The 72,089-nt window shown below is 40.5% G+C and overlaps 1 long non-coding RNA gene across 1 annotated transcript; it reads left to right on the forward strand.

The window, feature by feature from the left end:
* The first annotated feature begins 26,437 nt into the window (after positions 1–26,437).
* LOC124863481 lies at positions 26,438–47,196 on the forward strand. Its single transcript, XR_007037140.1, has 4 exons — positions 26,438–26,670; positions 30,354–30,431; positions 46,011–46,084; positions 46,671–47,196. It is a non-coding gene; the product is annotated as an uncharacterized LOC124863481 (long non-coding RNA).
* Positions 47,197–72,089: the final 24,893 nt, after the last annotated feature.

Below are 72,089 nucleotides of genomic sequence, written 5' to 3' on the forward strand. Positions count from 1 at the left end.
ACAGGTAGGCTGGAGGTATTTTCCCACCCTCATTTGCTGTTTGCCGTCTGGGGTCGGAGCCCGGGAGAGGGAGCGGGCCTTCTGGTCGGGATCTGGGCTGGCTTTGGTGCCTGGTCCGTCGGTTGGGGAGACTTCGGGCTCCGGCGAGGGGGTCTTGGCCGGGCGGTGTGCAGTGTTGATTGAGATGTGGCTTCGCTTTGATGGAGGGGCTGGCCGGCTTGCTTGGTGCAATGGGGTGTACCGTGCGGGAGGGTGGGTGTCCGGCATCCTGTGGCTCCTCCTGGGTTTGGGTGTGGGGTTGGTGGGGTGTCTGGTCCTTGGCGTGCTGTGGTGGCCTTCCTCCAATGCTTCCTTCTGTGGCTCTTGCCCCTGGCTGGGCGCAGGGCTACGGTGGACGGTCAGGTGTGTGGGGTGGTGGATCATGTCTTGTGCCCACATTAGGGCGGCTGATGAGATGTGCTTGGCCTGGAGCGGTTGGCCTGCCCGGCCTGGCTACCCGGCTGGTGCATGTTTCCCTCTCACTGTCTGATGGGCTGGGGCTGCTGACGGTGGCCGAATGATTGGGTGGGCTTGGCGGTGTGCTGGTCTGCTGGCTGTTGTGTCTGTGGAGGGATCAGGGTGGCTGGCAAGGGGGTGGCGTGGGGGACTGCAGCCTGTGGGGTGATGGGGTACTGTCCTCTTCTTGGATGTGGGATCACCAGCATCTGTATCGGCTGAGCAGCGATGGTAGAGCTGAGCTGGATAATGTTTCTACCTGGGCTAACGTCTCAGTGGCAGTGATGTGGTGTGTCTGTGTGGTTGCCTTGAGTGCTTGCTGCTGGCCAGGGACCTCTTGCCGGGTGAGTTTGTTTGGTGTGTGTTCGGGGGCTTCGTTGTGAGCTCTGTGCTCGACGGCGTCTGCTGGGACCCTTGTTGGGCATATTCCCTCCCCGCCACACTCTTGCCGGTGGTTGGTATCTCTGCCCGCCGGTGTACTTGTGGTTCTCGGCTGGGTTGCTTTGGTGTGTGCTGACTCACGCCTGGTGGCTGCTTGCTGGGGCCTGGACCCCTGGGCTCGGTCGGGCCTATGCTTTGGGGAGTGATGCTCTGGGTCCATGGCTGGATCTGCTTGGACGTAAACAGCTGCCGGCGGAGCCTGTGGGTTTGTCGCTGCAGCTCCCTGAGGCTTCTGCACTGTGGCTGCTGGGTGGTTCTCCTGGGATTCTCCCCTGCTCCTCTCTGGTGGGGTTACGGTAGTCCCGTCGGTAGTTCTCCTGGGGTTCCTGTGCTCTGGGGGGCCTCTGGATGTCTGTGGCCTGGATCTTCTCCGTATCTGTCCCGGGTCCAGGGGACAGGTCTGTGGCTCCTCACACTCACTATTGCATATTTTTATGGAGAAACCTTGTATGCACTTGCACGCTCACACTCAGACCCACAGGTGTTTAGAGTCAGGTGTTAACAGATAAACAAATGTTCTTTACTGAGCCGCATTTACCACTAAATACATCTTGCAAACATGAGTACCGTGCCCCTTTCGGTAAAAAGGCTGGTAACACGAACATTTCTACAGGTGTAGAAGCACGCAGGGTGTTATATTGTATTCTCTTCATCTTTCTTTCTTTCCTCCATTTTATTCTCCTTCTCTCCCCTTTTCTTTTTTGCCCCCCTTTCTCTCTTTCGTGCTTCTTTTTTTACCTTTCCATTTCTGTCTCTGTGTCTATAACAATTGAAATAATCCCAAATTAGTTTCTAATAAAGTTTCTTTTCATGAATATCAAGCAGAGCTTTAAAGTGTCAGCTGTAATGCCCCACTTGTGAAAGTAAATCTGTTGGGCTTTTTCCTGGCACTCAGACAACAATTCTGAGTGCTTCTCTGCCGGACAGGACGCAGTAAAAAAAAAAAAGATGCTACTGCAACATAGTACACCATAGAAGATGCCCAATGCCATCGCAGAGTCAAGAAAAGGTTCACTCCAGGTGCACTCCAAAAGGTCTCAGTCTTCTTAGTATCTATAGAGTCTGCTCTGACTCTTCCTATAGACAGCATCAGTGTTGTGATTCCAGTCCAGTTTGCTGTCCAGGTGAACACAAGGTACTTATAAGAGTCAACAATCTTAACGTCAGTTCCTTGGTGTTCACCAGTGTTAGAGTAGTGGGTCTGTGCTTTCGGAAATCCACCACCAGCTCCTTGGTTTCCCCACACTGATCAGCATATGTTCCCCTGGCTGTAGGCCACAAAGTTCTGTGTACATGGTCTGTAGTCTGAGTTATCCTCACCTGTGATGAGGCCAACTATGTCAGAGTCATCTGAGAACCTCTGAAGATGGCAGCCAGAGGAGTCAATGGAGAAGTCCACAGTCTTGAGGGTGAACAAGAACGGTGCCATCACCGTCCCTGTGGGTCCCCTGTAGTGCACACCATACTATCAGAGACACAGCTCTGTATACTCACACACTGGCCATTTAGGTAGTCTAGCATCCACTGGGACAGATGGTGGTTTTTTTGTTTTTTTTTTGTGTTGGCAATGTTTTTTTGTTTTTTTTTCACTTACAACACCAGGACAAAACAACATTAAATGTTTAAGATAAAGGTCTCTGAATCCAAAATTATCGATAACAGGAGACATGTGAATTATTTTATGGAGATCAGAATGGAATTGATGGATCAGAGCATCGATAATCTTTAGGCACTTTGTTACCTGCAGCCTGTCATAAAGACACAGTTACTTCCATTTTCTTTGGTTGAATCTTTCAAGAATATAAAAAAACACCACAATTTCACACTTAAAATGTAATTGTAGCCACATGAATGATTTCCAAAGAGCTTGTAGCTGAAAATCTGGCATAAAGTAGGAGAATGGATATGATACAGAATCAGAATCAGCTTTATTGCGAAGTTTGTATAGACAAGCAAGGAATTTGACTCCCGGACACTTTGCGCTCACTGATAAAGAATATATTTTTAAATGTACGTAAATACTAAATTGAATATAATATGAGATCAGTCCAAGTTTGCATGGTGTTGTTCTGGAACTCTGACTGTCAAGTGTTCATCAGAGAAACAGCCTGGGGGAGGAAAATGTCTCTGTGGCAGCTGGTTTTAGCAGACAGCTCTGTAGCGCCACCTGAAGGTAAAAGTCTAAACAGTTTGTGTGCAGGGTGTGTGGGGTCTGCAAAAATTTTTGCTGTCCTTTTCCTGACCCTACAATTGTATAAGTCCTGAAAGGAGGGAAGGTCAGAGTTGTAATTAGGTACAACATAAATTGGTGGACGGGTCTATATATAATGTATGTTTGTATTATTCATTACATTAAGTCCATGATTGCTATTGAAAATCTAAACCATGTACTAAGCAATACATGAATAAGCACAATGATCCCCAAGCACAGTGGGGATCAAAATGGAAGGGTAATGTTCACCAACATATATAAGTGCTCATAATATTTCAGGTTAACTGCAGACAAGGAATAATCAATCTTACATACCATTAAAAAGAGTAAAAAGTTTGTGAAATTTCTCTTTCTACTAAGAGTCATACTCCTCTCCCAGCTGCCATTTTTTACATATTTCGCTAATAAAAGTAAAATATTCGCTTTTTTAACAAATAGATTTGATATTGCTTTTACTGAGCCAACTTCTGATTACGTCCGGAGTTTTAATCTTCCAATAAAAAACATTTGACCAGACGATTCCTGGTTGTATTTAATGTACAGTACGTAAGATTTTCTTGAACTCCTTGGAAAGTTTGAATCCATGCTTTCATTTGTAGCCAAAATGATCACCAGAAATTTAGAGAATTTTCAGGGACACAAGTTCAACTGCATATTCTACATCTATTAGATATTTTCATCACACACAAACCAGATATAGTTAAAGAATTGATGCCAAATGAAGGAAAATGATTGGACAACCTCTAAATAATTGAGAACTGATTTAAAGAACTAGCAAACAACAGTTGAAAGCCCATAAAGCTGTACAATGACCACATACATGTCTTCACTCCCAATCCTCACATTTTTGTGCACACTAGATGAATTTGGTCCTCTCACTTCAAACAGAGCTCTGCTCCGGCTGCTCTTGCATGGTTCCCAACAGGCGTTTTGCTGACAGATCACAGTGGGAAGCACTGAGATGAAGTGTCAATGCTACTCTAAGATCCTATGTCAAATCCCTTGTTTGGATTTTAGAGAACAGGCGGCTAAAGTAGGGCTTGGTAGAGGAGTACACTGCATATGCAGTTACTCCCACCACTGCTCATGCAGGGGGCTATTCACTGTAATCCCCTGACTCTCGAAGCAGTATATGCAAAATAAGCTGACAGCAAAATCTCTATGCAAGGGCATCCAGACATAAGCATGAATACAAGCCAATTCAGAAAATGTAGAAATCACTCAGCTTTTTAAAATGCCGGTTTAGTCACTGTGCTGCCAACAGGTCAAAGCTACAATTACTACAGCAGTTAAGAGCAGCAGGTCTTGAAATCCAAGGTAAACTTTTACAACCTTAGTGAACTTTCTTGTGTGTCACTGAGTACACATGGAGCATTAGATTCAAAACAAGGATCCATCCCAGGCGTCTAAGGAAACTCATCTGTCTCTGCGTACTTTCATCCCTTCTTTCATGTTCTTTCAACATGTTTGAAAGACCGGGCATGGGAGCCTGTGATGAAGCCCCGAGGCTCCAAAAGCTACTTGTGAAGTTTGTGTTATTTGGGTATGAAACAAGACTTCCAGTCATAAGTCAGGACTTCCCCAGTGGCACTATTGAAAGCTAAACTCTGGAGTGAGGAAGTGAGGTTGGCAGGAGAGACAGATGTGGGGGACTGAAGCCAGGAGGGAAAAATAGGAGAGGTGAGAGGGAATGCTGAAAGAAGCTTCAGTTAACTTGCTGAAAAAGAAAGAGATGTGTGACTTCCTCAGTGCTCAGCCATGACAGTAAGTCGACTGCATGTGTGGGTGTGTGTGTGTTAATGTGTGCATGCATTAAAGCCGCCAGTGACAAAGATGTGTGTGTGTGCTGAGCTCAGCTAATGCCATAGTGCCATCTCCAGTGAGGCATCAGAAACCTGCGTTGGCAGAGAATCAACTTCAGGTCAGATCGCTCGCGCTCACCGTTTCCCTGAGTTAGTTATGGTGGTGGGCGTCCAGCCGCTCTGAGAGAATACAAAAAAGAGCTCTCAGTACTGAGGGGGTCAGTCCAACTCAGACATCCACAACTGAAGAAGTTTAACATTAAAATATCTACATATGAAACACAGACTAATGAGCACAAAATGAATCAACATACACCTTTAGTTAAATATATAGATCTTGACCACGTCTGAAAAAAGTATGGGGTAAGAATGCTGTCAAAAACAATGTGTATGTAAAGACGGAAATGTGTGCATTTCAGTCAATAGTTGTGCATAAGTAAAATCCAAAAGAGGTTTTGTATATTTTCTCTATAATAATACAAAATAAAAATGTTACGACTTCAAGAAATTACAAACACAAAGTTCAAATTTACAGTTGTGGTTTATTCTTTATGAATACAATATGCTATAACAGTTTGTGAATATGATTACTAGACTAAAACATAGAATATAGTGGGTGGAGTTATACAATGATGTACAGTAGGTGGCAGTATGCACCTCTGAATTTGTTGCGTACCGCCAGCAGCAGAAGAAGAAGCAGTAGCACTAGCGCCAAGATGACGGACCAAGAGCATATATTAACGTCATTAAGACATATATAAGCTTTTTAACATTACCTGAGTTTGTACCATAGTTTCTTGGTCCGTCATCTTACCGCTAGTGCTGCTGCTTCTTCTTCTTCTTCTGCTGGCGATATACAACAAATTCAGAGGTGCATACCGCCACCTACTGTACATCATCATATAACTCCACCCACTACATTTTATGTTTTAGTTTCGTATTTCATAAAAATAAGAACAATGCTTTATTTATAATACTCTTGATTTCCCCCCCTATCTCCCCTCTGTTCCTGGTATTCCTTTTAGACTGAATTATTGCCCATTGCCTTTTTCCGTCATCTAATCACGGCACTACGTTTACTGGCGGTGAGGAGCGTGACAGCACATGCGCAACGCGAATCGACTAACTCTGTGCTCCACTAACCAGCCTGAGATCACGTGATGCCAAGTTGCTGATGTAAATTCGTATTCTCATAGAAAATAAATCGTATTCACAAACTGTTATAGCATATTGTATTGATAAAGAATAAACCACAACTGTAAACTTGAACTTTGTGTTTGTAATTTCTTGAAGCTGAAACATTTTATTTTGTATTCTTATAGAGAAAATATACAATACCTCTTTAGGATTTTACTTATGCACAACTATTGACTAATATGTACACATTTCCGTTTTTACATACACATTGTTTTTGACAGTGTTCTTACCCCATAAAAAAAAAAGCGTTATGAATTTTGCGTGAAAACTAACACTTGCAGTGTAGAAATGTACAGGTGTCACTCGATTTAAAAGAAAAAAACTGTGAATATTTTCAAGATTTTACCACTTTCCAGCTGTACATCAGCAACACTGATGAGGAGTTTCTCACCATGCCAGAAAAAAGTGATTCGAGGTGATGTGGAAGGTGAAAAAAGTAAAGTCTGAGTCGAAGTCAGAGAGGCAAGTGGGAAAGCGAGAGGTATGCCAGGCTGTTTAAGTGAGCCAGGCATCCATATTCAGGCATGGGCTCCGGGGCATGGCTGGCACACAGCAGAAGAAGGTCGCCAGAGCACAAAGTAGCATGGGGTAAAATACCAGCCAGAGTTAACATCTCAGCTCCTGGACATGCATGAGAAAAGAACATCTCTATGGCTATCAACAAACTCACTGGGAATAGGAAGCACAAACCTGCAGAAACCAAATGAAAGCAATCGATGAACTGATGATTAGAAGGCTTGACCACCTCTATGAAGAACTAGTTTTGACAGCTTGTCAGTCTGAATAATCAGTTCAGCTTACAACTGTTCATACCAGGCTTTGATTTAAATTAAACTTTTAATTTTCCCAATAGGTTTCCTCTTGAAAAAGTAACATAACTGTTTTGGAATGCCCCAGCCAGAGTCCTGACTTGATTGTGATAAGGAATCTGTGGAGGAAGCTAAAGATTAGGGTGATGGGAAAGAAGCCTAAACTCAAATATAAACTCAAGATAAATCCTCAAAATACCAGAGAAAACATGCAAAAATTAGTAAGCAGTTATAAATTAAGAGGTTTAATTGCAGTAATGTCAATTAAGATTTTTTGCTACTATGAAGGGCATAAATACTTTTTTACAGGCCATTTTAATTGAATGTAAACAAAAAAAAAACAGATCACAATGTCAAGGTAAAAGGAGATCAGCATTGATCCTCGAAACTTTCAGACAACAAGAAAAAGACTGAAAATGTATGGCAGGAAGACTCTAGCTTGCAAAGTTGTATTTAAATGAAAAGACTCCTGGAACAATAAATTTTGGACAAATGGGCCCAAAGTAGAGATATTTGGCCATAATGCACAGCACCATGTTCAGATAAAACCAAACAATGCAAATCAGCACAACCATTTCATTCCACTATCAAGCATGGTGGTGGAGGGGTCGTGATTCTGGCTTGTTTTGTGGCTACAGGACTTGGGCAATTGCTGTCATTGAGTTTGCAATAAACACCTCTGTCCATCCATGTAAGGCCATCAGTCTAATAGCCAAAGCTTGGACCAAACTGGGTCATCAACAGGACAATGTTCCAAACACAACACGAGATCTACAACAGAATGACTGGAAAAGCAACAAATGCAAGTTTTGCAATGATTTAATCAAAGTCCAGACCTCAAACTGACTAGAATGATGTGGTGGGATGACAAGAGAGCTGTGCTTAAACATATTTCTGCACATAATTAAGTAACCTTGTAAAAAAAGACTGGCCAAAATGATGTGAGAGATCATTGAAGTTTTGTAGAAAATTACTACTTTAAGGTATTGTACTTTGTTTTTCCAAAGACAGTCACTTGACCACAAATTTAACTTTCTACACTGCAGTTACCCCAACTTATGACCTGTAACATACAATACCTGTCATTTCTCAAGGGTCAAAGGGTAATTAGTGCAAAAGTCAACAGGCCAACCCTCAGTCATAACAACACCATTCTCTAACACTGATATATCAGTTTCAAACTCCAATCTGTAAATTTTATTTTCATTTAAACTTTGTTTTCAGAATGGCGACCTGTCCAGGGTGTTCCCAGCCTCCCGCCCATAGACTGCTGGAGATAGACACCAGCTTCCCCGCAACCCACTATGGAAGAAACAGTATAGAAAATGACTGACTGACTTTGATTCCAACTGCCAGACAAACAGCACAATGATCAACAGTCTTACAGGGGAAAAAAATACAGATTGAGCCCCAGCAGCTAGTGTCAGCACAAACATGTCTATTGACATTCTCTCTACTAATGTCAATACCTTCTGATTATGTGAAGACCGGCCAACAGCGTCTACTCTATTAGCCGTTTTCTCCACTCACACACACAGAATGCCAGATCACTCCATTGGTTACTTAGAGCAACAGACTCTGACAAGCTCAACCACACAACTTCAATTAAATTCAGCAATAAATGCCAGAATCCTGCTTGAACCAGACTCACTGAACACCTCAAACCCATCACACTGCATATATAACACATAACTAAACGACCAGCTGAATGGCAGGCTTTATATGGAAACTATTTGAATACAAAACAGCTTGCGGCAGAGAATGAGATCTTTCCATCTCTCCTCTTCGAGCTGTCAGAACTGCAGTCTGCAGGGGGGGAGCTGTTTTCTCTGGGAAAAAAAGAGGGAGGTAGGGAAAGGGGATGTCAAGAGACAACTTACAACCCACCCAAGAGCCCCAGAGGAGAAAACCAGCACATTAAGCCAAGGAGAGAAATGATGTGGCCAAGAGTAGTGTAGTTGGGGGGAGGGGGTTGCAGGCTGCCACTGTTGCCTGAATCTATCTCCATCAGTAAGTACAGACCATCAGAGGATCCAAACTCAGACACATGCTCTCAAGGCTCAAGGACTGACTGATACAGACGGAGTGTTTCATCAAATAAAGGGAGACTTTGCAGGCAATAATTTGCCTCCAGAACACAGCCCAACCATCAAACCACAGCAATATACACAGATGTATATTGCTACATGTATATGACTTAAGGTTTTACAATAACAATCACTCTACTACAATGCCTTGCAATGGTGTTCATAAACATTTCCATGTCATATTACAACCACAAACTTCAATGAGCATAATATTGAAGAAGAATGAAATGATACAAGTTTTCTAACTCACCACCCTAGATGTCCATAGCTACTCTGGAGGAGCTTCAAAGATTAACTGCTCATGTGGAAGAATCTGTTCATAAGGACACTACTGAATTATGCATGTGCTCCACATTTATGGATTTTATGCAAGATGAGACCACAATTAGAGATTTTGTCTACATGCTAAGCACTATTTGAGGTGGAAAACAAACAATGCGCTTCAACTTCAAAAACATTATGTCCTTATCGAAATATGGTGGGGTCAGCGTCATAGTGTGGGGAGGATCTTTTTTTCAGCAGGGACAGGAGAGCCGGTCAGAACTTATGAGAGGTGCATGAAGCTAAATACCAGACAATCCTGGAAAAAAAATCTATCAGAAGGTGCAAAACACTTGAGGCTGAAAGTACAACTTTAATCATACAGCAAGAAGAACAATGGAATAGTTTATATTAAACATATTTAAAAATAAGAATGGACAAGTCAAAGTCTAAACCTTAGATTATGTGGAAGACTTAATTAATCTTTACAGATGTTATCTATCCAATATGACTGTGTTGGAGCTATTTGCATAAATGAAGCGGAAAGATATTCAGAATCTAGATGTGTGTAGGTGGTAGAGACACAACCCAAAAGACTAGCAGCTGTAATGGCAGTTATAGTCTTTATCCTTTTCCTTCCACTTTGCCATTGTGTTACTTTGTGTTGGTCTGTAAAAAACAAAAAAATCCAATAAAATACCCAGACGTTTGGGTCTAATGTGACAAACTGTATCCAAAGCTTTTGCAAGGCACTATATGAAAGAGTAAAGTTCGATTAGAAAGACTTTTCAACCTCCATCTGAGCTGCTGAGCAATCTAGATCAGTTTCCCAATCATTCTTATACATGATTTGTCTTGTTTAAAGAGCTCAGGCCTAATATTCATTGTATTTATATTTGTACCTCCCGGCATCAAGTATATAAGCACACCAAAGAGGTATTGTAACACAGAATCAGTCCACAGTCACTCAGCTCTCTTAATTAATATGCTTTGTTTTTATTTGGCCTTTTTCCTAAAGGCCTGAATTAAATTGGATTCCAAATGATCCAGAACCCACAGAGTGATCTTTAGAGCCATATTCCTACACAGAGTGCTCATTAAACTGTCACAAATATGCTGACAGTTGGGTCATTTTCTCCAGTGACAAAACAAGCGAAGTAGTGAGCCCAGGTCTCTCCAGGGGGAAGCTTGGAAGATTGGAGGAGGGCATATGGCAAGAATGGGATGGTGTGCGCACCACAGAGTACACCATTTACAGCCAAAAGCCCCTTAAGACACAAGAGAAATTGACTGGAAAATAATGTGTCTTTTTGTCCAATATTTGCCATATTCAAACTTTTCACAGGTCTTCAAATGGAGCACTAGCCACAAAATATTCAAACAGCTCAAAGATCTGTTTATTGCTCATTTAACAAGAAAGTCCCCTTAAATATGAAACAAGCCAAAAGACACAGTTATCTGCCACACAGAATTAGGAGGTGGTATTCAAACATTACACGGTACATGTTGAATTAAAAAGGATATAAGGAAGAGAAAATTAATTTTATGAGTGTGAAAAGAAGAAGTCGCAGGTCTAAATGAGCAAATGAGGCACCGACGGTTCACACAAGGGAAATGTTTCTCAGCAGGAAAAAATGATTTCCCTTTCAACACAACCTGCACCGCAGGGGGGTTGTACACAGCTTCACTGCATACGCCTCTGATTCAAAGACGCTTCCGACTCCCACCTCTTCTCTCCGCTCCCCGTATCCCATCCGCCCAAATTTTCCTCCCCCATGTTTCCTGTACAGCATGCCGCAGGGCACCAAGACACAGGGTGGGAGGCAGCCAGAAAGCCCGATAGCCAGGACGTGGTCACATCTGGCCCTAACCAATTTCTGTTCCACACAAGGTTGCTTTTCCTCCCAATAACATAACCTAATTAAAAAAAAAAAGAAAATCAGGAATTGGAGGCACTCTCATTTCCAATTCATCAACAGGAGTAAAGCAAACGAAGACTTCTAAAAAGGTTGGGTCTTTTTTAATTAAAATCAAAATTGCCCCACGCCACTTTCAATTATATATTTACTGAAAATGTATCCAACCAGCGGTGATTACACATGCCCATATGGCTATCAGTAACTCACATTATTAGACACACTTTTGGAGTATTAGACATACTTTCCACCTGCAACAAATTTAAACGTCCCATAGGCATTGGTGTGAAGGGAGTTTGTTTTTTTTTTCTTCAAACTTTCAAACTTTTTAGCTGAGTACAGACATCTGTTTAGGATATCTTAAATAGTTTCTTAAAAGAAAAAAAGCAAACTCATTTTTGATAGTAAGGAGGTCTTTGCATCTCTCGCATTGTGTGCCCTCACAATTGAAAACTTATTTTGTGTTTTATTATGCTAATCGAGGCTCAACAAAATTGCATGTTGTATTCTTAGGCCTCCATATCTTTATTTTAAAGGGGACATGTCATGGTTTTAAATCCTTTCTTTTCACACTTCAGGCCTTCATTCAGTTGTGGTCTACATAAAGTGGAACTGCAATGCTTTGGCCAGAACTCCTTGTTATTGTTGCTCCACAGGCTCCACTTTTATCCCAGTTCTGAGGTGCATCTGAGAGCAACTCGTTTTGGTGCGGTCCCTTTAAAGGCTGTTGAGGCGCTTCACATCCGCCGCCCTACAGGTCAAGGGCCACTTCACTTTAACCCATTCGACCATTTTTCTAGTTTGATAACAATTATCTAGCATCGCAGAAACAAGACAAAAATGGCAAAAGCAATGCAAAACTGTGCATGTAATAATGCTATTCAAAACACGCAGTACGGTTCTGTCCTCAAGCAGCTAAAAGCAGCACACAGCACTAACATAGGCAGAAGGCAAGATGCTACTGTTATCAAAACAATGGCCAGGACGTCATATCCACACAAAATTTATGTCTAAAATAAAGTTTGTTGTCAGAGTTATTTGCAGCTTATCACTTTGCTGTGTCCGTCTTTTCCATAGACAGAAGGAACTGACCCCTTAATCAGGTGAAGTCTTTCTGCAAATCCTTCTTGATACTGAAAGAGGTTGCTGAAGAACTCATCCTTGAAGTGGGGAATAGGAGTTTCCCCACGGATGTGGGAACATTTCGATGAAAAATAAAATGTAACCAGTCACTTCCAAGAGGTTCTGATGCTGGGGACGGTGTAATAAATTGTGTGGGTTAATACACCCAAAAATCAAACCGAACTTGTCCTCCTGAAGCGTAGGCATATTTGACTTTGGACTACAAAATAGCAGCGATAAATAAATATGTTGGATAAGCGAATTGGTCAACCGGAAGTCCATGACTGTATTTAGCTGTTCCGCAGCAAATACTGTGACATAACAGTTGGAAAAACATAACAGATGATAAAGAAAATTGAAAGGACTGAAAAATATGACCCAAACCGAATATAAAGATAACTCCACAACACCTGGAGAGACTAAAATTAACTTTTCTGCACTCCTACAGACTTCAAGTACACAACAAAATTTATTTAAAGGCTGAAAAAGTGGATTTTGCATGATATGTCCCCTTTAAAGGGACTATATAAATAAAATTTACCTGACTCAGTCTTTTTGGGGCCTGCTGACTGACCTACTCATGGGTTTGGTTCCTTTTCCTTTGAACTGAGGATAAAAAACGATGTGGATGGCTTGCTAAATTCAATTCAATTCAAAAATACTTTATTAATCCCAAAGGGAAATTAAATGTTGTTATAGCTCATATTATGAAGGTTTCTTCAAAGAGCCGTTGTAGATGCTGATGGCTGAGGGCAGGAAGGATCTCCTGTAGCGCTCCGTTTTACAGCAGATCTGAAGAAGCCTCTGACTGAAGACACTCTGTTGTTGTAGGACAGTCTCATGAAGAGGATGCTCAGGGTTCTCCATAATGTTCTTCATTTTATGAAGAATCCGTCTTTCCACAATGATCTCCAGAGGTTCCAGAGGAGTCCCCAGAACAGAGCCAGCCTTTTTTATCAGCTTGTTGAGCTTTTTTAAGTCCCTGGTTCTGATGCTGCTACCCCAACAGATGATGGCAGAAGAGATCACACTCTCCACAACAGACTTATAGAAGATATGCAGCATCTTGCTGCAAACACCAAAGGACCTAAGCTTCCTCAAGAAGTACAGTCTGCTCTGTCCCTTCTTGTAGATGGCTTCACAGTTGCATCTCCAGTCTGTTGTCCAGGTGAACACCGAGGTATTTATACTCCTCCACAACCTCCACTTCTTCTCCCATGATAGAAATAGTTTTTGACTTATTCCTTCCTGTTTCTCTTAAAATCTACAATCGTCTCCTTTGTTTTAGTCACGTTCAAAATGAGATGATTGTTTCCACACCATGCCACAGAGCGGTCCACCACCTTCCTGTACTCAGCTTCTTGTCCATCTCTGATCCACCCCACGACTGCAGAATAATCCGAGTATTTCTGCAGATGACAGGAGTCTGTCTTGTACTGGAAGTGTGAGGTGTACAGAGTGAAAAGGAATGGTGAGAGTACAGCCCCCTGTGGTGCTCCTGTGCTGCTGACTACCTGGTTAGACTCACAACCCTTCAGTCTCACAAACTGTGGTCTGTTTGTCAGGTAGTCTTTGATCCAGGAGATTGTTGAGGCCTCCACCTGAGTCTTCTGGAGTTTCTGACAAAGCAAATCAGGTTGGATTGTATTAAATGCACTGGAGAAATCAAAGAACATGATCCTCACAGGGCTGCTGGCTTTGTCCAGATGACAGTGGGTTTGTTGAAGCAGGTGTATGATGGCATCTTCAACTCCAACTCCACAGCGATAAGCAAACTGAAGGGGGTCCTGATGGTTTACTGTTTGCTTACTCAGGTGGGCCATCAGGAGTCTCTCTAGGACCTTCATGATGTGAGATGTGAGGGCAACAGGTCTATAGTCATTGAGGACTGATGGGTGAGTTTTCTTTGGTACCGGAACAAGACAGGAGGTCTTCCACAACCCCGGAACCTTCTTCTGGGCCAGGCTAAGGTTGAAGAGGTGCTGCAGAATCCCACAGAGCTGCTCTGCACAGGCCTTCAGGACTCTAGGGCTGACATGATCTGGACCTGCAGCCTTATTCCGATTCAGTCTCTCCAGTTGTCTCTTCACCTGACTTCTTGAGACACACAGGTGGAAGGGGGAAGCAAAGGAAGCATCAGCATCTTCTGATATGGTTGAAGGCAAACATGTAGAAGCAGAAGGGTCTAGAGCTGAGGTGGAAGATAAAAAATGTGAGGTGTTACTGGACAGCTGTGGGTCCTGTGGGTCAAAGGAAGATGGAATGTCTGTTTGGCTGTGAGCAGGAGAGGAGGATGCGAAGCTGGTTTCTGAACTGAACCTATTGAAGAATGTGTTCAGTTCATTGGCTTTGTCCAGACCTCCATCGGTCTGTTCGTCCTGCTTGAAGCCTGTGATCTTCTTCATCCCTGTCCACACATCTCTGATATTATTTTGCTGGAGCTTGCTCTCCAGCTTCTTCTTGTACACCTCCTTGCTGTCTCTTATCTTGACTTTAAGTTGCTTCTGTATGATCCTCAATAATTATCTGTCTCCCTCTCTGAAGGCTGTTTTTTTCTTGTTAAGCAGGTCCTTCAGGTCACTGGTGATCCAAGGTTTGTTATTGGGGAAGCATCTCACGGTTCTGGTGGGGATGATGTTATCCACACAGAAGTTTATATAGTCGGTTACACACTCAGTCATGGCATTGATGTCCTCTCCATGTGGCTGGCACAGTGCGTCCCAGTCTGTAGCCTCAAAGCAACCTTGCAGAGCTTCTTCAGCTTCCTGTGACCATTTTCTCACAGTCCTCTTTATTACAGGTTGCCTCTGAACAAGGGGCTTATATTTCGAGCAGAGAAAAACAAGATTGTGATCTGATTTGCCTAGAGGAGGTCTTGCTGTAGAGATGTATGAGTCCTTGACATTTGCATAAAACAAATCCAATGTTTTGTTTTCTCTGGTAGAGCAGCTGACAAATTGTTGAAACGTTGGAAGTGTAGCAGAGAGTGAAGCATGATTAAAATCACCAGAAATTGCCACAAAAGCATTGGGGTTTTGTGTCTGTAGCTTAGCAACAACTGAGCTGATGGCATCACATGCAGTGTCAGCAACAGCGGAAGGTGGAACGTAAATTGTTGCCAAAATGACACTGGTGAACTCTCTGGATAAATAATATGGACGAAAACTTACTGCCAACAGTTCAATATCTGGACTGCAGAGATGACACTTCACAGTAACATGTCCTGGATTACACCATCTGTTGTTCACAAGTACTGCCAGTCCACCTCCTTTACATTTGTCGCTCCTCTTTAAATCTCTGTCTGCTCGTATGGTTAAAAAGCCCGGAAGAGAGACCCTGGAGTCGCGGATATGATCCTGCAGCCATGTCTCAGTAAAACACATGATACTGCATGCCCAGTACTCTGGCTGGGTCCTTTGTAGGGCGTGGAGTTCATCCAACTTGTTTCCCAACGATCTCACATTGCCCATCATAATTGACGGAAGAGATGGTTTGAACTTCCTCCTTCTCTCTCTTCTCTTAGCTCCTGCTCTGCATCCACGGGATCCCTGCATCAGGGATTTGGGGTTGTAGCTGAAGTATTATTTGAGCTTTTGAGATATTAATCAGCTGCTCCCGGTTGTAAGAAACAACCCCGTTGCCATGGCAATGCATCATAACAAATGTCCAAAAATAGAAAGTATTAAGAAAAATCTTCCAAGCTGCACAGCATCCGACACTGGAATGGACAGTTATCCAAAAAAAATCAACTGTATCCACCACAAGAGGAATAGTTCCCAAAAAAGAAAAAATCTGAATCAAAAGTAACACAGCTACTCCAACCTGCTTCCACCTTGAGCAGCGCAATTCTAGAAAAAGCATTGGTTCAAAACCCTTAGGTTACAGGGTTACCCTAAAACTAAACATTTTTGTGTTCCACAGCCTTAGGTCACAGTAATCACTTAAATCAAATCATGGATTTAGCATTGATTGAGTCATTAAGAAGAAGTGGCTAACTGCCAACTCCCTTCATCCAAGGATCCTCATGTGTGTTTTTGACTGAATGTGAGAGAGGGCCATCTTTAGTAGGTACAATGTTGCTCTTTTGGTGTGATTTGGGTGTGTTGCTGTGTCAAAGGCACTTGTCAAACTTAAAACACTGTTGTCTCTTCAATTGTGAGCTATTAAGATACTCAGTCGTTGATTTATAGCAGTCAATCTCAGTCCTGGTCCTCAGGACCCACCGTTCTTCATGATTTAGATTTGTCTTTGCTCTAGCACACCTTACTCGAAGGATTGCATTACCTCGTCTGCATTTCATCACCCATGCATTTAAATCAGGTCAATGGCAGCTGGAAAACACCTAAAGCTTGCTGGACAGTGGGTCCAGAGTACTTGGATTGAAAACCACTGTTCTATTGTATTACACATATTCTCAAAGGATAGTTAAGGTTTAACAACACTACTGGTGGTTGATTTTTGCAGATTTTTTAGTAAAACAAAAACCGCAATGCAGGTAAAAAAAACAGTGTTCATGTTAATTTCAATCATTAATCATTAATCATTTAATTTCCCTTTGGGATTAATAAAGTATTTTTGAATTTGAATTGAATTTGAATTGATATGTTCTGCAGTTTTCAGTGATGTCACTGGATGTGTTGGAATTTGAATTATTATTGGCTATTATTAGAAAATGTTTATTTTTAAATAAGTTACCTTTTTACCAGTTTATGTTAAATTAGCGCTGTGCTACAAAACAGGCTATTTTTATTTTAATTATTGTGATGGTGATATTTCTTGTCATTAATGCACATTATCCAGCATTTTTCTCTTTGTTTTCCACCAATTTCTCTTAATAAGCTTCACTATCTCAGTTACTAAAGTCTATATCAGTAGACATGAATGGGTCGCACTTGAAACATAACAGTCCAATAAATATTGAAAATTGTGCAGTTCTATGTCAAATGCTTTGCTACTAAATTAGCAAAATCTGAACCGTGGTCTGATTGCGTTACTGTCACAGAATCCAATGTGTTGATTAAAGCCTCAATAGAGGCTCAATTTTAGAGTCTGTTGCCATGGTTTCTATTTAAGTTCTCTGAGGTGGTTGCGTTGTATGTAGGATCGGGGGATCATTTTATTGTTAACTGTATCCATCCTGTTAATATCCTATTCTCACTTATGCAATTATATTTTAATAGATTTCTGTTTGTTTTATGCATACTATGAGTCAACATAATTTATGTAAATTATTAGTGCCCCACCATTTTTGGAGGGAATAATATACCCACTGCCAATAACCTGCTCTAAATGTGGTGCTCAAACTGTGTCCATTTTCTCTCGGACAGAAATAGAAAACAAAGAAACAAAGAAAATATCATTACACTCCCTGTTTTATCAAGGAGGGGTTTTATATGATTGAAAACATATTTTATTTAAAAAAATAATTATTATAATTATTATAATTATTATTCTGTTATGCCAGTTATAAGTATCATGACGCACTAACCTGGCCATATGGACTGGTAGTTAGCAGGTTAAGCATAAATTGTGGAGGCTATTTGATGTTCAGTTTTTACTTTATTAAATTACATAATTTAGTAGCTAAACCTCTACTAATTCTACCAAGAAAAAACAACCTTCTAAATATTCTGCTATGGTAAGTTTTACATTTACCAAACCAAATGAAAGTCAGAAGTTAAAAGGAAACAGTTGTGACGAAACTGAGCAAATACACATGTTTTGCATTATTTACCATCTGGAAGCAAATGACGTACAATTTAATTAATCTTTATGCATAAAATGCAGATATTCTAGTCTGTATTTTCTATTTCCTGTTTTTTTGCATAAAGGAGTGTCATAAAGCTATACCAACTGTCTAACATTCAACACACCTACATCAAAAGAATGGTTCATTTGCAGGGCTTTGCAGAATTTGATATACTGAGGAGGTAATTCACTCATTAATTCAGCAGAAGGGACACATTCAAAACATGCAGGACATCGGCTCTTGAAGTCGGGACACAACTGGTAAGTACCAGACGTTTAGCCAATAGTCCAACATTTTTTGAAATCTTCTTGACACAAGTAACTTCAAGTCCAGGCAAAAGAACTATTATTAACTATTATTACATTCAAACTTCCAAAATGCCTGAAGCCACAAAACCATTGCATGACATATTTTATTTGTTCAACTGAGAATGAAACACCAATGTGTCATTTTATTTCAACCACACTTAAAAGGCATACTTCATCATATTTCAGTGCCAGTAAATCTACACATCTTGACATAACTAACGTAATTACTTTACAATCAAGCTTTTCTATTGTTTTTCAAAAGACCAAAGTAATTTTAAAACACATTTTGCTGACAAAAGGCAGACCTTCTAACTAAATCTGCACAAGCATACAGTGCCTTGCGAAAGTACTCGGCCCTCTTGAACTGGTCAACCTCTTGCCACATTTCAGACTTCAAACATAAAGATATAAAATTCTAATTTTTTGTGAAGAATCAACAACAAGTGGGACACAATCGTGAAGTGGAATGAAATTTATTGGATGTGTCAAACGTTTTTAACAAATAAAAAACTGAAAAGTGGGGCGTGCAATATTATTCAGCCCCTTTACTTTCAGTGCAGCAAACTCACTCCAGAAGTTCAGTGAGGATCTCTGAATGATCCAATGTTGTCCCAAATGACTGATGATGATAAATAGAATCCACCTGTGTGTAATCAAGTCTCCGTATAAATGCACCTGCTCTGTGATAGTCTCAGGGTTCTGTTCAAATCGCAGAGAACATCATGAATACTTAATAAAGTATTTTTGAATTGAATTGAATTGAATGAAGACCAAGGAACACACCAGGCAGGTCCGAGATACTGTTATGGAGAAGTTTAAAGCCGGATTTGGATACAAAAAGATTTCCCAAGCTTTAAACATCCCAAGGAGCAATGTGCAAGCAATCATATTGAAATGGAAGGAGTATCAGACCACTGCAAATCTACCAAGACCCGGCCGTCCCTCTAAACTTTCATCTCGAACAAGGAGAAGACTGATCAGAGATGCTGCCAAGAGGCCCGTGATCACTCTGGATGACCTGCAGAGATCTACTGCTGAGGTGGGAGAGTCTGTCCATAGGACAACAATCAGTCGTACACTGCACAAATCTGGCCTTTATGGAAGAGTGGCAAGAAGAAAGCCATTTCTCAAAGATATCCATAAAAAGTCTCGTTTAAAGTTTGCCACAAGCCACCTGGGAGACACACCAAACATGTGGAAGAAGGTGCTCTGGTCAGACGAAACCAAAATCCAACTGTTTGGCCACAATGCAAAACGATATGTTTGGTGTAAAAGCAACACAGCTCATCACCCTGAACACACCATCCCCATTGTCAAACATGGTGGTGGCAGCATCATGGTTTGGGCCTGCTTTTCGTCAACAGGGACACGGAAGATGGTCAAAATTGATGGGAAGATGGATGGGGCCAAATGCAGGACCATTCTGGAAGAAAACCTGTTGGAGTCTGCAAGAGACCTGAGACTGGGACGGAGATTTATCTTCCAACAAGACAATGATCCAAAACATAAAGCCAAACCTACAATGGAATGGTTCACAAATAAACGTATCCAGGTGTTGGAATGGCCAAGTCAAAGTCCAGACCAATCCAATTGAGAATCTGTGGTAAGAGCTGAAGACTGCTGTTCACGAACGCTCTCCATCCAACCTCACTGAGCTCCAGCTGTTTTGCAAGGAAGAATGGGCAAGAATTTCAGTCTCTCGATGTGCAAAACTGATAGAGACAAACCCCAAGCGACTTGCAGCTGTAATTGCAGCAAAGGGTGGCGCTACAAAGTATTAACACAAGGGGGCCGAATAATATTGCACGCCCCACTTTTCAGTTTTTTATTTGTTAAAAAAGTTTGACACATCCAATAAATTTCATTCCACTTCACGATTGTGTCCCACTTGTTGTTGATTCTTCACAAACAATTACAATTTTATATCTTTATGTTTGAAGCCTGAAATTTGGCAAGAGGTTGAAAAGTTCAAGGCACTGTATATATGGAGGAACGATGGCTCGTGTGGAATCAGAAAGACTAATGACCATCGAAGTAAACATCGCAGTTTTGTTGACTGTAAACACTTTTTTAACGAGAAATTGTCAAATGGAACTGCAGCCACAAAAGATGGATTACAAACTAGATGGAGTGATTGAGATTTGTAAAAGAAACTTGAGGAACTGATATTTTTCCTACCCTCCAAGAACTATCTCAGATTGAAAACACTGTTTGCCAAAAGATTATGAATTAGTTTTGATAAGGAGTTTTGTGCAAGAGGAGAATGGACAACACAGGACTGAGGGACAAGATCACAATAGTTCATGTTATGGTGTTAACAGATAACTTGGAGGCCCGACCTTCAAGATGAGTACGTTTGACAGCTGTATGAAAGCATGACGTTTTTTTTGGCTAGAATATCATTTTTTTTACCATGATTTTTACTTTTTCTACATCAAGCCTCAGTTCAAAAACTATGATATTTATGGATGTTTGACTAAAGCTGCAGTTTGATTGTGTGCAACACTGGATTGAGGTTCCTCTTTGGTCCAAACCACGTGCAAAAATTAACTGTACACAGAGTTTGCAATGATGCTTCGAAAGCAGCATCACCATAGAGCAGTTAAACCCTCACTAGTAAAGTACGGACTGGTTTTTTTTGTAAAAACTGACGCTTTCAGCTGCTTCCATTCACTGTTGTCAGGTTTTACAACAACCACTGCAAAGTTTGCTAATATGAAGTATTTAGATTAAAAAAAATTTTGTAGAACAAGAAGATATCACTAACTATTTGAGTTTGTAATTTGCTCTTGAGCTACAATTGCAACTTCAGAGGGCCTCGCTCATTTTCTCATGACAGACACTGAAGTTGTTGATAGTCCAAACATAGGAAACTTCAACACTTTGATCTGGACAAACAAGACAAAAAAATGCAGGAGGTGCTGAAACCAGATCTTTTTACTTAAATATTCTATACAGGTAAGTAACATTGGTCAGCTTGGACTTCAAAATCGCACATCAAAACTGCCTTTCATCTCAATAAACACTGACAACAAACGACAGGAAAGAAGAAAGCATATTGTAGAAGTGATAACAGCAAAAACAACTTTACAAGGACATGGCAGAGATGAAAACCCATCAACATTGACATACTTTATCTGCCTTGGCTCGTCAGAGGAAACTGATGCCTGAGCAAGTAGTGAAATGAATAAAAAATAAATACAGTTGCACAGCACAAATAACCTTTAAACAAAGAAATCACAAACTAATTTTAGTGAAAGGTTAGATCTTCAATGCAGAAGCAGTTAGGAAAACAGTGACTAAACTATATATTCAATAAGACAAAAAGAGCCAAAATAAATAGAAAGCTTTTGCAATTAATAGGATAACTTTAAACATTTTTTTCCTGACATTCAAGCTATTTCCTGCTGACAGTCAGCTTGAATTCATAAGAAAAACAGCTGTCACGCTGAAGATAATGTTTGCATTTATTTCATGGTTTCCGATTAGTAAAAGCTGTTTCATACTCAGGAAAACAAATAAAAGCGTTCAGCTACATTACAGCACAAAGTACCATATCTACATTTTCCTCCAAGAAATTGTTGCACTTTTTTCTTTAATTCAAAATTTATGCAACTCAAATAGAAAGATTTTCTTTATATTCCAACATTTTCTCCTTGACAAATACTGAAGCTATTTTACTCGCAATCCATTTCAACAGCTGACAGTTCATCTGGACTCTTGGCTGTGCTTTGTGAGCAACTGCAATTGTTTCCTTCAGAACCTGGAAACAAGCGTGGTGGTCTGAAGAGCTCATGTTTTTTTCTAATTCCTCAAACAGATTTCCCTTTTTATGTCATTTCACAAATTGCTGTCCTTAGCCTAGACTGCCTCTCAAAAATATTCATACCTCTTAAACCTTTTCCCCTTTTTATCTTAAAATCAAAAACGTTTTGTTTTTTTTTTGGGAAGGGGGGTTCTATTAGATAGATCAACACAATTGTATATTATGTCAAAATGAGGTGAGATCTTTCCATGTAATTCATGCAACATTTATTAACTGCTCACAGTTAAATCAATAAAAAGTAACAATAGGTATCTTTTTGTGTAATCCATGCAACCATAATTAAATACATAGCTGAAGCAATAAAGAGGGAAACAAGCATATTCTCACATTCTGGGACAGAGAGACTGGAGTGGCCTGTATGGAGTCACATATTAACTGTCTTATCTTTTGCAGAAGTATAAACTACAAGTGTAACCAAGGAAATGATGTATGATGATTTTTTATTTTCTACAAGTATAAAATGAAATGAGTAATATTTGATTATCAAGTTAAAAGACGTATGATTGAAATATGATTGAGAACTGATAATTAAAATTAATTAACATTAAGGTTTAAAATTCTAAATTAGCTATATATGAAAGAGATATAATGTTGATCAGTTGTGATGCATGAATAAAAAAGAATGAAGTGATGGTTTTATAACTGTGTTTTAAAGTAAATGCAGAAAGCTGAGGATGGAATGTGTAATACTGTGTAAAGTTTAAAACTGAGCAGATTAGGGAGAGACCTGAAGGATGACTAGGACTGACAAGAGCCAGCTGCATGCTGACTGCAAATCTTTTAAAGACCAAAAAGCAACGCAAGGAAGGGAGGTCAAGACTACTGGTATCTTCAAGGCCGAAAAACAGCACCAGTAAGTCACGATGACCATGACTAAGTATTGAGCAATAACGGTTTGGGCAATAGCATGTTGCGCAATAACGGAGAAGCATAACAAAGGGCTGACCAGTAAGAGCATCTGCACTATAAAAGCAATGCCAAAAAAGGGAACTGCGGTTGTTTCCTCGCAGAAGACCAGCGAACAAGATCGGATGAAGATGAAGCAAAGGACCAGAGACACAGCCCAGCTGATTGACTGCATTAAAAAGAGAATCAACTCGTGTGCCCTGGAAGGACTGTGCCTCGAAAGAATCTGATTTAATCTACAGCCTTTTTATCCAGACAACAGAAGTGAACTTGATTGGTGAACAACTGATTGTTCTAAGTTTCAGGTTTCTGGAAGTCCTGAACCAACCTCTTTTATACCTCCGTTGTTTCCTTCAACTCTTCAGCCTCTGGAAGCTACTGTCTTCTAAGACATATGACAACAAAGCTCCTGTTTGACCAACGACACCTGGAGCATCAGTGCCTGTCCACTTAGAGGAAGAAAACTGAAGATTAAGCCGTCTTTCCTTCAAGAAATCACTCGTTACCAGAAGAATCTTCTCCATCAGGTGCATGGATGCGCCTCCATCTTCAAAGCCTCCTCAAACCCACTAGTTTCAGCATCAGGGAAAGACAGGTTGAGTTGATTGATTCATTTCTATAATTGAAATTATTATCTGTTGCCAAATTTAACCTGTTACTGACCCCCGCAAAAGCGTTACTAATTAAAGAAAGGAAATAAAATTCTAGTTAAATCGTGGACATCCAATTATTTGAGTCACCTTATTGTTGTTTTTTCATTTGTGGTAAAAAGTCTTGTTGCCTGGTTCTATGAGATTTTAGGAGGTTTTTATAGGATGCCTTAGCCAAGTTTGTTAAAACAGCGCCCTTGGGGCTCGTGCTGAGTCACTAAAATTAACCTAGCCTGTATACCAAGAGCCAGTTGTAATATTAGGGAATGAGCAGCTGTTAACAGAAATGACTGTTGAAAGTGTGAATGACTGCTGTGGGTTACTCAGTCGTTCAGACCTCCAGTTGAAGAAGGACAAGACTTCTGGATGAAGGCTGTCAGAGGCTAGGCGTGTCATTCCCGACACCAGCTTAAACAGAACTTTCAGTAAACCTGCTTAGTAAGACCTTTCAGGTTTGGGGAAGTCCGGACCCGTTGGATGGAGAGCTGATTGAGCAATCCCTTTAGACATAGGGAAGTAGGAGGGAGGGGTTAGCTCATCGGACAACGAAAATTAAATGAAAAGAAATTGATCCATTCACTTTATATACTCACACAGAGGCGGGGTGCTCTCTCCAGAGGTCATTGGGTGAGAGGGAGGATACTCCTTGGAAATGTTTTAGGAGGGCATTACAATTTTCTGTTAAAGTCATTAATAAACTACGACCATGACCTTCCATTGGTAAAACAGCAAATGTAGCCAAATGCAACTTTCTCAGAGAAAGAAACATGTTACTAAGATGGAAATAATTAACTCATAATCTGTGTTCTATGTTTGCAATGAACCCAGAGCAAAATGATATTAACACTTTATAGTTATTTGTTTATAATTACTGATTTTTTCATTACAACATTCACCAACATGATTGCATACCACTTGTTTTCTGGATATTGTGCAGCCCAACTCTAGATGCACAAAGCTGATAGAGACATACTTTAAAACCTTTGCAGCAAAAAGGTGTAAAAAAATTAAATCATTTATTTTCCCTTCACCATTTATGTCTAACTTGTTTCATTACATGAAATTATAAAAAAAACTGAAGTTTGTTGTTATAATGTAGGGCTTGGGTCTCTGGACGTGGTCACATGGCAGCAGATGCTTCAGTGACAATCTGAACCGAACAGGGACAGCAGCTGAACAAAGAAAGATGGAGTGAGTGGTTACAAATGACGTTTCAAAGGCTGTAGTTCAAGAGAACATCCAGACTCCAAAATAGTAACAAGACTCTTGCAGGAACACAGGAAAATATTCATTTAAAAAAGCAGTACTTAAAATAAGAAAAACACAATCTGTGACCTTGTGTGTGATTTTTGTGTCGATCCCAAATTGAACATTTAGTCTAACTGGCTGGTATTTTCCAGTAGGAGGACATGAGGACTCAGACTTCACTTGTTTTAAAAGAGATTTTGGCACAGCAGCAGAAGCATGTGCACTGCTTCCACGAGTAAGGCCTTCCTTTATCTGTGCGTGGTTTCTTCTTTGTTTTCATTTGAGTGAAGCAGAGCGCTGTGCCAGCCGTCTGATTCCAGCCTGGCTGAATTCATACAAGACTTAAGACTTTCATCTCAAGCTGGAAGTCTGCACTGAAGGTCACTCGCTTCTTTTACACAGCAGTGCTGACGAAGAAAGGTCATTTTAATTTATTTAATAAACACTTGGACTCGTGATCTTTTACTTCTAAAATGTTATGTTACCGAATAACCATTATTTACTGATCACATCAAATCTTACTTTTTTATTGGAAAAAGAGAAACCAGCTCATTGTTTCAGTCTACTTTTGTTCATTTTCCCCCAATCTCATGGGATTAAAAGTCTTCCACACGACAAGTAAATTACAATTAAACTGAGAACAACTGTCGGTTTAATTTCAAAGTTTAATTTCTTTGCTGAATAAATGAATTATTTTAGTTTTCTCTCTACAAACTTCATGCTAAGTCATCACAAGGTTTCAGGTTTAGCTTTTCTTACTCAACCTGCACATCCCTTTTATATCCTGCTGAAAAAAAAACCTTTCATCCTCGGGCTTAATTAGTCTGTGATTGAAACAGAAGTTCGGGACCTGGAAAGAAATTGGCAGAAACTGGGTACCAAATCCAGAGCTCGGAGAGGCGGAGTCACAAATGAAAGAAGAGGCAGAAAGTGGGACAGACCTTTGTCACAGTGGATGGATCGTGGACAGAAAAGGTGATGCCAAGGCATCAATGACTCCAAACCAAGAGACATCTTAATTAACGTTATGAGATAATGACCGCATCTGAGCCTCTGAAATTCAGTGCACAAATGTTCTTCTTCAGTACGATTTGTATCAGATAAAATACACTGCTGGCTTTTTCCCTCTGTGGAACAATGAAAAATTAATCACAAAAGTGGGGAAAAAGGCTGATTTGCAATTTAAATTACTTAACACTTCCTGGCAATTAATTAAAGTCTATAAGAGTAAGTAGGGGCATAAACAAGAATTTTCTCACCATGTGTTTTCACTTGTGTGAGCTATTAACAGACAACATATATAAAATTAATGTTTTTTTTTGTTTGTTTTGTTTTTTTTTTTTGCATCTTGTCTCAACAATGAATGTCGAGTAATCACACAGTGAATCAATTTAAGAAAACACGACAACACTGTCAGCAGTGCTAACAGCCTCACAGCTTTCTAAGTAGACCCAGATGACACTTAACCAGAATAAAGCTAAGAGTCTGTTTTTTCCTAACCCTTTCATGACAGACATCAAGAGCAAAAGCGGCAGCAGGAAAGCAGACATAACAACTCTGCGACATGGAGAAGATGTGTGATAATCATATCACTCCCTCTGAAGAACTGTCTTCAAACAGTTCAGTTGTCATGGGAATTCAGTAAGTGCAAATGGGAGGAAAGAATAAAAGGTGATGATTCACATTATGTAGCAAAAATAAACAGTATCCTATTACAATTGCGTTTTGCAACAGTTTGCAACTTGTCCAAAGACAATTTAAGGACAAAGTAAGAAGTTAATTGAGGTGTTGTGCTTCAGATGAGGGATGAGGTCTTTTCAGTTCCTACTTGGGCTCAATTAGCACCTCATAATTTCAACAAAAAGATGTGGAAATCAGGATGAGGATGAGATAGCTTACTGACTGACAGGCCACTGCCGTCTGCAGATCCTAGGACACTACTTTGTCTACATAAATTATATATATAGTTTTTTAAGTCTACTTGGCCACTGCAATGCTGCCATGAAAATACATCAACAACAAAGAACAAGGAACTGGCAAAAACACAAGTCTGTCCTGTTGAGATTTTTCTCAGTTTGGAACGTACCATCAAAAAACATTTCTTCAAAGACAGTTTATTTGGTTAGCACCATTCATACCCAGATTTAGGTTTAAGGTAAACTTCACCAACATGTTTCTTCAGACTTGAAGTAATATTAATGTTTTGGAGTAGCCCAGGCAGAGTCCCAACTTTAATCTGATTCAGAATCTGTAGAGGCAGCTAAAGATGAGGGTAATGGCAAGAAGGCCTTCCAACCTGAAATACTTGGAGTGTCCCACCACAAAGATAAATTGTCGAAATACCAACAGAAACATGCAAAGAAGCTGGTCTGCAATTTCTTTCACTAATTATTGAGAAGTCTATAAATAATTTAAACATGCTTTTTAAAATGTAAATAAAAAAAATATTTTCTCTATAATTAATACTCATTTATATTTAAATATTTTTGAGATATTCCAGCATCATTTCCTGTCAGAAACAAACTTATTCATTGTATGGAAATAGCTTTGAACATAAATCTGCCAGGGGAATGAATACTTTTAGGGTTAACTATACACCTGCTGCAACCTAATTCTTGCTGGCCTCTATTTTATGAGCTAAGACCTAGTGCCTTATTCTCTTCCCCCTATTTTTAGAGACATAATCTAATAATAAAAGTGTTAATAACAAATGCCTGCTTTTAATTCATTGTGTGACTGATAATGCCCTTATGAAGCTACACAAAGTTGGACAGACTTACACATATTAAATCTTAAATTTTACAAAATAATCTGAACTACTATAAAATTTTTATATCATCCAGCTCGCAGTCTGACGTAAGTTTCTTACAGTTTTTGAAATCGCACTGCGTGTGCGATCCATAAAACTGTTGTGTCAAAACTGGCACTCAGTAATGCATTTCATGAAGTTCTGCTTTTCTAAGTCATCATAACAACTGAGTTACTTTTGGTGTACATATAAAACCACAAATTAAATGCCACATAGCAAACCATGTAAGAGCATTAAGTGGCAAAAGTATCTAAAATGTGTCTTTTCCAGCTAAAATAAATTTTTAGCTGGCAAATTGAAAGAAATTATTTTATTTTATTTTTTTGTGGATGCATCATTTGTCAACAAATCTCTTCAGTGTTGAAGTTGTTACTATAGGAAGAAGAGTCAAAGATAGCCAGTGTCAGTGGCTGTAAGGTGTTTAAAAATCAATTTTAGGATTAAAATGTATTATTTTATTATTATTTTTCTTTTAATTTATAATTTTTTGAATTGTGTTTCTGTTTCTAGATTTAATTATTTCAGAATTTTCAGGCAATTATGTTTATTTGTATGTGAAAACTCAATTAGAAGAGGTTCCAAAAAAGCTTCTAGAAAGGGAACCATATTTTGTACGGATATTACCTGTTCGTTGAAGATGCAACAACAGAGAACTGCACCTTAAAGGGACTGGTCATTTTGCTCATTCTGTACCTTTGGCAGTTGTGATTCTTTTCTACCCTGAGGTTTTGGTGTAAAAAAATATATTTCTGCCACACAACGTCAATTTGTACCTGTGTTGAGAGCCTTTTGTTGAGCTGGTGAAGCTAACTGACCCGTAGTTAACTTCAGCAGATTAAAAAAGCCTGAATGGATTACAGAAATGTTGCTCTGTTATGGAACATGTTGGATTAAGAAAAATGGGAATCTCTATCTCAATTTAAGACGTTTCTTTCTTTAGGAAATGTAAACAGAGACTATTTATTACTAATGCAAACCAAAATAATTAGATAAATCACTCATACAAAATGTTAAAGATAGTTTAAAATGTCAGGTTCAAATCATTTTGCCTTTGTTTTGAAATAATAAATAAAAATTGATTTACAGCAAATGTTTTCTAACTCACACAGTGTGACGTCTCCCCTACTTCTAATCTAAATAACTAATATCGGCTTAAAACAGGAAAGTTGGAAAAAGTTTTTTTGGAAGGTTTTTAATTATAGTGCTTAAAGAGCTAAAACAGCTTAAAAAAAGATCAAAAAACGTCCATAAATCTCTTGTTGGTTAATTTTCTAAAATAAGGTGAATGAGGCAAAGGCCGAGTGTGATTAAGAGGCAACCTTGGTGCATAATAACCTAGGGTGCAACCACCATGTGAGTAGAAAGACCACCTTATTCAGGGAGCCCCTACAAAAGTAATAAAAATACGTCAATAAAGGCATTTCCACAGAAACTACGTAACAGACTACTGTGATCTCATCTGGCAGCTTTTTGAACCAGGACAGGAGTGGCCAGAATAAACTAAAACAAGAAGTGTCAACATGAAGACCGGGAGGATTTAGAAGTCACAATAATAGGGTTTGCAGAGGAGGAAAAAACCTAACTATTGACAGTAATTACCTACAATGTGGCAATTGAATGAAGCAGAGAAAAAGGAAAGAGCACCAATACACCAAGGAAGCATGCCGATAGGAGCGAAAATCTGATGAACACCTTAAGGAAATAAATCTGGATCATCAGAACACATTCCAAGAATGCCACTGGAGAGACAGAAAACAGATCAGGGAAGGAAGTTGAAATACACTGACTGCTTGTTTGTTTGTTTATTTTCACAGCTGTGCTTTTTTGACAGCAACCTAATTTGATTATAGTCTGTGAATAAAAGTGCTTATTACAAGTCTACCGTGCCCTCAGTGCAACTATTCAGAATTTATGTGAGGGATTTTCATTGCAACATTCATCAAAATTTCAAAACTGACAAAAATACATCCTTCCATTTGACAATTATACTTAAAGTCTATCTAGCATTATTAAAAGATTCTCTCACATCAGTACATCAGCAACATCTCATAAAACTCATTAATAAGGAACACCTGTCATGTAACATGATGAAATAATAAAAGACGTATCCCCCAGCATAAGGACTGAATTTAAAAAATCCTGTATTTAAATTCAGTTTTAGATTGACATCTAAAGACAAACAGCTTCTTAGTTTAGCCTTTTGTTTGCTCTCATACAAAATTCATGCAAATTCATTAGTTACCATTCAAGTGTTGTGGCCAAAACAACCAAATTGTACTAACCATATAACCTTCTTGGTGAAGATAACGAAGCTCTTAGTATCAAAAAGTTCTTTCGAAATACATTCTCCTCCATGAAAACATAAACCACATTTACTTTGACAGCCCTATGATGAAGATTAATCATTCCAAGAGTCCCTCCTCCAGCTGTTTTGTGTGAAAAGGGACCACAGTATAGTTAACGAAGAAGCTAAAGAACAGAACTAATACATTTTATGTTGTTCTGTTCAATGCAGCCAGTGCAAGAAAAGGAGAGCGGAGGGGGCTGGGCCAACTCTATTCCACATCACTGTTCCATGGCTGCTTTCAAAAAGGTAAGCCAGATGAGGAGAGTGAGACCAGGAGCCCATTTATATTCATTACAGAGAGACTGTCTGCTCTCACTCTGCCAGTCCAGCCACCGTCTCTCTCCATCTTTCTGTCACATACACCTCAACTCTCCAGTGAGTCTGACAAACCAAAAGACAGATTCAACTTCTTCTGCATAAACAAGAGCTAAGTGAGGTGATGCTGCAGCTGCTTCAGCCATTAGGATGAGAGCTGGAGGCGGCCAGCTGGACAGGTTGTTACAATCGGTGTGAATGCAGACACATCACAAACACACACCAAGCAAACCCTTCACATCCCGCTGAAGGAGTGGTGATGTTTACATGGAGATAAATACTTCAGGGTAAATGTTTGTTTGTGCAAATCTGATCATGAGAAGAACGTAGAGTATTCGTACATTCGAACGTAGAGATTTCTTCATCTACACCTGGTCTGATTATGCACAGGTTGCTTTTAGACCATTCTCAACAGAAAATCTGCAAGTAGTTAAAATACCTATTTCACAATGTTGCTTTCAGTCTGTTATTTTTCATGCTTCTAGGATGCATAAAAAGGTTGCTTGCTTATAAACATTTTAGTCTTAATCTTATGTTTATGAGCTTGTTAATCTCACTACACAGCAAAATATAAAAAATCAAGTGTCAAAGCAAATAAAATAATTGCTTCATTTCATAAAAGTTAGTTGATTAGCCAAAGTGCCATAATGTGTTTTGCAATTTTATTTTTGACAGACCTAACAGGAAATGCAGTTCATACAGACTAAAGTTAAATTCATTCATGCTCATTTTCACCATTTAAACATCCTGCACTAGACGCCAAAATAGTTTAAGTCAAGTTATCAATTGTTCATGAAATAGCAACTGCTAAGAACAATTCAGGAACACCTATTAACCTAACAAGAATGCTTGTGGACTGTGGGAGCAAGTTGGACTACCTGGAGAGAACTCCGCATGGAGGCAGAGAACATGCAAACTCCTTGCAGAAAGGCCCTTTGGCTGGGATTTGACCCATTTACCTTCTTGCTGCGAGAAAACAGGACTACCAACTACCCCAGTAACCAGTAACTGCCCCACCATGCAGCTCTAATAGAATCCTTTTTTTTAAAGCACAGCATTATTTCACAAAACTTACACTTACGTGAAATTCAATGTCTGTGCCATGATTTTGGCTTATTTTATATACCCAATGTTTTCTTCATACCTGCGAGCCAGAATCAGGATCCATTCTGTAGTTGGAGCATGTTCCTGCATGCATTCAGAACCTGGTGTGAAGCCACAACTTAAGGCAATTTGTTATGGCCAAGAAATGAGTATTTAGTTTTCATAGAAAACTGGGAAGCATGCATTTATCATCAAAGGGTCCCCTTGAATTAGGAATACACAAAAATGTAATGACTATGGGAGAATTAGTGGAGACAATATTGTGGATGAATTAGTGAGGATTTATGATTGAAAGTCTCAGTTTAAGCCAATCCATCACTATCAGAAAGAACACTGTTTTTATGACCAAAATCTGCCACGCCCCAATTCAAGCTCCTCTGTTTAGTAGTGTTTAGTAAAAAGTCAAAAGAAACATGATCCTCCTCCATGAACGTGATATATTTAACATATTAATGCACAAAACCACCCTAAAGTCATAAACAGTTCTAGAGAAATATAATTATAACTTGTGTGCATATAATAATCCAGATCATGGTATATGAAGAAGTGTTTAACTTCAGCTGAAGAAGAGACATTCCTCATTTTCTAAACAGTTGAGCATAAATTAAACACGATGCATGAATAAAAAAATACACATCAAAGCTGCAAAGACTCTCATACACCCAAATCAATGTATTCTTTTTTGAGAAAATGTTGAGTTTATCATCTAATACTGAAATAGGGCCACATGGCTGGAGCTGTTTAAACCACCAGCTTGTTGAAAAATCAAAGGTAAGGAGTGACAGAATAGAAACAGAAACCTTGGAATTCACTGAAGATAACTTAGCATCTGAGAACCAGAATATAAAATTTATCATAAAATAAAATGTCTACATTCAAACATTTAGCCAATTCCAAACTTTACTTGCAAAAATGACAGAGAAACATCTGATTCACTGAGACACTGACTGTTTCACCTCAGGGCACTGGTTACAGCTTGGAGGAGGAAAAACAGGTGCCACAGTGCTAAGACAGCGCCACCAGATGGATAGGGGGTGGAGCTGCGTGATTTGGCTGCAGTAGGAATAAAAAAGCTCCGATCAGAGCAGGGACCCTGGAGTGTTTAGAGGGTCACCTTGTGCAAAAACAGGCAGTGAATAAAACAGCTAGGTACAGAGACAGACTGCAGAGTTTAGAGGAACAGACTACAAACACTGAAAATAAGCCAGAAAACTGAGGTTAGACGGCAGAGCGGTACAGAGTTTCAATTTATGCTTGACACATTTCTGAACATGAATCAAATGCCTGGATGTTAGCTCCTCTTACAACAGCCCCACCACCACAACAAACCTCCTCCCTCTGGTGAGAAATCTGACAGAAGGTTAATGAAGCTTGTTATTATAAGGTGAGATTTCATTAAAGGCTTGCAGCAAGCATGTGCAAATACATCTTGAGGGGATCACAAAGACCAATCATGTGAAGTAGCAGAACCCCATTTCTAAAAACCTACAGAGCTGGCCGGAGGCACATATCTTGTCAAGTTAAGCAACAGAACATGGATCATACAAGAGAAGAAATGACAACCCTTTATTATGAGAAATATACTTTTTTCTGACAAGAGAATTAGCATGGACATGTCTCTGAAATCAATGACATGAACACTAAAACTATACAAGTTACTGCAGGAGTGACTGGCAGCAGGCCAGATGAGGCAAATAACTGTCTCTCAAGCATAAAAGACAGTTAAAAGTACCAGATGTGGAGCATGTACAAAATCATGTCTGCCCATTTTGCCCAAGGCACAGCAGACACCTCTGACACTCGGAGAGACAAAAGACGAGAGAAAGCCAGGATAAGAAAAAGGCCAGAAACAGCGAGCAAACATGCAGGACGGAGCTGAGCGCGAATTCAGAAGCGGGTCGGAGGACGCTGGAGTGTGTCGGATCCAGGGCCGCAGAAGGTGTGATGGATTAAGAGGCACCGGCAGAGACAGAGGCCCTCTGTGAACCGTGGAGCTAACCCCAGTGAAACAACATCACCATCACTCACCATATCACTGATGGCTTCTCTTGCCTTTTTAAAACATCTTCTAAACTCCCCATTTTCTCTCCTCTAATACCCACTCAAGATAGCTATAAAACCAGGCAACCATGCCGAAGCCACACCTTTAATGCTTTAGTGTCTCATTCTGATCCCGTTTCCTACTTTAGAAGATTTAAAAATGGAAGAAGTATTCATAGGAGCAAGTACCTTTACACATCATATTAACATAGACTGCTGAGACCATCTCAATGATGTTAATATCCAAGGTGCATTTTAAAGCTTTAAGTATTTTGTAGTTCTTATAGTGATCATTTAGGATCCATTTTTAAGGATAAGGAGTAACTGCACTGGTGTTTTGCGTTACATTTACATCAAAATCAGCATACTTACAGTGTTTTCCAAAGGTATCCATATCCCTGGAAGCTTTTTACATTTTGTCACTGTTGGGACCACAGCCATGGTTACAACAAGAAAGTCCGGTACGAACTTTTCTGGAACTTTCAAAATAAACCCCATTAACCTACTTCCAGGACAGCCAGGACAAGAGGTAACAGCGACATCACTGTCCAAATAAAAGCACCACTCTTGCTACATCCTGTCTTTTCTACACGAGTTCCCCAGGGGATCCGGACAGGGAGACACAGCGTGCTAATGTCTCTTTGCTGGCAAACAGACATAACTCTTCAAACTGGATCCAAGAGTGTCATACGATCACGTGATCATATGCACTAAGTTAAGTACGAATGAATTGCTGTTTGTGTATCCGGTATTCATTCATGAACGGGGTAATTAAGGTACAAGCATGGCTTGACTTTTCTCTCTGAGGTCTGCAGAATCAAACTGTGTTCTAGAGAGTTCCCAGCAGAGACCCTGTCTCTACGACACAGAGTGAAGCAGTTTTCCCGGTCTGAAGGAAGGACAACAGGACCGCTACACCGTGCCCACAGCTACGGAGGTTAGCTGGAAGCTAACCCTTTTGTTCACTGTGGATGCTTTCTTCAAACTTCGTCGCCTGGACAACTTTTCCTCAGTACGGTTCACCTGAGAGTTTAGGTTTGCACACGTGCTCAGTTTGTGTGTTCTGGGTTTGTTTGTTTTAAAGTTAAGAAAAACTTTATTTAGAGGGTGATTTTAAACACAGAAGATCGGCCATAACATGCCGTCCATGTTTATGCATTTTAACCCTTTTATTAATGGTATTTTAAAGGTATATGTGGTATTCTGATAAGCTATACACTTCTTTTGTTAGCTTTAACTGCTAACAGCTAATAACATGTGCTTGCCTGCTAAAGATCATTTACCCAAAAAGGTTGTTAGTTTTCAATCCAGTCAAATAATATTTCCCAAAATATTATTTTACCAAACTTGAAAACTAAGTAAACAACATTAAGCCCATTTCTCCAGAAAGATTTGGTTCTTATTCAAAATGATATTTCTTTAAACATTATTTTACTAAATAAAGGCAGCTATTTAAACACTGTTGAGAATTAGTCATCCAGAAGGTTGGTTTTATTCAGCAAATCATTCTTAAAATATGATTTTATTAAAATAATATTTTATCTGATATTGCATTGTGAATGGTTGTCTAATGGTATGCCAATTATTGCCTAAGTTAGTTCCAAGACTAACTTTGAGTTAATACTTTGTAGCTGCAAATCTTTTGGGGTTTCTCTCTAAAGGCTTGCACATCCAGAGATTTAAATGTTTTACCTATTCAAGTCAAAATCACCCAGTTTCTGCCAGACTGGATGCAGAGCACCTGTGAACAGCTAATGACTGGGCCACTGTAACGCATACAAATGTTTTCACCTATACCATTTCATTGTAAATGTGGCTGTATGTTTAGTGTCACTGTCCTGATGAAGGTAAATCTCTGCCCCAGTCTGCAGCATCTAACAGGTTATCTTCAAGGACTGCCCAGTATTTCGCTCTATCCATTTTGCCACCAACTCTGAGCAGCTTCTGAGTCCCTGTTAAAAAATGGCATTCCCACAGCAAGATGCTAGGTTTCACAGAGGTGATGGTGTGTTTAGGGTGACAGTCACTATTGTTTTGCATGTTGGCCCAAAAAGTTTAATTTGGTCTCCTCTGAACAGTGGATCTCTGCAGTTCCTCCAGAGTTACTATGGACCTCTCAGTTACTTTATTGATTTAAGCTCCACTTGCTCAGTGTGTCAGTTTAGGTGGACAGCCATGTCTCAGTGGGTTTTCGATAATGCAGCAGGATAACACATGGTATCAGTACTACTGCTGAAAATTGCAAAAACCGTATTGATTATGAATAATCCTTTTCCTGGCACTTTTTTTTATTTGCCAATATATATAGATATATACATATCAATATATACCCTGCCAGTCAAAAGTTGTAAACACACTTTCTCATTTAACGGTTTTCTTTATGTTTATAACTATTTACATTGTACGTAGATTCTCAGTGAAGGCATCAAAACTGTGAATGAACACATGGAATTATGTAGCAAACCAAAAATATCAAAAGAATATTAAATATATTTTAGATTTTAGATTACTTAAAGCAGTCGCCCATTGCTGTGATGACTGAAATATTAACCTTCGGCCGTTTCTCACTGAACCTCTAGGAAGTTCCTTCAAGATTCTTTGGAAAACCATTTCAGGCGACCACCTCATGAAGCTCATGAAGAGAACGTCAAGAGAGCAAAGCAGTCATCAGAGCAAAGGGTGGTGTGAGTGTTTTTATGTGTATGCATGAGGCTGGGAATGTGTGATTGTGACTGTGTGTGCCTGTTTTTGGTGTCAGGTTGGGTCTTGGACTGCTCCCTCTCCTGGATCAGTTTAGGCCTTCCATCAAATGTGGGGCCTATTTCCTCCCCGCCACACTATCTGCCGCTGGTCAGTCTCTCTGCCCGCTGGTGTACTTGGGGTTCTCGGTGTCTGGGGCTGGGTGCTTTGGTGAGTGCTGGCTCACTCCCAGTGGCTGCTTGCCAGGGCCTGGACCCCTGGGCTCTGTCGGGACTCTGCTTTGGGGAGTGATATGTCCCAGGGTCTCGGGTCTCTGGGTCCATGGCTGGATCTGCTTGGGCGTAGACAGCTGCTGGCGGCGCCTGTGGGCTCGTCGCTGCAGCTCCCTGGGGCTTCTGCACTGTGGCTGCTGGGTGGCTCCCCTGGAACTTTCTTTCCTCCATTCTTTTCTCCTTCTCTCCCCTTTTCCTTTTTGCCCCACCTTCATCTCTTTCGCGCTTCTTATTTTTTTCCTTTTCATTTCTGTTTCCGTGTTCGTAACCATTGAAATAATCCCAGAGCACTTTCTAATAAAGTTTATTTTTATAAATATCAAGCAGAGCTTTAAAACGCTAGCTGTAATGTTCCACTTGTGAAAGTAAATCTGTTGGGCTTTTTCTTGACACTCAGACAACAACTCTGAGCGCTACTCTGCCGGACAGGACACGGTTAAAGAATTAAAAAAGAAGAGTTATTTCACACTTTTTGTTTACTATATAGTTCCATTTGTGTTTATTCATAGTTTTGTTGCCTTTTGTGTGAGTCTACAAATTAAATAGTAATGAAAATAAAGAAACCCATTAAGTTAGAAAGTGTATCTTATCCACTCTCTGACAGCTTTTTCTCTTAAAACCAAATATTTGGCCAAATGGCCAAATATTTTAATAATATACGCCTAATACTTGAAATATACTAGCCTACAAAATATTGCATGCAAGTAGTCTTTTGGGATTGGGATATTGCCCATGCTTATGTTGCAATGACAATTGCTCTTCAATATATATTATGCAACTCTAGTTTGCAGCATACTCTTTTTAGATTTTAGGACTATGGCTTGAACACTTCTCTGATGGATGTTTAAAGCTTAGATTAATGTTTTATATCCTACCTACCCCTGCTTTGCATTGGAGGCTCTTAACTTGCATATATTTTAAGGTTTGTAAAGTTGACTTCAACAAACTCTAAGTTAATTTGATGTTACACAGAAGCATTTTAGGAGTCTGAAATAAGTTTTGTATGATCAAAAACGTGTTGTGGCATCCAGAGTGGACAACTATGTAATTCCAGTCTTTTCTCTTCAGCATGACCCTTTAACACCTTCTAATAATAGGAACCAAAGCTTATTAGAGAGTAACATAAATCTCACAACAGCAATCTCATGGCTGTAAAGAGGTTTGCAGCTCAGTGTGGCAAGTCAATGATTTTCAAAGGAGAAATGTTTGGAACAGGAAATCTAATTTTAATCTTCTCTTGTGTGATGTTGGTTGCTTGCAAAAAAAAGCAGGACACATCTGAAACCTTTGTTAATTTTCATCTCTTGATGCATTCATGATTCTTTCCAGAGCCCTGCATTGCTGCAGCCAGAGCCAGTTCTATTCATTTTGGTGCCATAGGCGAGAATGTGCATTATGGTTTTCTGAAATGGAGTCCTTTACATAAGGTCAAATATGTGGCAAAACTGTACTAAAAAGAAAATTAGAATCCATTTGAAAGCTACAGTTCACATTGTTTTCTGTCTCTACGGAGGTTTAGAAAACGTTAAAGTTTTGTCATTTTATTGGCTCAGTAAAAAGTGACAAACATTTCCTCAGTGCATCTGTCCAGAACACGTGAAGATTAGATTTATTTGTTGCTGAACATTACAAGCAAAACATGCAGCACTGGTTGCAATGCAGTTATAGAGTTAAACAGCAACTAGAGCATCTTCTTCAGCATTATTTGGCAAGACCTCGTGCCCTCAACATAAAAAAAGGCAGAGCTACACATGTACATTTTTGTAATTATCCTACTCAATTGGACATTTCTTTGAATCTGAGTATGCTATTTTGAACAACTGCACAATATTTTTCCTTTACTGTACAGTCTCTTATTCTTATTTTCTGCTTTTAAATTTTTTGTGAAACTACATGGTTCGACTTGTGTGTCACTTTCCTGCTGATGCACCTGAATCAATAAAGGTTATTTCTATTCTATTCTACTACATTCAAAAAGCACAAATATCCTGAGAAAGAGCAAAATATTCTCACTAAACAACGTTTAGATTGGCTCTGATGCTCACTAGCAATAAAGATATGGTCCAATAATTTAATCTGCCAACTATTTTCCTGAGGAACAGGAATATTTAAATGAGAATATGACAAATTAAAAGTCAGATTACTTTGTTAAATGTATTTAAGATAACAGATAAGAAAAAAATGAAAAGCTTAATCTTAAGTGTTTTTTCCAACCCTTTAAAACAGGGATACAAGTTTTCCAGTTTTTCTGTTCGCACTTACTTCTATGAAAAGAAGCAAATAAAGTATATTACCTGAGAAAAAACTCATGACATGACATCAGTGTGGCCTGCCTACTATGAGGCTGGGTTGAATCCAGAATTAATAAATGTATTCACGAAATTAGGATACTGGCTTGAGATATCCTCTTTGTAGAGAAAAACTGCCCTGGCACATGTAGGCAACCATCTGCTCCATATGATATGCCTTAAATGCCACAACAGGACACATTCAAAATAACAATTATTAATTTTTTTAGACCTGATACAGCCTCTCCTTGGCATGTTCACAGAGAAAATACAGTGCAACAGCAGGTAAGATCATAAACGGCTCCTCTAACATCCGTTCACGGCTGTTTCAGGTGGAAAACACAATAAAACTGATCTGTCAGAAGCTACTAGCTATTATTGCTATTATTTGTTTTGTTCTCTGTTGTTTATTTTTTTCTAGTTTATAAACAAGAAAGCATAACTTCATTAGAAGTGAAGTTATGCTTTCTGGTTTTGTGAGTAGCACTGTTGGCAAACTGAAATGGTGTTGAATAGCCAGGTGTGTTGTCTTTATTTTATTATCTAATGTGTAAATAGTTGTACATTATTTTGTTGTGCAAGGAAGCGATAGACCCATTCATTCATTCATTCATTCAGTTGTCACAACAGGGGCCTCTTCAGCAGCTGCCGCCCTAGACAACGGCCTATGAGGCCTATGCCAAGAACCGGCCCTGGCTGCTTCATTGAAGACTGAATAAGCTGATGTCGGAATTAGTGTGAAAAGTATCAAATATAAATAAGAAGATAAAAGGTGGTTTAAGTCTTTATCTCTCCACGTTTGCATCCTCTTTTGTTGTTTGAACAAATAGTGTCTCACACTCAGTGACTTCCAGCTGTGGAAATCAATCCATTTACAAACAGTACTTTAAAAAGTCAGATACAAACACCCTTTCTATTGTTAAATTAGTTAAAGTACTCCTTGGATGAATGGAGCATTAACAATGGAGGAGGAATGAGGTCCACAAGTTATTTTGAAAAACAAACCTTGAAACTGAAACCATGTGAGTAGATTGCCATCATCAAATGTGATCACATCACATCATGTGCCTTAAAAGTAATAAGTGGCATCACTGAATATCTTGACAATAAGCATGCTGTGCAACACTTTCCACTGATTTATCTCTGTGGTAGAGAAAGGAGCACAAGCAACAGAAATAACTGCAGCCTTGAGAGCATTGTGAAACAAAGCCTGTTGTCCACAGTGTTTTTTTCAGATGAAAGTACATTTTGGAAATCAAGGTCCCAGAGTCTGGAGGAAGAGTGGAGAGGCAAAGAATCTAAGCAACTTGGTCCAGTGTAAAGTTTCCACATTCGGTGATGATTTGGGAAGCCATATAATCTCCTGGTGTTGGTCCACTGTGTTAAGTTCAAAGTTTGCACAGCCGTCTACCAGGAGATTTTTGAATACTTTCTGCTTTCCTCTCAGACGAGCTTTATGGAGATGCTGATTTTATTTTCCAACACAACTTAACACCGGCCCACTCTGCCAAAAGTACAAATATGTATTTAATGGCCATAGTATTACTACGGTAGATTTGTCAATGAACTCTGTTGACCTAAGCTCCAGTGAGAATCTGTGCAGTACTCTCAAGAGGGAAATAAGAGACACCAGAATCATTGATGCAGAGGAGCTGAAGGCTGCATTTAACCAACCTGGGCTTCCTTTAACACCACAGCAGAGCCACAGTCTGACTGCCTTCATACCACAACACAGTGATTATGCAAAAGGAGCCCTGATCAAGTATTACGAGCATATGCTGATTCTTCCAAACTGATTTTAATTAGGTTGTGAAAGCTTTATTTGGTGGTTTGGGGGTGTCAGAACCTCCCGTTCTCCCTTGTAGTTCAGCATGCGTTCATCCACTTATCACTTTTGTCACTTTTTTTACATCACTGTTCTAAATGTTCTCTCACCTTTTATCTTTTCCATTTATTTTTTTACGCTGGATCAAGTTTTTTTTTCTCACAAAGTGAGATGATCTGGGACCAGAAAGGAAGGACTGAAAGGAGAGGGAACGGGGGAGCTGTTTTGTGTCCAGATCCGGTGCAATGATTCAATTTATAATTAAAATGCAAATACAAATACAGCAACAGGGAGTCTCTTTTCACCTTGTTTTCTCTCTGCTCCAACATTCTCTGGGGAGCACATCCATGCCTTGGATCTATGTACCCAAGTCAGTAAATCAATTTTTATATAAACCACTAAAATCAATTTTGAGACTCGGGCTACACAGAAACGTACGTTCAAGCCATTGCTTGACTAATAGAAAACGTAAGATGCATGGACAGACTCATCCAGCCTGTGGCGATGAAAAATACTTTTACTTTGCTGTGATGATGCAGGGATTCTTAAAAGTGTGCCTCCTTCAACAAACAACAATTATTCAGCAACAACAAAAAAAACTCTCTTCTCTGATATATTTATCTTCAGAATATTTGTGTTAAAAGCTTGAATCTTTAACTGAAAAAAGCGATAAACGTGGTAGAATTAGTCCTTTGGAAGAAGTGCCATTTTAAAGTAGTCTGACAAAGACAGTGCATTGAGAATAGAGGAGTTCTGCTTTAGTTGCCCTTCAGCATGACATTGTCATGTAACACATTTCCAGCTCAATTATCTGCATCCAGTGGATTTCAAACAGATTTAGCAAGGACCAGAGAGGTTGCTAATTAGCAGGAGCTGTGGCTTATAATGGGACCAAAAACAAAGCCTCTCTTTAACTCTGTCTTCATTCTGTTCAACTTGTCTAATCTCTTCTGATTGTTCTCTTTTCACTGAGGGTGTTGGACATCATGTATGCACTCTATTGGTAGCTTCATAAGCCAACAGGTTCACGCCTTTATGGACCAAAGCAAAAAAAAAAAAACTAAATGAGATGTCTGATCCGCACAAACTGAATGAGAAAAAAAGTAAACAGTGTTTAAAAATACCAGTGTACTTCTGAACCCAATGAAACAGATTCAATTATTATGTAAAATATTTATGTGAAAAATGAACTAGTGGAGACATTTTGTATTTATACTCAGAGATCATTGCCTACAACACAAAGAGTCCTTTGAATTATTGAACTGAACTAATGTTACAAAAGCTTTGGTTTAACATTAATGCAGTGAAATACAGCTGAAACAAAACTGAAAATGTTCCAAAACATTGATCTTCCGTATCAGCCTTGTTTGTTTTTCTTTAAATCTAAATTATAGCTAGGAATCATGTCAATTTTCATTGTCACAGAAAACGTAGCCTTGGGTAGCAATGTTTTATACACCTCACCAGATACCATCAATGCCTCATTTCAGCAAAGGACAATCTCATCAGCTTTCCACAACCTGCTCCTTACTGCTGGATGGCATTTTTTCAACACTGGCTGCTTGCTGGAAGCTTAAATTTAGCTATTTTACCTGAGGTTCTGCAATGAAATGAATGTCATACATCTTTGACAAATTGGGCTTTTATTAATACATTTTACAGTACAACAATGAAGAATGACTCAGTCATGCGCTTAATACGGTAATGTTGGCACAAAAGAAGAATGTCTCTAAACAGCAGAGAAAACAAAAAATTTCAGTAATAATCTATAAAACTGCTCATGCTTTTCTAAACACTGACCATTGAGTTTATTTTTGCTCCTTCCTCTTTCAGATCCTCCCACCAGGGAGGACTGCTACCATTTTACTTTAATCATTTATTTTTTACTAAATGATCAAGATGTAGCTAATGCACCAAGTTGCTTACAAAAGCAGCAATGACAAAAAAAGGTTACACTATTGGGCTCTTCTAAAATCAGCTTAGAACGCATATGCCAATGGTTTGTCAAAAATACGAGCATGCAAAGCAAACGACAACTGGAAAAAGGATGAGCAAAACTGACAATGTGAAATATAGTTACTTTCAGTCTATCTTGGCAATGAATTATCATGTGCAAGAGGAGCATTCACCTGAAGCTTCATCCAAAATTTCCCAGTCCAGAGCTTTGTCCCTCCATCATGTAAACCCATACCGTGAAGATTTCCACACAATGTTCTTGAGCTACATTGAAGGCCACATAAGGTCTGGAGGTCTGTAACTACTGACTCTGTGCTCCATGCCCCTCATTTCATATTACTGAGTTGCCACATAATATGACAATTCGCCATTGCTTTCACTTACACCACTAATAGCTTATTGTGGAATATTAATAGTCATGAGGAAATTTCACTACTGCACATTTTGTACATGTGGAATCCTATAATGATACCATACTGCCATTTACTGAGGTCCTGAGAGCAACTCATTCTTTCACAAATGTTGTGCTTGCATAGATGCTGGGTTTCATACACCTGTAACCATGGAGGTGATTGAAACACCCGAATCCAATCATTTGGAGGCTTGGCCTAATACTTTTGGCAATATCAGAATCAACTTTATGTCCCAAGTTTGTGCACACAAACAAGGAATTTGGCTTCAGTTCACATTTGTTTTCAGAAATATCAAAGGGAAATACAAATATTTTTGAAAATATCTGTATATACAGTGTTTTTACAAAAAAGAAAGAGATGGTTGAATTAGAGTAAATATGCATGGTATCGGTCTAGGTACTCTGACTGGTAAGTGTTCATCAGAGAGACAGTCTGGGGGAAGAAACTGTCCCTGTGGCAGCTGGTTTTTGCAAAAGGTGCTCTGTAGCTCTGCCCTGTATGTAAAAGTCTAAGTAAGCCACAGTAGACACAGTGTTGTTGAGAAGGTGAGGGAAGGCAGTGTGGGGGGTTTTCTCTGGAAGCCCAGCATCATCTCCACCGTCTTGAGCGGGTTAAGCTCCAAGTGGTTCTGACCTCACCTGTGGACTTGGACTGACACATCATTGTCTTGGATCAGACAGATAATAGTGGTGTTATCTGCGAACTTCAGGAGTTTCCCAGACTGATCCACTAAGGTGCAATCATTTGTGCATAGGGAGAAGAGGAGTGGGGAGAGAACACATCTCTGCGGGGTGCCGGTGTTGATGGTTCTTTTGCAAGTAAAAATGCTCCCCATTCTAACCTGCTGCTGCCGCTCAGCCGGGACGCTGGTGATCCACTGACAGGTGCAAGACGTCACTTTGAGCTGGGTGAGCTTCTGGTGGAAGATGTCTGGGTTGATGGTGTTGAATGGCAAGCCGAAGTCCACAAACAGGATCCTGGCATATGTCCTGGGTGGTCAAGGCCGTGCCGGATGAAGTGTAGTCCCAGATTGACTGCCTCATCTGGTGACCTACCCAGTAAGGAGACTGCAAGGTGTTGATGTCCTTCAGATGCTTCAACACCAGGTGATCAAAGGATTTCATGACCCCAGACATCAGGGCGACAGGTCTGTATTGATTTAGCCCAATGGTGGCGCATTTCTTGGGGACCAGGATGATGGTGGAGCGTTTGAAGCATTTGGAACCTCACACAGCTCCTGAAACCTGTTGAAGATATGAGTGAAGATGGGGGCCAGTGGTCAGAGCAGGCTCTCAGGCAAATATAGTGTGAATTTACTGCAAATATACAGTTTGGACCATCACATCATAATGGCTTTGTTAATGTCAGCATTTATTCACAGAAATAAAGAAACTGTGCTGTAGAGACACACATGAGAAAAAACAATAAAAATGGTTATGTTGAATTAACATTGCTAAATATTGCAGTATATTAGAGAATAATGATTGGAATGATTGCTACTTAACTTTACATATACAAACACACACATACATATTTATTATATATATATATATATATATATATATGCACATAATTTTGTTGTTGAAAAGAAGTGCTACTGAACAATCAGCCTTTCCATTGGCATAAGCTGATTAAATTCCAACAGAAACAACAGACACACACACACACGAACACACACATCTTCACAGGACAGAAGATGAGCCAATTAAGATCGACTGTTCACTTAACGTGTCATACTGTCATATTCTGCTGCAATAAGGGGATCAAGGGCAACATAATGCCGTAGAGGGTCAAAACTGGCATTCCTCACAGTGGCTCATCTTTACCTCAGGGAACAATATTCATTGTTTTTAACAGTTGTCACATCTAACTTCCCTTTCCGTAAAGAAGCCTAAATTAAGACAATTTTGCAGACCCGCTGAGGCAAAAAAATTACAAGACAAGGTCACTAATAGGCAACAGTCCAGGTTTATGTTTAATTAAATCATCTTTTCAGAAAGCAATTAGTATTATTGCCTTCATCTGACACCTCCAGTCTATTAATGATATTGTGTTTTCTTTTACAGTAGCAGTATTTTAGCTCTTTTGGAAAGCTCATTTATGCCAGTAGCAAAGTCATAAAAATGTTTTCACTGTCTGACATTAAATCAGACTAATCGTTTCCTGTTTTAGGTCAGTTAGGACTACCACATTTGTCTTTATTTGATAACTGCTAGAATATTGAGGAACAATTTTTTTTTTTAATGTTTTTTTTATTACTTCCTTTAAAGTCGGACGTTTACGTACAGTAAGATTACAATGTCTTTATGCAAATTAGGAGCCAGTGTTTCAGAGTAGACATCACAAAACCCTGATCTTAGTCCCAGCTGATCTTAGCTAAAAATGTGTGTACAAGCAAGGCAGCCAACAAATCTGTTCAGACAGGGGAAAAACTCTAAAGAAATGTATGTAAACCTTTGAATTAAAAACTTTAAAAAAAAATGTTTTCAATCTCTGAGACTGAGCAAGCAGTAATGATTTTGGTAGTCCTAACTGATTCAAAACAGGAAACGTTTAAATTCTGATTTAAAGCCAGACAGTGAGAAATAGGGTAATGTCTGTTTTTATGTAAATATCTGTTTTTATGTAAATATCTGTTTTTAACTGTGTATGTTATCTAGAAATAAGCATGCTGTATAATAAAACACAAGAAACTCAGTTATTTCTATTTCCCATATTGATGTTGCATCTCTTCACATGTTTTATGACAATTTGATAACATTTTGTAAATATTAATATTTCACAGTGTCAAGAGATGCATAAATGCATTTATACTCTAGGACAAGCATTTCTTTTTATTTAATTGAACAAGAACATTTTTACATTATTCATCAAAATGTTAACATAGATACAATTTTTTTTAAATATATTAGGTCAGAGAAATGAACTCATACTGCAGAGGAACGGAGCCAGAGCCTTGCAGACCACTGAGGGCATCCAAAGACAGGTGCACACTTGGCTCTTTGTCTTATTGCTTTGCTGTTGCTCTTTAAAAGAAAGAGGAAAGGTAGCTAGACTAATAAGTTCAGTACTATTCTTTGGCAGCACTTGGAACGGCTTGGGTCACTTCTTTGTGTGCCCCAGTATCTCTCCGCTTCCCAATTATCAAACTGATACACACATACACACACGTTTATGTGTATTCAGGGGAAATAATTAAATAAAAGACGGATCGTGTCACCTTTTAAACACTTATCTAGACATTAAATAACCACGTAGTTATACACTGAAGGTTGAAAATGTTTCACCTCTTTGGAAGAAGGGTCAAATCACTGCCTTGATAAAAAAAATTAACCAATAAAAATAAAAAAGCACTGGATTTATCTGCTTGCTGGAGATGACAATGGCATGGTGATTTGACCAGATAGATACGGCTGCCGCAGTAATGCAGACGCTGCACTGGTAAATTGCACTGGTAAATTGTGGTGAAGAGAGCTCTGCGTTCCTACCCTCACCTATGGGTATGAACTTTGGGTCATGAATGAAAGAACGAGATCCTGGATACAAGGGGCTGAAATTTTCTTCCTCTGCAGGGTGGCAGAGGCAGGGAGGAGTCAGCTGAGGTGGCTCTGGCACCTGTTCCGGATTCCCCTTGGACACCTCCCTCGTGAGGTGTTCCAGACATTTCCCAACAGGAGGAGGCCCAGAGGATGCCTCAGGACACACTGGAGAGGCTGCCTTTCAGCTGAGAACACCTCGAGCTGGAGGTAGTGGATGGGGAGAGAGAAGTCTGGGGGTCTCTGCTGGGACTGCTGCCTCCATGACCTGGTTCCGGATAAGAGGAAGACGACGACGACAAATAAAAAGCAAAACACAAAACAAACAAAACACATTTTAATATCATAAATAATGTAAATGAAGCTTTAATAACCAATATATTATACCTACGTGAAATAAGTTTTTAAGAGATAACTAGTTTAAATGTCTGTGGTTCGTTTATTTAAATAAGCAATTTGATCAGTGTTAAATCATCCCTTTGTTTTAATGCTTATCATAAAATCATTATTTTGGCTCAATGCTTTATGAGAAAATATGTTGTGATATTATACAGCTACAACAGGTAATCTTTTTTTTTTTTCTTAACAGAACCCCAGAGGTGAGATAATTGTAGACTAAAGACTAAACATTCTGTTTGACACCTAAATGCCAACGGCTATTCCTGCGCTAAAGTTAAACAAATAAAAAAACTGGAAAGTTACAGCCCCAAGTAAATACCAAATAAGTGGGATGTTACGATATCATATGTAGTAATCATCCTCCACCAGTTGAATTTGAGATCCGTTTATTACTTGCACACATGGGAACAGAGAAATTCAGCAGCAGAAGAATTAAATGCGCTCCCCTAGCACTATTAAGATAACACCAACAAAATAACTGCAGATGGTAGTAAAGGTAGCAGAACCCTGTATGTCACCTTTCCAGTCCCCACCCTCCTAATTCTTGTTAAGGTTACATGTGTTCCCCTCAATACTCTTCACAGCGCTGAGCCTTTTTCAAGGGTTATCAGATGGTGCTTGGTACTACAGTCAGCTCTGAAAGAGAAAAATGCCAGACAGATAAAGCTGCTAGACCACCACACACTCATGCACACACTCACACATTCCCACAGTGACATTTCAGGTCTTCGCAGTGAATCTTGGACCGTAACAAAACAGCTATACTCCAAATGCACGCCTTCGTGATTTATCTATTTCTGTTCCTTCCAGGGAGAACTCCCACCATTGTCAAACTTTCACCCCAAAACCAAATTTTCTGTGCCTTTTCGGCCATTTAAAATTATTTAAGTTAACTATTCTGAATGTTTTGTCTTTTGTCTAAATCGCTTTTAATGAAGGATGCATTTGGTGCAGCCCCCCTCTGAGATTACTGCTCTCTTTAATGAAGTAATTTGAGGCAGGCGCGCACATTTCAATCTCTGAAGAACGAATCCGAAGCACCGGAGAAACTGCTCTGGCAGATACCAAGATGGTGGCAACAGCAGACAGTAACAGACTGATGAATGGAGGCAGATAAAACAAGAAAGAAACAAGTCCAACAACATAAGTTTAAACAAATTATAAACAACTTAATATTACAGGATATTGAAGCAAGAAAATTTGGATTTTAATTGGTATAATTTTTAGTAAACATCATACACTTGTCCAAATTCAGCTTTCCTTTAAATTCACAGCGTAATTGTTCTCTAATTTTCTGTGTAACTTTCCTTAGTAGAACACCAGAAGCCAAAAAAATTCTATTTTTGAATAACAACCTGTAGTTATTCTTCACATCCTACAGTAGTCACGTGTCGTCTCTAACAAATCTAAGGTATTTTCGGTCATGCTGTGCAGTTGTGGGTAGGACCAAAGTGCAGAGAAGGAGACGCCAGGAGTCAGATGAAAGATGGTAAGTCCAAGATGTATTGTTCTCACTCACGGACCAGGCAGAGAAACCAGAACCAGGCCAGGACATATGATACATGACCAGGTACAACCAGGACACAGAGATAAGTACGACCAGGACACAGAGATAAGCATGACCCCAGGACACAGCGAGGAACAAAGGCAACTAAGGAATATATATACAAACAGGAAATCCCGGGAGAATCAATGAAAAACAAGACCAGGTAATTAGGAGAAACAAGAAACAGGTGTGAGCTAGGCTGTGGTAAACAGAAGAAGTGAAATCAATTAACAAATCAGAAACACAAAACTAAGGGTAAACTAAGGACCAGACCAGGAGAAATAAACAAAAACACAAACTCAAAAATCAGACACTGGCTGGATATAACATTTTCACAGGCTTTGATTAGACAGAATAACCATTAGCATGTGGAATCCTGGTAATTTCAACAATACATCAACCTATTATCAGATTTCATTCTTGGATAAGTTAATAATCTGTGGAAGATTATTTTTTTTATAATAGTATTCAAAGTTTTAACAGAGTATATATGGATGTGACATACCTTAATGACCTTGTACTTCAACCTTAAACACACAATAATGTCACTCCAAACAGGCAGCTATTTGACTCTGGGACAGTATCTGGATGTCTTGGTGGTTCCTCTCTCTGGATTCAGAACAGAATCGGAAGTAGTCCATGCTAGACGCTCCTGTGAGTCAGCACAAGACACCTCACAGGATGCTCCACAAGAATCAAGGCCCATATAGCATACATTAGTTATTCTCAAACTCTACTGTTTAAGTATTGAGAAAGATACAGTTCTAAACAGTAGATATCAAAATCTTTTTGGCTAAAAGCAGAGGTCAAGACATCTAGTATAATATTCACAAAAAAAAATGGCCTGCACTTGTATAGTGCTTAATCAAGTCTGAGGATCCCAAAACGCTTTACACTACAATCAGTCATCCACCCATTCATGCAGGCACTGAAAGTGATGAGCTAGACTGTAGCCACAGCTGCCCTGGGGCAGACTGACAGAAGTGGGGCTGCCATACAATCAGCACCACCGAGCCCTCTGACCACCATCAGCAGGCAAGGCGGGTGAAGTGTCTTGCCCAAGGACACGACTGAGACAGATGGAGCAGGGGTTTCAACCGGCAATCTACCGGTTACAGGATGAACCCCTACTACCGCTGCCAACGTCAGGCCTTTCTAAGCAGAAAAAAACAAATACATTTTTTACAAAGGTTCTGAGTTCTAAACTAGATAATACGATCTTTCACTTTAAAGAGAAGTATTTTACCTGTATTGACATGCATTTTTCATGACATCTTCAAGGTGATAAACACTCCTTTCCATCTGGATAACAGATTATTTAAACTCAACGTCATGATAAAGACCCTCTGCAAGAGTCTTGTTCAGAGTAGTGAAATGTGTACACGTGTGCAAAAAGTCAGATTTTTAGGTGGGTCAGACTGCTACAGAGAGAAACGGAAAGCTTGACTTAATTTTTGCAATTCTGCACTCACAGTATTAAAATTTAATTCTCAGATGTTCAGTTGGTCTATAAATATAATTAATAAAGAAGTAAAACAAGGCACCGAAGGCACAATAAAACAAAGTGAATTTCCACACCCTTCATCCCACTATGCACTATTCATAACGGGAGCACATCAGCAGAGATACATACTTAAAAAGCATGAAAGGACGTGATGTTCCACAAAATCACCTTCACCTTTTCACACTTAGACCTGAGTAATACATTTCCAATTTGCCAGCATACATGACAAAATAGCAATGAGTCTCACAGGGGCTTTAGAATTGAATAAGGTCATTTTTACATACTAGAACATCACAGAAATAAATTCATATCTGCTCTTGAACTGTCTCAAATGTAAAAACATCCTCAGCAGAAGACAACACATGTATTTAACAAATACTAATCATACATTTATAAGCAATGTTTGACAACTAAATAAACACCTACTGCTTCCATATAAATTGAGAGGAACAGAGCAGCCACTTGCTTCTAATCAAAGGTGCTGAATAGAAGTTTAGAAGGACTGCTGCTTTACAGCATTCATGGGCGTAGACACCATGCAAAGGCAGAAAGACATCACCCATAATCTCTATTAGAAATGACTTCCTAATAGAGACTTGGCCAAGTTCATGCAAAATTCAAAATTTGCAGTGCTCAAAGAAATTGCAAAAACATAATGCCTGTTTGTTGGTGCAAGGTACAGTTTGTTTGAAGGACTTGCTTGAAGAAAAAAAAATTTTAACACCAGAGGTTTGGTCTAAATTGTTTCATATAGCATGACAATGATCTTAAACACAGCAGCAAACCTACAACATCTGCACAGGATGGCTAAAAAGAATCAAGCAGTGGTAGTAGTGCAGTTAAAGTTTACTATGAAAAGAAGCATCATAAACCTTTGTTCAACTAAATTAATGCTGTAAAGAATATTCAACCAAAATTATTCTTTAATGACAGGCACATGCTTACCGTAGCTGCTACAAGTTATTGACTACTGGGTGAAATGGGCTTTTCACAGACATTGTTCCTGCACTCTAGCATTTTTTTTTTATTTCTTCAGGATTTTTTATGTAGGCATTTCAGAGACTCAGGAGCAAAAATATAAATTTGGCTTGACTTCTATACGTTATTAAAAAAAAATTTTTAGAAACCAAGTCTGCTGAGAAATAAAAGTGAAAAAAAAAAAACTATACTGCTCCATACCAAAAGGAAGGAAATTAAAAAGCGAAGACTGAAATCCGCCTGATAGCACACATACAAGCAAGAAGCAACTGAGACAGAAACATGTTACAGAACAGACAGAAAACTCCACACAACAAAAGGACAATTTGAAAAGGGATTCTACAAAGACATAAATAAAAGCAATCATTAACCAGCGCAAGTAAACTTAACAAAGGTCTGAGGAAGACGAGAGAGGAGGCATAAGTGGTGGGCGCCACAGGGTTGCTGCAGCAACTCAAATTATAGCCAGGGACAACAAGAGAAATGAGAATGTGTGAGATCAAACCAGGCGAAACAGATTGAGAGGTGAATAAAGACGCATGAGAGACGGAGGAAGGCAAAAAAGATTCAAAGGAAACTGAAGGTATTTATAAGTTTCACAGTAACAGAACTTCTACTTCAAGTTATTAATTAAGTCACTCTTTTGATACACACACTATTATTAGCATCACCACCATAAACAAAAGAAAATCATACTTTCCAACCTCAGAAATAACTGAAAGCAAAGAAAGCATACTACAAAAACATTAAGAAAACAAATAATGAAATCTTTGGCAAAACATTGTATCAGTAAACAACTGATTTACAGCCAGTTAATTTTACAACACTGTTAAATGATGATAAACAATGAACAGGTATTAAGCACCTTTTCCAACTGCTTGACACAGATAACTCCAAGTGTTGCCTGGCAGTTTATTGCATCTCAGTGTTAAGACCTTAAATGTCAATACAGATCTCAAGAGAAAGAATATTTAAACCATTAAGATCTTAAAAGCTTGTCACATATTGTTAGCCAGTTGTCACATCTGTCTGTTCATATTTGGACTGGTTACAAGGATGCCTGGACTAAAGCAGCTGCAGAGTAATGGCTGAGCATTAAATGTCAGCTGACTGAGCTATAGTATAACTAAAGGCTACCACAATAAAGCTCAGTGACTGAGAACAAGCCTGGCATTTAAAACAATACACAAGCTCTATTTCATGCTGTAGACGTACACTCCCAAGTGGGCTGTTTCGAAAGATCTACACTGCACTCAATGATTGTCCCTCAGACATCCCCAGTGGTCAATGTTATGGAAAGCAGCACTGCAAAAGAATCAGGGATGCACAGAGTTGCAGACTTGTGTATTTTACTCAGGATGCAGGATGCCATGACGTGTTTATTCAAGGATGAAAAAAGTTGCTTCTTTTTTTCTGTTTCCTAATGAAAACATAACACAATATTAATTTCGTCATTGTTTATCTAAAAATTAAATGTGTAATTTGGCTACAGATCCCTGGCTTATTGTAAATGTTTCTGTTCAGGGCAATGCATGTCTTTACAAAGGAATTTTACTGCCTCTTGAACGATAGATTGCAGATTATTTAATTTTAATGAGCTTGTCTAAATAAGTATTATTTATCAGAATATTTTTCTCCTTAAAGCTGTAACCATGTACTTTAATGTCACTAAAAAGATGTGGGTATGTTTAAAGGAACATTTTTAAAAGAAAGAAAATTTAAATTATAATACTCATCTTCAAGCTATTGTGCAAACCCTACTGGTGGATGACTGACATTTGATTAGTGTACAAATAAATGTGTATCTGGGATGCTGGCTTTGTCTTGTGATGGTGCGATGGCAAACAGGTATGGGTGGTCATGACTGGCAGATTAGGTGAGCCCGGTGGTCCGCTCAGGCATGCATATCCAGATCTTTTGACTGATCTGAAGTGGCTTTAATTAAGTGAAGCAGCCAAGTGTGAGGTAGGGGACTCAGCAGCAAAGGCCTCAGAGAAGCTTCTTGACAGATTTTGGAGGATAGCATGAGTGGGACCTTCTGACATGCTTCAACGGTTTCAACTTTTTTCTTTATTTTATCTTAGCTAATTACTAAGTATCCACATTGAAACGCTTGTCATTGTGATCACAGCAAATTGGCTGTAAGTGCAAGATCAGCATAGACTGTCTTTCGCTTATGCATTCAGGTTTACACATGCTGGGATTATGATTATTGATAAATTAATATTTGTCAATAATTAGAATTGAAAATCATAATTTGAGACAATTAATTTCATAACCAAAAATCCTTATTTATGAATCGAAATCAGAGATGTCCTCTGGTGTTGTAATTGTGGCTCAAAGCCCTTGATAATTACAATTATTAAATTCTCAGTAATAGTTGATAACTATTACTAGATGTCAGTGTTTAATCAACCGTTTCTGCCGAAACGTGGGGAACTTTAACCTTATTTTGACTGACAGATCACTCTCGCACAAAATAAACACAAACGCCTTCTCTTTATCTACCTGAATATTTATTAAATCAACAGCCTTGATACAACTCGCTTTTCCGATTCAATAATCTTCACCTATTCAAACATGCAAAGTTCTACACAAAAGGGTAAAATATGTAACTAAACAAAATAAAACAACAAAGTGAAACAACAAATAAAAAGATGCAGTGCATATATATGTATATATGTATATATAAATATATATATATTTTAAAAAAACAAAATCATGGTTCATAGCTTATTCGTCCAACTTCCATTAGGCACTGGAACCTGCCTGTGTCATTGGCAAAGGTGAGGCTATGAACCATGGGGAAATAAATGTGAGGGAATCAATCCTGACTTGTAAACGCTTAACCTGCCTGTATGCGGTGTGTGCCATCACTGCCGTCACAACCCACCCGATTACAAGGAGAACTATAGTGACGGTCATAGTATGGGTTTCTGTCCATTCTGTTCGCCTGGGGAATTGAGGGAGAGGTGTGAAGCTTAACTCTGCAGGGGTAATTAGTTTGGTCCCTTCCATTACAAGTTGTTCTTCAAAACTGGCATCAATGCTGAAATTATATCCTTTGAAGGCATCCATAATTTCAATTTCTGTATCATATCGATCGAGATTAAGGTGATGAAGGACTATGTCTCCAAGGTGGAGGAGTGCACCCTGGGGTACAGAGACGAACATCGTTTGGTTGGGTAATTTTATTCGGGTAACTGTGTCGTGCTCATCGTAAGATAGCAAGGCTTCTATCACTGGTGTGCTTACAAGCCATCGATTACCCGCACGCTCGACCTTGGTTTCTATTCCTACGTCCTTTAGAGTCACTTTAGCCTGACCATTTTGTTCAGGAGATCCCTCCCTTAAGCCACACATGTAATCTGTGACATCTCTAATAAAAGTATTACTTGGGCACACCCAATGAAGGTCCTTGGTTTTGGTGCACGTGTCTAAATTGGGAATTAGATCAACTTTTGGGTCGGCATCGTGGTAAGCTAAGAGTGATGGGGTTTTCAGGTGTACGTGTGTATTCTCCTTCCAAAACCTGACATTTAACACTGTTTTAAGCCTGTATACATTTGTCCTTTCAATGATTGGGAGATTGAGCATAAATCCTATCTCTGAATTATCTGGATTGACGAAAATGGGAATTGCGCTGCCTAAGCTATAAGCCAGGTGTGTTTGTGGAGGTTGCAAGGTGTCTGTTGTGGTGGACTTTAGGATTTTCTCTACTAAATTCTATGGAACTAGATAAGTAGGTATCTGTCCTTCGGTTAGGCTGTCTACCGATGAACCAACCTCTCTAATCAGGTCTTGCATCAAGTCTCTTACAACCTGTGTGTACATTAAATCATTCTTGACCACTTCTGTGAGAGTTTGCAGCGCATGCAGGGTATTGTTAATAAGAGTGGAGTGTAAATTTACAGTGACAACTGTGTCCTGGAGGGTCTTAGTTTGTACTTCCAATAGTCTCTGTTGGAGGAGGAGTCTCTGTTGGATTTCCAGCATTTCTTCATCTAATTCTTGTACATGCCTCTGAATAGTTTTCAGGCTAACTGAATTTGCTGCTGAAAGGCCAATGGAAAACAAAGATCCCAGCGCCGCTGCTGAGGCTATCAATTCACCTAGGAATCTCTTTGGGCGTTTACTGCCAATGAGATCCTGTTCGGTGACCACGAATTTCTGCAGTTGTTTGAGGATGTAGATTGTAGTTTGTTTGGCATGGTCTATGGTGTCTTGGGTTTGAGTCCCCTGCGGTCTTCCTTCAGCCATCATCAGGACCAATGGGAGTTTGATGTCCTAGTCCTGTCCATTGCTGCCAACATACTTCTTCAGCATGGCCACTATGGTATGGTTCATCCGCTCCACCTGACCCGACCACTGTGGGTGGTAGGGAATGTGAAATTTTACTTCCACTCCCAGAATGTCAAAAAGCAATGTCATGACACTTGAGGTAAAATAGGTTCCTCTGTCTGACTTAATGGACAGGGGAAGACCCCACCGGCTGAAAACATGTTTCAGCAAAAGAACAGCCGTGGTTACAGCTGTATCGTTGGGTGTAGGTAAGCATTCAACCCATTTAGTGAAACTGCACGTCACTGTTAGGAGGTATTTATTACCTCTGGTCGATTTGGGGACTGGTCCAACCCAGTCGATTTCCAGGTGGGACCACAAGAATGTAACCCCCCTTCACTGAAGTGGAGCCCGACCGAGCGGCTGGGATAGTTGGAACTGACTGCAGGTCAAACATCCTTGGATGTAGATTTGGGTGTCGTGAGCCATCGAAGGCCAGTATGCCACCTGTTGAAGGGCATGGAGTGTGGCTTTAAAACCCCTGCGACCCCCTACAGGAGAGTCATGAGCGTAGGCTAACATGACCCCCCTATGGTCAGTTGGTACCATCCATCGGGGCGTCTCGCGCCCATTGTGGAGGTAGACTAACAAACCTTTCATCAACTTCAGGTGGGACTGGTTACGTAGGAGGGTCCGCAGTTCTTTGGTCTCACCCGTCGCCAATGGCGACGTTTCAGCTGACAGACCACTAGCCACTAGCTCTCTGATGGTGTGGAGGTCAGGGTCTTGGTCCTGCATGGTTGCCAAGTCAGCATCATTGGGTTTACGTCCAAGGTGGAGAGTCTCCCCAGTGCTTTGGGGGTCTTCATACCTCTCTCTCGTCTGTCGCTGAGTGATGGCACAGGCGGCATGGGTCTGAGAGGGAGGAAGCCATTCTTTTTGGAAACCCCACGGGGTTCCATTTTCAGCTCCCAATCGGGGTAGACGGTCTGCTTCATCATTTCTGTCCTTGTCTGGGCCCAAAGTCCGGGAATGACCCTTCACCTTTTTCTCGTACACTACCATACCCTGTTCTGTGGTGGGATGGTCACATGCCAGGAAGAGTTCTGAATGTTTTACCTCTTTATTCCTGGCATTCTTCATTCCATTCTCTTTCCACACCAGGAGGTGGGAGATGAAACTGTGCGAGCATAGTTGGAGTCAGAGCAGATCAACAGTTGTTTAATGTCCAGGGCTGTAGCCTGCTGGAGGGTGATGAGTACTGCTGCGATCTCTGCGTACTGACTTGTTTTCGGCCCAGGTGGTAGTGGTTTTGTTCGGTGGTGTAGTGTCCAACCCAGATGATGCCTACACCAGCTTGTGGTCGACCTTCATGAAGGAAGGCACACCTGTCAATGTAGGCTCTTGGGAGCCCTTTGCACACGTTTTCATCGAAGTAACGGTGACTCGAAGAAAACTGGGAGGTGGCAGGTGTGTCAATGCTGGTCGCTACGGTGTCGCATTCACAGTGCTGGCATTCTGCTAACCCCTGCCCCAACACCATTTTATTATTCTGACCGTACCTCACCTCAATGTTATAACCTCGAAGTGCCATCATCCATGTTGCGATGCAACTGTTGGACACTCTTCCTTCACTCAACCGTTCACTGTTCAGGAAGGTGACTGGTTGATGGCATGTTTCAATAATCACTTTCTGCCCCCCAATGTAACTGCGGAAATGTTCAACTGCCCAGACTGTAGAAAGCAGAGCCCTTTCACAGTCTGAGAACCTAATCTCCATGTCACTCAAAGGTCGGCTTGCGTATGCAACAACTCGCATGTCTTGGTCATATTTCTGCTTTAACGCAGCACTTAGACACTTGGAAGAGAAACTCGCTTCCAGGTAGAACTCCTTGTCTTTATCTGGGTAGGCCAGGCAAGGGGCAGAACCAAGTTTCTGCTTCAAGAGCTGGAAAGCATGCTCTTGGGGTTCTCCCCATGTGAAAGGCGTGTCTTTGTGCAGGAGTTCTGTGAGGGACCTGGCCATCTCCGCTTCAATAAACTGGCAGGAGTAGTTACAGACCCCTAAGAAACTTCGAAGTTCAGACACATTCATTGGAGCCTTTATGTCTTGGATGGCCCGGATCCTCCTGGCTTGGGGGTCGATGCCGTTTGGGCCCACGATTAAGCCAACGTACTCCACTTTTGTCTGGCACTATTGGCCTTTGGTGAGTGCTAGCTTAGCCCCCGCTGCGCCAAGCTGGTCCAGGACGTGCCAAAGTTCGGCTAGATGTTCCTCAAACGTCCTGCTCCTCATAAGGATGTCATCGACATAAATGAGGTTTCCCCGGATTGTTGCGTCAGACATGGCCTTGTGAAGGAAAATGTTAAATTCGGCCGGAGAGTTTGAGTACCCAAAGGGGCACCTGTTCCAGGTATATTGGCGGTTCCCGAAGGAAAACGCCAATTTGTACCGGTCGGCCAGGTCTACCTTCATTGTCCAGAAGCTATTCGCCATGTCCACTGTGGAGAAAAAGCGAGCATCTCTCACCTTAGCCAGCTCCTGGTCCAGGTGAATCATGGGCCAGCGTGACAGGGGTACCTGCTTGTTCAGTGAACAGTAGTCGATTGTCAGGCACCATTTCCCGGTCGGTTTTAACTCCGGCCAAATCGGAGAGTTGTACGTAGAGTTGCATTCACAAATTATCTGTTTCTCCAACAGCTTGTCGAGGATCTCCTGGATCGACTCTTAGCAGCCAGAGGGATCTTATATTGGCGCACAAACATAGGGGGTGCATTTGGGTTTGTCGGAATACAAACCGTGTGGAGGTCGGTGACCCGACACTCATGGGAGTCCTTCGCAAGGACTGCTTGATATTCGTAAACGCATTGGCTTTCTCCAACTGCTCGCTGACCTCGGTCTCAAAACCAAGGTAGGGCTCGCTGGATGAGTCCCGGGTCTCCGGCTCTTCTTGAGCTGGTTGCCCTGGGTGTGTTGCCAGTGCGTACACCACCAGGTTGCCTTCAGCCCCCAGGGTAGCACCACAGGTGGATTTGGTTGTTAAAACCTCATGTCTCTCAATTGTGATCATGTCCGACGGAAACGTGGACAAAATGTCTGGAGAATCCTGTCTACCGGACACAAATAAGGGCATGTCTCCAATGACGGGGATGGTTAGCTCGAAGTCATTAAAGGAGCTATCTATGAGCATCCCCAGGGGTTTTCTTGTGGTTACCCGGATAGGCACGTGGGTTGGATTCTCCACCAAAAAATAAGTTGAGCGGTTGCTCAGCTCAAGCATTGGCGTGCCACAGAATACCAGGTTCAGTTCCCGGAAGTAGGGAAGGGGTTGAAAGAAAACGCGGATGCTCTGAAACGTCTGTCCCTTTTTGACTATCAGGCGGATCGGTACCCCTGCTTTCCGCTGCGGTATTAGTGAATCGGTCTCACTAATGACCTGGCAGGCCTGTGGAATGGTTGCTCCTGACAGCATGACCTCAGGGGTTCCCAAGAAGGGACTTGCGGGTGCGTTGGCTCGGGCCCAAACAACCTGGTTGAAGGTGTCTAACTGGGCGCCCAGCCGAACCAGCAGGTCTGCCCCGATGAAAACCGGAGGGTGCAGTTGCTGAGCAATACTAAACGTATGGGAGAGCTGTCTCTTGCCAACCTGCACATGGAGGTTGCAGACTCTGGTTGCCTTCAGAAGGCGGCGTGGCCAGTGTGCTGAAAGTAGACTGTGGCTGCGTCGTGCCTCAATTAGACGTGGGTTTTCCCGGGACAAACGGCCATTTAGCTCCCTGCTGATTGCAGACTTCTCCAACCAAAGTACTAAGATCACTTCAGGTGCGAAGGTGTTTTCCAGTTGCACACTTTCCACTATTTTGGGGTTGTAAAGTTTCACCCCTGCACTTTTCAGAGAGCAAAGAAATGAGTCATGACTGTGGAGGGCAGTTCCCTGGGTGATGGGGTGCATTTGTGCACCACGGGTGCCCGAGACTGGCTCTGTCGAAGGCATGAGCTTTGCTAGAGGTTCTTTGGGCCCCTCCAAGCTGGAAACTTGGTTGATAGCAAACGGTGGTTTACTGCTTTCACCCAGGGGTTTTGACACCTCCACCTGGGCCCAAAGTTGGCCCTGGTGGCAGTCAATGAGTGGGGCCAGCCTGTCCAGCAGGTCCTGGCCGACAAGGAGAGGCTCTGTGACCAATGTACAAATGTAAATGGGGTGGACCAAAGTCATGTCTTGGAATGAAACATCCAACCACACCCGACTGGTTATATATGAGCGGTCTTGGGTGTACCTGGTGATGCTTACATCACAACCCTCAACTTGAAATGGTTTACCAAGAGCGAGCTTGGCTCTACTCACCTCCTTAAACAGGGTTGAGCACATCAGGCTAATTTCTGATCCTGTATCCAGGAGTGCGTTCGCCTTGACGCACCCCCCTATAATGGTCGGACAGTATAGGCGACCGGCATGTGTGTTGTGGGTTAGTTCACCCAAGAATTTTAGGAAGGGAGTCCGGGGTGTTTCTCCTGACGAGGTCCCAAGGGGTTCTTGAGGTTTCTCAGGTTTGTCTCCCCACCCGACCAGATATACTCTGGTTGCCATGGAGACGGAATCCATGCCTAGTCATGCTGACGGGGATTTCGGATCTGGTTTACCTGGATGGTCGGTTTCCTGTTTCGAAAGTTGTGGTGGTTTGGTGGCCTGACGCACCGCTTTTGTTACCATCTTGCGTAAGACCTTCTCCATCTCTTTCCCCATAATCCCTTCTGCGTGTTGGTTCCACCCTTTTCCGTCAGTCTTACCTTTAGGCCTTGTTTGATGGTCAGGGCGTCTGCTGGACCTGCGGCTCTCAAGCGCCGGTAATACTCCCTGGGTGCTTCGCTTTTCTTTTGCTGGATAGCGAATATATGTTTTGTTTTCATGCTCCTACATGAAAACAAAACATACATATAATCATGAATACATTAGTATTTTTACACTTTGAGTTTACTAACAGAAACCTGTTTACTTTGCAATTAACAATTGAATAATGTACAACTTTAATCATTTTAGAAAGGATTGTAGGTATTTTACCATGACAGACTTACCTATAGGCATTCTTCTGAGAAGCTAACATGAAAGCTTTGGAGACGACAGTACAGCCAGATGCTAACTGGTTAAAAGGTGAGCTAGGACATTCCAAAAACAATGAAATTAAATTCCTGGAAGAAACAAAAAACACTCATTGCACGTGAGAGCTGCCTTCACGTGTGACCCGTAAAGAAGGAAAGTAGTTACAGAAGCTTTCATAAGGTTTCAACTGTTATCAGTAGTTTAAACCCCTTTGAGTCCACCACACCCTAGGGTAGGGCTAACAACAAAACTTTGCTATCAAGACAGATGAAAATACTGAATAATGAGCACATATATATATATATATATATATATATATTTATTACAGTCTTACCTGGAATGAAAGGAGTCATAAACCAAGTTGAATAACTATAAAAAAAACTCAAGTCAAGGCAAAATCTGTGATCTGTGCTTTGTTAACTCCACCTGATTCAGTGGCCTAACATGTCTCTCCAGGGCATTCATTCCTATTGCGCAACATGCTTTCACTTAAAATATTTGCAAGGAGAAAATAAGAAATAAAAAGATAAAAAATATAAATCAAAGTATCAAATCTATGCTACAGTAAAACCAAATTAACATATTACAATACTGTGACATCACTGACGTTAAAATGGGTGTATTGCTGATTGAATTAGAATCAGCTTCATTGACTAAGTTTGTGGTGAACAAGGATTTTGACTTCATTTCCACTTTGCTCTCAATGAACACATTTTAAACATCTGGGCACGCTGACTGTTACGTTTTCATCAGAGAGACAGTCTGGGGAAAGACACTGTCTCTGTGGCACCTGGTTTTTAAAAAAAAGCGCTCTGTGGCCTCGAACTGAAGTTAAAAGTCTAAACAATTTGTGTCCAGGATGTGTGGGTCTGCAGAGATGTTAGCTGTCCTTTCCCTGACCCTACAGCTGTACAAGTCGTAGATGAAGGGAAGGTCAGCCCTGATGATCCTCTCTGCAGACCTAATTCTTTGTTTGGACCTGGCCTGTTTTGTGGATGAGCCAAACCACACAGTGATAGATGAAGACAGGATAGACTGAATAATGGCAGTGTAGAAAATGATCAGCAGTTCTTGGGGAAGGTTGTACTTTTTGAGTTGCTGCAGGAATTATTGCCTCTGCTGGGCCTTTTTCTGAACAGTGTCTATGTGCGACGACCGGCTCGGACCCAAAGAAAGGGTGGTTCCTAAGAACCGGAATTAATCCACAATAGTGTTTGTAAGGATGGTGAGGTGAGGCAGTGTGGGATTGTTCTCCGGAAGCCCACCATCATCTCCACTGTCTTGAGCAGGTGCGGTCAGTCCCAGTTGGGTCTGACCGCACCAGTGGACCAACCGATCCACCTCTTGTCTGTATGCAAACTTGTCATTGTCCTGGACCAGACCAATAACAGGGGTGTTATCTACGAACTTCAGGAGTTTCAGAAACTCAAATCCAGTATTGGTGTAGTTCTTGGGAACCAGGATGATGGTGGAGCTTCTGATGCTGGTCTTCTGATGCTGAAAGAGCCTATTCACATCTTTCTCAGAGATCTCAAGTACAGGTAGGGGTCTGAGGAGAGGAAGGTGGTTAGTGCATGGTGTCCTAATTGTCATGCACAAACTTTGGTGCAGTTTGTCACTCCATAGTCCATGGCTTCACAAACACAAATATTGCTTTAAGGATAAAACGCCTCTACCGTTAAATAAGCTACTTCTCAACACCAATTACAGTAAGTAGGAGTGGAACAATTGTTTGAACAGCAGGAGCATCAATCCCAACTATACGTTCAGTTCTTGAGGTTTGAGGCAAGAAATATAGACAATCAGCTGCCTTGAGTTTTAAATATCGGTATCAGCAATAGAAAAACCCATACCAGTTGACCTGTAATTGCTTATAATAAGCTGCATGTAATAATGAACTTTTTATAAGTCATTTTTAATTAATGGTGTTGAGCAAAAATCTGAGAGATTCCTTGTGTTAAACAGAGGAAGTGAAAACAGTAAAGTTGAATCAATATTGTCCAGAACGAGTATCTCATCATGCAAACATCCAGTGTGCCTGCATATATTGCTTTGACAACCTAAATCAAATGGGGTTAATGCACCACAGACTGAAACAGTCTGCAACAATATTTTTGGATTTCCCAAACCTGGCACAGACGAGTGCATCCCCTTCATACCTCCTCCAGATCTCCACCTCATTTGGAACTCACCTACATCAAAGCACCTTGCACATCTGCTCCATTTCCTGCTGCCATGCCGGCCAGCTGGACTCTGCCTGTCAGTTTTCTGTCTTCAGGTGTGTCTGTCATGTGTGTCTGTCCAAAGCCAGAGTTTTTTGGCTGCCTTAAACAGAGAGAAAAAAGAACAAACATGACTGTAGTTGTGAGAGGGAGCGTAGGTGTGAGCTCTTGCCTTATCAAATTCTTGCAAGAGACTCCTTGTCATGTTGACTGCTTGTGCGTGTTATTTAGAAGACTTGAATGCAGAATGACTTTGGAAAAATACTGAGTCTGGGTGGCAGAATTTTGAAAAGACACATGTTCTACAAAGACTGCGAAGAGGTTTTCAAAACCAAGTGGGACAAGGGCTCTTATGGTGTAATTAAATTAAGCTTAGAAACACTGATCAGAAGACAAACTGCATACAGCCAAATCCAAACACTATACATAAAACAGCAAACCCAAAAGCCTGATGTATAAAAAGACCCATAAGCAACGTTTATGAGTACATTCAAAGCACAATCTGTAATACGTCTTGCAGTATATTAATACGGACCAGTAAATGCTGATGAAAAAACCTCTGAGAATGTAATCTAGATACTTGTATCTTAATGGGATGTATAAAATGGCCCAAAGAGACCTTAATAACTGAACAGATATCTGACAGAACAGACCCAGTGGTACACAGCTCCAATGTGGACACACGTTCTGGCAGTCTCATTAAAATCCTCCAAGTCTAATTTTATTTCAAATACCACTCCTACCAAAATAAACATGACCAAGGCCTCTTTCTCATACTTCACATGCCTGTCAACCAAAGGCACACAGAATTTCAAAGAGCAGGCTGGATGCATTTGGCAGAAAAAAAAATATTGCTGAAAGGTCTGTGTGAGCTGTAACAAAATGTCTTAAAGAAAACCGCCACAGTGATCCTATTTGGGCTCATAATGCATTCAACCCATAAAGATGTCTGGCCTTTACAGTGGGAAATAAAATTATAAATACATATTTCTTTTCCACACTCAGATCATTAAGTACAAAGCTGAATTCTGAAACAGCCATAGATGACTTGAATCAAGTCACAAGTTGCCTCCGAAGTAAAATAAATTGCAAATCACTAAAATCCTAAAGACAGACTTATATTCAGATTAGAAATACAGCACGGATAATAGCCTACTTTTTACGGCCTCATTGTATTCATGACCGGAATCCAAATTATCTGGCAGCTTTTTACTCCTGAGAGAAGAAAGATGATCTGCATGAATGAATGGAAAATCTTAAGATCGGTATGTTTACACAAATATACAAAGGAAATGTCAATCAGATGCAAAATACAAAGGCTGAGCCGTGAAAGAAATGTCAAAAAGATACACCAACTATTTGATGTGTATATAGGACCAGCAGCATTTGATCAATAGCTCACCTGAATATGTGACGGTTCTCTCTGTCTCAAAAGCCGACAAGTACTTCAAACATGACAGCAAAATTCATTGCACCTGGATCAATAGGCCCCCTCACTCATCTACTTAACAGTAGTGTACCTCTTATACAATCTGAAGTGATTACAAAGCAGCCCCCTGAACAACTTGTCTGTATGACATTTTGTTGCTTTTCATTTGAGATATTTTACCATATCTGAGACTCTTTCTGCATATTATTGCTTTAGGGAGAAAAATGTGCATGTCAGTTTTTATTATTATTATTATTTTTTTTGTGAAAATCATCTCTATTGATCACCCGTCACATCTGTCTGTGGGTTGATTAAAAAGTATAAGTTGAAAAGTGTCAAAAACAGCACATAACATTTCAGAGAGACGAGATTTTTTCAGACAGCAACAATATGGTAATTTGATAGTAAAAGTTAAAAGCTTCTAACACCAAGCCAAATCACATTGTGCAGACAAGTTAGAACAAAAAAAATCACAAATTCTAAAAAACAGAAAAGCAACTCTTCTTAAGCAAACATGGGAATCCTTGTTCGGTTTTAAACTATGATACAGTTTTAAAAGTTGATGATATTAAATTCCTTAAAATTTTAGTCACAGCAGTCCTATGGTATAAACACGTTTTAAATGACAAGCCAGAAATACTGCAGGATTTTCTGTAGTCATATGTAGCCTGTCTGTGGTCAGTCAGTTGTGTACAGTGGCAAATGGACGGAAAACCTCCTAAAACATAGGAATTTCTCTTGTATTTCTCTTTATTCTATTTTATTCAACCACTATTTAACCAGGGAGTATCTTCAGATTTACATCTCTTTTTTGAGGAAGATCTGGCCACACCATTACAAGGTAGAAAGTACAAAACAAGTACACAAAGTACAAAAGAGTAATAGGTAATGATCATGGTTTAAATTATGCAAGATCGAAGCAGTGTAATAAGTTAAAATTTAGTTGCTGCTGTTAATCCTCTGAGCTGACAACAAAGGTGGTCACAGATTTGAGTTGGTGAGTGGGTGTGAAGTGGAGACTGGCGATCGTAGTACTGTATTATAAACCACTGTCACCATTACTAGCTAGTTCCCCAATGCCTGATTAATTTTCACAAAGCACTGATACTTGCACAAGGCAAGGCACGTTTACCAATTTAGCATCATTCACACACACGGCAATCCAAATTGCTTTACACAAATTCATAGGAAAAACATTGAATAACTTTAAATCTTTGAAAAGCATTGCAAGAAATAAACAAATGCTAAAATACAAATTAATCATTATTCTCGTGCTTTAATCCCTTATCGCCTAAGCCATCCATATAATTAAAGTGTTCCAGTCACTCCCATTGTCACAGGTGTATAAATCCAGACTGCTTCTGCAAATATTTGTGAAAGAATGTGTCGCTCTCAGGAGCTTAGTAAATTCCAGCGTTTTACTGTGAAACACTCTCACCTGTGCAATAAATTCAGATATTAAATTTCCTCACAACATTCCAAAATCCACTGATTTGTCCCTTTGTGACTCTAGCAATCTAAAATGGTCGTTTTTGCTATGATGCCACCAAAAAAGCTATATAGTGGACCATATAGCTCTTTTAATTTTGATTCTGACTTATTCTTTTTTGGGAACTATTCCTCTTGTGGTGGATACAGTTGATTTTTTTTTTTTTTTTGGAAAACTGTCCTCTCCGGTGTCAGATGCTGTGCAGGTTGGAGGATTTTTCCTAATACTTTCTATTTTTGGACATTTGTTATGATGCATTGCCATGGCAACGGGGTTGTTTCTTACAACCGGGAGCAGCTGATTAATATCTCAAAAGCTCAAATGGTACTTTAACTACAACCCCAAATCCCTGCTGAGTTGAAAAGGAGACGCCGTGGATGCAGAGAAGAGAAGAGAGAGAAGGAGGAAGTTCAAACCATCTCTTCAGTCGATTATGATGGGCAATGTGAGATCGTTGGGAAACAAGTTGGATGAACTCCAAGCCCTACAAAGGACCCAGCCAGAGTACCGGGCATGCAGTATTATGTGTTTTACTGAGACATGGCTGCAGGATCATATCCCCGACTCCAGCGTCTCTCTGCCGGGCTTTTTAACCATACGAGAATCTCCTGGATCAAAGACTACCTGACAAACAGACCACAGTTTGTGAGACTGAAGGGTTATGAGTCTAACCAGGTAGTCAGCAGCACAGGAGCACCACAGGGGGCTGTACTCTCACCATTCCTTTTCACTCTGTACACCTCAGACTTCCAGTACAAGACAGACTCCTGTCATCTGCAGAAATACTCGGATGATTCTGCAGTTGTGGGGTGGATCAGAGATGGACAAGAAGCTGAGTACAGGAAGGTGGTGGACCGCTTTGTGGCATGGTGTGGAAACAATCATCTCATTTTGAACGTGACTAAAACAAAGGAGATGATTGTAGATTTTAAGAGAAACAGGAATAAGTCAAAAACTATTTCTATCATGGGAGAAGAGGTGGAGGTGGTGGAGGAGTATAAATACCTCGGTGTTCACCTGGACAACAGACTAGAGTGGAGATGCAACTGTGAAGCCGTCTACAAGAAGGAACAGAGCAGACTGTACTTCTTGAGGAAGCTTAGGTCATTTGGTGTTTGCAGCAAGATGCTGCATATCTTCTATAGGTCTGTTGTGGAGAGTGTGATCTCTTCTGCCATCATCTGCTGGGGAAGCAGCATCAGAACCAGGGACTTAAAAAAGCTCAACAAGCTGATAAAGAAGGCTGGCTCTGGGGACTTCTCTGGAACCTGTGGAGATCATTGTGGAAAGACGGATTCTTCATAAAATGAAGAACATTATGGAGAACCCTGAGCATTGTCTTCATGAGACTGTCCTACAACAACAGAGTGTCTTCAGTCAGAGGCTTCTTCAGATCTGCTGTAAGACGGACCGCTACAGGAGATCCTTCCTGCCCACAGCCATCAGCATCTACAACGGCTCTTTGAAGAAACCCTCATAATGAGCTACAACAACATTTAATTTGCCTTTGGGATTAATAAAGTATGTTCGAATTGAATTTGAATTGAATTATCAATGTCAGGGCATGATACAACATGCAGCACTTTCAAAAATAAAAAGGGGAGACGTCACTGCTGGAAAGGGAGGTGTGGAAACAAAAGTGCAAAACAGAGAAAGATCTAGAGCAGACAAGACAGTGGACAAGGGCCAGAAGGAGATAGGAGGAGAGCTAAGTCCAGAGGTCACGTTAACCGAATATCTTCCATTTTGATCCTTTTTTTTTTAAGTGGAAGCTGAAGAAAAAACAAGGGTGGGTTCAATGAGAACCAGGAAGTAAGTTGAGAGACTGTGCGGTCAGGCCACAACAATGATCTGTTCATATTTTAAGTGCAGTGGTTTAATTTAATTGCTTATATGTAGTTACTGGGACCACAGTCAGAGAAAAAGTATTCATCTGGTTGATGTGGATCCAGCTTGTTCGGACTGATTATTAATTAAAATGAATGAAAATGAAGGCTAATGAATGTTTAATCATTACCATTTTAAAAAATAAACCTCTGGCTAGGTCTGTCCTAAAACGTCTGATGTAACCAAGCATCTGAGACAAAGAAATACAGGAGTGAAACAGGGGCTCAAACAATCAGAGGAACTAAAGTATACAGCTCAAAAAAATAAAGGGAACACTCAAATAACACATCCTAGATCTGAATGAATGAAACATTCTCATTGAATACTTTGTTCTGTACAAAGTTGAATGTGCTGACACAAAATCACACAAAAATCATCAATGGAAATACAATTTATTAACCAATGGAGGCCTGGATTTGGAGTCTTATGGTGTGTTCACACAAAACACGGATTCTGCGATAGGAGCGGCCAATTTACATGTTATCCGTATGTAGAGGCGCGTTGAGGAGCGGAGCAGCATGGTGCAAAGGTGATGAAGGACGCGGCGCGGAAGGCGCGCCGAGCGAAGCGGGAGCGATGGACGAGTTGAAAAATCTGAATTTTTTCCTAAATTCGCGTCGCGTCAACCGATCAGGGACTGGATGTGGATGTGACGTAGAGTGAAAGACCGCAGCGGAGAAGAAGCGGTTGTCAGTGAAGATGGAGGACCAGATCATAGTGGCGGTGTGCAGCAAGCCAGAGTTGTATGACTCAACTAATTACTTTTACCGAGACAAGTACAGAAAGGACCTGGCCTGGTTACGTTTAGGCACAAATATCTTATATTTAGGAGATGTGGACATTAAAAATCAGCAGGTTTTTTTTACTGAGCTGAGATTTATTTACTCACCGAAGACAGGTGGACAGGCGTTCAGCAGCGGGGATACAGTGTGGGTAGTTGGTGTCCCGGACGCCTATTTGTCTCCCAACATGGGACAGCAGATCTTCGAACTGGGTCCTGGATAGACGGAAGTACCGCTGAAATCGACCGTCATCCAGACGCAGCTCCTGGAGTAGGTGGTGGTACTCTCCGAACTGTTCCTGTCCCTGAAGAATCTGGTGAACCCCGGGACGTCGACGTCGGCAACGTTTTTTGGCTCTCCACAGGTAAAACACCAAAATTATCCGTGAAATCCATGTCCGCCATGTTCAGTTGAAACCAGCAAGCAGCAGATGGAAGATCATCCTATTTGATGACGCGGCGAAGCGTTGCTGCTTGTTGCCAAATGGCAACGCGGAGTGTCAAGCGGGCAAAAGCACACAAATGAGGCGAAATATTCTCAGAATCCGCATTCGGTGTGAATGCACCATTACACAAAATTAAAGTGGAAAAACATACTACAGGCTGATCCAACTTTAATGTAATGTTCTTAAAACAAGTCAAAATGAGGCTCAGTATTGTGTGTGGCCTCCACGTGCCTGTATGACCTCCCTACAACGCCTGGACATGCTCCTGATGAGACAGTGGATGGTCTCCTGAGGGATCTCTTCCCAGACCTGGACTAAAGCATCCGCCAACTCCTGGACAGTCTGTGGTGCAACGTGACATTGGTGGATGGAGCAAGACATGATGTCCCAGATGTGCTCAATCGGATTCAAGTCTGGGGAACCGGCGGGCCAGTTCATAGCTTCAATCTTGCAGGAACTGCTGACACACTCCAGCCACATGAGATCCTGACCCACTGCCAAACCGGTCTTGCTGAAGGATGTTGCAGGCTCTCCACGGTGTCTCCAGACTGTCACGTCTGTCATGTGCTCAGTGTGAACCTGCTTTCATCTGTGGAGAGCACAGGGCGCCAGTGGCGAATTTGACAATCCTGGTGTTCTCTGGCAAATGCCAAGCGTCCTGCACGGTTTTGGACTGTGAGCACAACTCCCATTAGTGGACGTCAGGCCCTCATACCATCCTCATGGAGTTGGTTTCTAAATGGTAAATGGACTTATATAGCGCTTTTCCAGTCATACAGACCACTCAAAGTGCTTTACACTAGAGCCACATTCGCCTCTGTTTCTAACGGTTTCTAACCGTTTGTGCAGACACATGCACATTTGTGGCCTGCTGGAGGTCATTTTACAGGGCTCTGGCAGTGCTCCTCCTGTTCCTCCTTGCACAAAGGCGGAGGTAGCGGTCCTGCTGCTGGGTTGTTGCCCTCCTACGGCCTCCTCCACATCTCCTGGTGTACTGGCCTGTCTCCTGGTAGCGCCTCAGGCTCTGGACACTACGCTGACAGACACATCAAACCTTCTTGCCACAGCTCGCATTGATGTGCCATCCTGGATGAGCTGCACTACCTGAGCCACTTGTGTGGGTTGTAGAGTCCGTCTCATGTCTCAAGTGTGAAAGCACCACCAACATTCAAAAGTGACCAAAACATCAGCCAGAAAGCATAGGTACTGAGAAGTGGTCTGTGGTCCCCACCTGCAGAACCACTCCTTTATTGAGTGTGTCTTGCTAATCGCCAAAGATTTCCCCCTGTTGTCTATTACATTTGCACAACAGCTGTGAAACTGATTGTTAATCAGTGTTGCTTCCTAAGTGGACAGTTTGATTTTACAGAAGTTTGATTTACTTGGAGTTATATTGTGTTGTTTTATTTTTTTGAGCAGTGTATATTCAAGGTATATGACAATAACACAAAACAGATGATGAAAGATTCAATTTGTGTCTCATCAAAGGGAAGAATGTAAGCTGATAACCTGTTTGTTCCTGTCTGTATTAACACTCATTAGACCCTAATGGACGCCAGTGGGATGCATCAAGCAATTGGGTAAATTCAAAAAATGGTCACTAAGGGAAAATAACTGAAAAACTTATAAACATAACCGTCATCACAGCCACTCAACATTGTACCACCCACACATGGGCAATAAGCAATCATAAAGAGAGATGAAGAGCTCCTAACTTACTTGTGATGCAACACTGAACAATATGCTATAAAGTGCACAGCAATCTAACCTGGAGACACGTATACCCACCATCACAACTTGCTCCTGTCTCATTTGCATGTTGAGTGAAAATCTGACATTTAGACATAACCTTGCTAACATGCAAACTTAGTACAGCCAATTTCATAACCTGCATGTGCATTAGGATAGAAAAAATTATGCAGATCTTAGACCAATCACAAGGCAATGCCTTCTCTCAGTCAATAAAACACAAACCAAACTTAATGATCTCTCAAACTTCTCCACGGTGACATTTCCTCTACCTTTTACAGCTATCACTCAACTCAACTCTACTGCCTGCCCTCCAACGCTTCCCCCTTGCAGTTTTTCATTCTAAATCCGCTCCTGTGCCACCATCTCTTTCTCTCTTCATTCAAAGCAACAGTCATTCCAGAAAAGAGCCATCAATCTCCTTCAATGAGACCTGAGTGCATGAGTGCCAAGGCTACAGCAGATTACTCTCTGTTCTGCCTCCACTCAACACTTTATAACAGAAAGGACAGGCAGATGGAAGGGAGGGTAACACAAAAAAATCTTAGCAATATAATACATTAAGATTTTAAAACCGCATGTAGCCTAATAATGTATTTTCCAGGGACTATCTGACCAGGCACATGAGGTTTTAAAGTCTCCACTAAACTCAGGTCTTACTACTGAGGATTTTTGCATGTGGAGTTTGATAAAGAAGCAGAATCTGACAGTACTTACAGTGTAGCTGTTCAGACATTTTAATTAGGTTGCCAGTCACAGTCCGGTCTGACAATTCATACGACAGTTTTTGTATTAGAGTGCCTTTAAACCACCCAGAATTAGGACTGCACAATGCCAGGAAAATATATAATTGTGATACAATTGCGATACAGTTATAAATAAATAAATAAAGTTGTGGTTATGATATATAATATAATTAGTAGGAGTTGACTCATTCATAGTAACATAATCCTCTTGCTGCAGCAAAATAAATCAATCTGATTGTTACAAATCAGGTCACTAACTAGCAAAGTCTTTGAAGAGAGAAATCTTATGTTCAGTAAGCCAGATTTAATTGTTTTATTTTTCTTTTCAGTCTGAGTTGTGTTTATTTTTATGAGATTTTTTCATGATTTCCTCCTTTTACATTATTTTTTAATCTATTCATTTTTGGCCGTGGGCGAGACACAGTCTTAATAGGGTAATGGGTGGGTAGCAGTACAGAAGCTGCAGAGAGGAGTGTTAAACTACGACCCTGCTTCCAGGTCTGAACCCTGGGTTGTCAGAGTTTTGGAGAACTAATAAATTCAGCCAGATTCCTAGAAAGAAGAGCTGCTCCATCCAAAGTGGGATGGATGCCGTCTCTCAGGATCAGACCAGGTTTTCCCCAAAATGTTCGCCAATTATCAATGTAGCCCACGTCATTTTCTGGACACCACCTAGACAGCCTGCGGTTGAATGACAGCATGCGGCTAAACACTGGTCAGATCGGGCAGGGGACCAAAGAAAATTACGGAGTCCGACATTGTTTTGGTAAACTTACACACCGAAGCAACACTAACTTTGGTGATCTCCGATTGACGTAACCGGGTGTCATTACCGCCAGCGTGAATAACAATCTTACTGTATTTACGCTTATCCTTAGCCAGCAGTTTCAGGTATGATT

The sequence above is a fragment of the Girardinichthys multiradiatus genome, chromosome X (assembly GCF_021462225.1).
Source record: "Girardinichthys multiradiatus isolate DD_20200921_A chromosome X, DD_fGirMul_XY1, whole genome shotgun sequence".
NCBI lineage: Eukaryota > Metazoa > Chordata > Actinopteri > Cyprinodontiformes > Goodeidae > Girardinichthys > Girardinichthys multiradiatus.